This window comes from Homo sapiens, chromosome 12 (genome assembly GCF_000001405.40).
Source record: "Homo sapiens chromosome 12, GRCh38.p14 Primary Assembly".
NCBI classification, from domain to species: Eukaryota; Metazoa; Chordata; class Mammalia; order Primates; family Hominidae; genus Homo; species Homo sapiens.
Window position 1 is genome coordinate 126313976 of NC_000012.12, and position 60948 is coordinate 126374923.

Below are 60948 nucleotides of genomic sequence, written 5' to 3' on the forward strand. Positions count from 1 at the left end.
CAACATGATTAATGGATCATTCCTGTGATGTGTCAAAAAGCCTTGCAAATGGACACATTGTGTGCTTTGAAGAAACAAATCACTGAAATCATTGTTTCCTCAAACATGGCTAGTGGGACTCTGTAGGTTTATAAAATGTTTCTGGTAGTAAAGGGGCAATTTTTAAAATTATATCAATACTTCTATATTTATTTGAATGTTTACCAGAAAATAATATGACATGAAGACAATGCAAAATATGCTATTATTTGAATTATAGGTGTGTCCATGTGCACAGTATTTTAGTAAGTGAACATTGCCTTCTGCCACAGTGGTTGGAAGAAAGATCAGATCACATTAATCACCAATAGGGTTTCTCAGTTTCTAATAAAGCTGATATCCTGTGTTCCTTTTAGTGACACTAAAAAATTTAAGTAATTTTTGGGATGTGGACATGGCAGAAATTGTGAAAGTACCACACGACTAACTGAAGTTCGGTAAAATTTGACCTAAGAGATGCCATTGTTAAAATGTTTTTTATATTAGAAGATAATTGCTTTATTTACGCATGCATTTATTCAACTAACACTGAATTTGTTATTGGTTAGTTATTAGGCATACTCACATAATTAAGACATGACTTATGACCTTGAATGGCTCATGCTGTATTATGGGAGACATAATACAGTTTCAAAAACTCTTCTGTTGATATAGGAATGAAGTATAATGGAAAATGTAGGAATTAAGAACAAAGATTCAGGACAGACATACAGAGGAGGTGCTATTTGAGTAGGGGTTCACCCAGCAAACAAGAGCAAGGACAGTATGTCAGGTTGTTGGACTCATATCAAAAGTTTGGAGAAATGTGGGAACGTGATGCGTGATTCATCTCTTCTTGTTCATTTGTGCAGGGGAAGGGTCTTTTTGATAAGGTGCATTCTGGGGAGAAGAAGTGGCAGTGTGTGAGACTATAAATGTAAGTAGAGTCTTCAAATACTTTGAAACGTGTTGGAATTTGGACTTAATTTAGGAGCCCAGAATGGCAGAGACAAGATGTGCATGTCACCACCCACCTCATGTGCTCATGGAAGACATCACTAATCAATCCCAGCACTCCTTCCAGCTAGGGCCCATTTCTTCTGCAGACAGAAATCTGAGGCTGCCTCTCTGATTGATTGGAAGTGATAACTGAGATGAAACCTATTTCTAACTTTTGGCAGAGCCTATGGAGCAAGAAAGAGCTTTTAATAAGGATTAGAACATGATGCAAAACAGGACAACAGCTGTATCCTAAAAATCTATATATTTAAAACATTTAAACAAATAAAAAGCAATACAGACCAACTTCAGTGCCTTTCCAGTGGAATCAAAGTCACATAATCAAGATTTTCTTTGTTTGTTTTAAACATGTTTAATTAGTTACCAATATTGAAAAGTTACGAGATTCAAAATTTGTTGTTTTTCTTAAACAATTTGAAAATTCAAATACTGTGTCAGTGTTCCCACCTGGCAATGCCCACATCCATCTGATCAGTAGCTGTGGATTTGGCTGGACGGGGTTCAGTCCCATTCACCACGGTTGATGGCATTCCCCATCATTTACCGTGAAGCTGCTTCCGTGATTCATGCTACCTGCCTGGATGCTGGAGGGATTTTATTTTCACCTCCTGCTTATCTATCCTAACAGATATTCCTAGGTAGAGGTTCTGATAAAAATCATGAATAAATGACATTTTTGTAAATTGAATGATGTTATACATGTATCAGACAAAACTATGGGATTTCTTTTCTCATGAAAATCCAGGGTTTCCCATATCAGAACTTTTCTGAATTAAGGAATTCTTAAGTTTTGTTATTGGGGGGTAACTTCTCAGTCTGTGCAGAACAGGACATTTTCAGAGTCAGGGATTCTACTCAGTATTTCTCACAATAAAAGATGTTGAACATGGGATCTTATAATAAGGTTTTCAATTCCTTTCCACAAAAAGAGCCTTACGATTTCCAACGCTGGTTCTGATCATGGAGGTGAGATACTGTAATTAAACACTCTTCAATCAGAAATATGGGGGGAAGTGAATTCCTTGGGAGTGAACTTGGAGGTGAACAAGAGTTAGAAATGTCCTCAAACGAAGAAGTGTTGAGAGTATTACTGTGGGTTGTAGGAAGGATAAAGTCCATGAAATGGAGAATGAAAATCTGGAAAGGAGAGGAAGGTGATGGGTAGAGCTTCTGTGATACATTTTATTTCAGTGTTTTCATTAACACAAAACTTTTCTAACTTATAGGTGAGTATGTCCGCTACTGACAAGATCAAGATTTGAGTCCTGGCATCTGGTCCAGGCTGTCATTGCCGCTGACTTCTCCCCGTGCAGGGTTCTGGGGAGGGGTGAGCGGTCTCTCTAATGGGATGTCCACAGTCTCTCGACCGTACCTGAGGCAGTGGCATCTGGGCTTGGCATTGTGTCAGCATCTGCATTTTCACTGTAACAAGAAAATGGTCGACTATTCCATTTTCAGCTGTTCTTGAAACTCCTGTTATCATTTTCTCTTTACAATCCTGGACAGAGTAATGAGGTTTTAAATCCTTCCAACATGCTCTCAAAGGCAGTCACCAGCTCTGTTAGTGTGACCTTTTCAATACTGCATGATTTACGTGGCTGGCCATTTGTCTCTCCTTTTAAATAACAGCAAAGAGGGGGAGGAGGGAGTCAGAGGGGCATGTTACAGCAGATATGAAAGGCTCACGGATGCCTTTTAGCTCCCACCAACAGACTTGGTGTTGGAATGACTGGACTAGCTTTGATCTGGCTGTTAGTTGTTTCCTGAAAACCCATATAAATGTGAAAATGGAAAAACATACACACCCTTGCTTCTATATTGCCTTATTAACCTCAGCATTTTCTCATTATTTATCCCCTTTCTCTAAGAGAGATGTTGACTTCTTTCTCAGATAGCTTCTGAAAATATTCTTAGGAGACACTGAATCTCCAAGTAATTTTTTTTTTTTTTAGAGACAGGGTCTTGCGATGTTGCCCAGTCTGGAGTGCAGTGGTGTGATCTCTGCAAACTGCACCCTTTGCTTCCTGGGCTCAAGTAATCTCCCCACCCTAGCCTCCCAAGTAGCTGGGACTACAGGCATGCACCAGCACATCTGGCTAATTTTTTTTTTTTTTTTCAGAGACAGGTTCTCACGATGTTGCCCAGGCTGATCTCAAACTCCTGGGCTCAAGGGATCCTCCCACCTTGGCCTCCCAAGTGTGCTACAATTACAGAAGTGAGCCACTGTGCCTAGCCTACCAAGCAGTTTTTAAACCACTTTATTAATATATGATTAGACCTATAAAAAGCTGTACATATTTAGTGTATACAACAGGATGAGTTTGGAGATAAACTGATCACCATTGATGAAAGCACCACCACAATCAAGACCATAAATCTACCCATTTCCTCCAAAGGTGTCATCCTGCTCTCTTTATTGCATTTATTTTTGTTATAACACACTTAAAAATTCTAGAGCCTATTGATTCAATGATTAATATTCTCAGGGGCTCTGCAATACTCAACACAATGAATTAACAACTTGCTTCTGATAGAACTATTTTGGTATTGAAGGAATTCTTTAATTTTAATTATTTTAATCTTTTTTTTTTTTTTTTTAACAAGGTCTTGCTCTGACACCCAGGCTGGTGTTCAGTGGTGTGATCACAGCTCACTACCGCCTCCACCTCCTCAAACTCAATCAATCCTCCTGCCTCGGCCTTCTGATGTTTATCTTTCTTTAATAAAAATGGGATCCTTTTAAATCTCAGGAAGCTTCAGCCAATTTAGATGACCCATAGATTTTAGTACCTGCACCACTCCTGTAATTATATTAATTTACTGTCTTATCGTACTCTCCAATTCTTCCACATATCTCTATCGTAAACACTTGAAGGAGAAGAGCCTGATGTTTGCGGTTCTTCAGTGCCTGGGCAACTGTCCTGGTCCAGGTGAGACAGCTTTGCGTAGAGATCACAAAACTGTATGCCTGCAGGACCTAGGCAGGTAGCATGTGTGGGTGGGAAGGATTGTTTTGTTTTGTTTTTGTATGGTAAAGTTATAGACATATTGTTTACTTTTATAAAGTGCTATGTTGACCCTATGTTTTTCTTCTAAACGTATTCCCGTATGGTTCCCTTTCATGTCCCCCCTTGAGGGAGGTGCGGACAGGAAGCAAGTATGAAGATAAACCACAGCTGACAGTCAGTCAGCTCAGTGGTGGAGCCACACTTGGGCCAGTGGCCCTGATGTGTAAGACATCGTTACTCAGTTCCAGCCAGCTGCTGCCATGCGGGGTTGCTGATTTACTGTTTCCACTTACTCTATTTTTTTAAAAAGAGACTAACATTCTCAATTTTTAAGTGAAAGCTGCCAATTAACAAAATTATTGACTTGTACTCTTTTGAATTTCCCAGAGTAAACAAAATAAAATTCCAGGCAAGAAAAATCCATGGACTCACCTATTAGCAACTTCCGGTGCAAATAAATGACTCAACTTAATATTAAATATCTCTACACTTCTGTGATTATGGAAGGATAGATTTGCATTTTGAACAGATTTCACAGTTACTTTATTTTTTAGCTTAAAATGTATCAAGAGTTAATTCATTAAGCATGTATTTCATATATTTGTCTAATGTATAGAAGGCATATTGACGACTATATTCAAGTATGTGTTTTAAGACATATATATGTACATTTGCTTATATATGTGTATATATACCTATATTTTATTATATATTCCATTTTAATGTAGAATTGGAGTTATATTTGGTTCTGAGGAATATATATTAATTAGATAGTTTAATTAGGTTTGGTGAGGATCTAAAATGGAAGGTGTATGATCTATTATTCAAGATAGATTCTATACTCCTTGCTGATTTACTTTTTCTCATTAACAGTTGTCATCGCCACATTTATTTAGCTGATTTGTTATCTGTCTTCCCCACTGGAACATAGGCACCACGAGGCAGGTTCTCTCGGCATCATTCACTCATGTCCCCAGTGCTCAGAACAGAATCTGTCACAATCTAGGAACTCATTAAATGATGGTTGAATAATCGAATGAAAGATTTTGTTTTTGGAGACCATTTTTTAGAAAGCCAAGGAAGGATAATTACTGCTGTCTTGCACTGATCACATATCACCTTGGTCCGTTTAATTCATATGTCTGTAGTAACAAAGACAATTCTTGGTGTACTTATCCCAGCTTGGGGATAAGGCAGGCAGGGCTGAATGCCAAGGGCCACACAGCCCAATCCCCTGTGTTGAGGTGGGCTGGACTCAGGCGTCTGCACCGTGCTTAGGATACAAAGCACTCACTTTTGGGATGCCCCCAGCCTCAAGAGGGTCAAGACGAAGTTTCCTGGTGACAAGGAGAATGAGGTCTTCCAGGTCAGGATATGTTATGACCACAGGTGGACTCATTGATGCCAGTTCATTTCACTTTATATTTGACAGACATTACTGAGCATCTACGTTATTCCAGGATCTGTGAAAGTGTGTAATAGAAATAAAACATTTCCATTCACATCTTGTGATAAATTTTCTGATCAGTTACCTAGAGTCTAGTCTTTGGGGAGGAAGCAGGGGCAATAACTACTCTCAAAAATATGTTAGGGGAGTAAGTAGATAGTTAAACAAATAAAGGTAACATAGTGGGAAAAAAGCTATAATAGAGAGTATCACAGGCACACAAATGAGGAAGTGATCCTGCTATTTGAAAGTTGGACAAAACTTCACAGGAGAAAACATTGAATTGCTTCTTTTTTTAAAATGGTCCATATTTATAATAACATGACCTAGAATCCCACCATGCAGAAATAACCACTTTTAACATCAGGAAGCAATATTTTTACACTTCCTTTGCATATATAGTGTGTAGAACATATTACTTGCTTCCCTTTTTACTTAATGGTATGCACAAACATATTTCTGTGGCTTAATTTTTTATGATATCCCATTATTTGTAATTTAAGCAATTGCTATCATCATTTCCCAGTGAGCTACATATTTAGATTAATTTTAGTTTTATTTTTTCCCCACTGAAAACAATGCTATCATAAGTATCCCTCTTGCTAAATGTTGTATAAATCCATTTGTTTTGCTAGGCTACATTCTTTGTTTCTCGAGATGTTTTTGTTACACTCTTTTTGAAAGTGCAGAAATTTTAAGGATAAAACTTGATAAATTATCTCAGTATTAACAGGCTTACACACACACCTCTGAAATCAAGACTTAGAACATTACCAGCATGTCAGAGGTTACCCTGTGCCCCTCTCAATTGTACTGACTTTCTTCTTTTCTGAAGGAACTCTTAAGCTTAATTTTTGGATGTGAAGTTATGTTTAAAAGGAAGTTCATTTATTAGGCTTTTGAAACATACTGCCAAATTTTCCTCCAAAAAAGCTTTACCTGTCTATCCTATTTCTGTTCACTTTCTTAAACCTCTATTGTTATAGTAAATACATATATGTATTGTGAATATATATTATAAATATAACTGTATTGTGAATAGATAGTAAATATATGTATACCTTTTGTAAATATTTATCTATTATAAATATGTATATACAGCATTGTCATTTTGATAAATTGCATCTCAATGATGTCTACTGTGTACTCCTTTGACTACTAATGAGATTAAATGGTTTTCCATATGATTTTTTTTATTATTATACTTTAAGTTCTAGGGTACATGTGCACAACATGCAGGTTTGTTACATACGTATACATGTGCCATGTTGGTTTGCTGCACCCATTAACTCGTCATTTACATTAGGTATTTCTCCTAATGCTATTCCTCTCCCATCCCCCCACCCCACGACAGGCCCCAGTGTGTGATGTTCCCTACCCTATGTCCAAGGTTCTCATTTTCAATTCCCACCTATGAGTGAGAACATGCAGTGTTTGTTTCTCTGTCCTTGTGATAGTTTGCTCAGAATGATGGTTTCCAGCTTCATCCATGTTGCTACAAAGGACATGAACTCATCATTTTTTATGGCTGCATAGTATTCCATGGTGTATATGTGCCACATTTTCTTAATCCAGTCTATCATAGATGGACATTTGGGTTGGTTCCAAGTCTTTGCTATTGTGAATAGTGCCACATTAAACATACGTGTGCATATGTCTTTATAGTAGCATGATTTATAATCCTTTGGCTATCTACCCAGTAAAGGGATCGCTGGGTCAAATGGTATTTCTAGTTCTAGATCCTTGAGTAATCACCACACTGTCTTCCTCAGTGGTTGAACTAATTTACACTCCCACCAACAGTGTAAAAGCATTCCTATTTCTCCACATCCTCTCCAGCACCTGTTGTTTCCTGACTTTTTAATGATCACCATTCTAACTGGTGTGAGATGGTATCTCGTTGTGGTTTTGATTTGCATTTCTCTGATGACCAGTGACGATTAGCATTTTTTCTTTTGTCTGTTGGCTGCATAAATGTCTTCTTTTGAGAAGTGTCTGTTCATATCCTTTGCCCACTTGTTGATGGGATTGCTTGTTTTTTTCTTGTAAATTTGTTTAAGTTCTTTGTAGATTCTGGATATTAGCCCTTTGTCAGATGAGTAGATTGCAAAAATTTTCTCCCATTCTGTAGGTTCTCTGTTCACTCTAATGATAGTTTCTTTTGCTGTGCAGAAGCTCTTTAGTTTAATTAGATCCCATTTGTCTATTTTGGCTTTTGTTGTCATTGCTTTTGGTGTTTTAGTCATGAAGTCCTTGCCCATGCCTATGTCCTGAATGGTATTGCCTAGGTTTTCTTCTAGGGTTTTTATGGTTTTAGGTCTAACATTTAAGTCTTTAATCCCTCTTGAATTAATTTTTGTATAAGGTGTAAGGAAGGGATCCAGTTTCAGCTTTCTACATATGGCTAGCCAGTTTTCCCAGCACCATTTATTAAATAGGGAATCCTTTCCCCATTTCTTGTTTTTGTCAGGTTTGTCAAAGATCAGATGGTTGTAGATGTGTGGTGTTATTTCTGAGGCCTCTGTTCTGTTCCACTGGTCTGTATCTCTGTTTTGGTACCAGTACCAGTACATGCTGTTTTGGTTACTGTAGCCTTGTAGTATAGTTTGAAGTCAGGTAGCGTGATGCCTCCAGCTTTGTTCTTTTTGCTTAGCATTGTCTTGGCAATGCAGACTCTTTTATGGTTCCATATGAACTTTAAAGTAGTGTTTTCCAATTCTATGAAGAAAGTCATTGGTAGCTTGATGGGGATGGCATTGAATCTATAAGTTACCTTGGGCAGTGTGGCCATTTTCACAATATTGATTCTTCCTATCCATGAGCTTGGAATGTTCTTCTATTTGTTTGTGTCCTCTTTTATTTTGTTGAGCAGTGGTTTGTAGTTCTCCTTAAAGAGTTCCTTCACATCCCTTGTAAGTTGGATTCCTAGGTATTAGGTATTTTACTCTCTTTGTAGCAATTGTGAATGGGAGTTCACTCATGATTTGAAACTCTGTTTGTCTGTTATTGGTGTAAAAGAATGCTTGTGATTTTTGCACATTGATTTTATATCCTGAGGCTTTGCTGAAGTTGCTTATCACCTTAAGGAGATTTTTGGCTGAGACGATGGGGTTTTCTAAATATACAATCATGTCGTTTGCAAACAGGGAAAATTTGACTTCCTCTTTTCCTAATTGTATACCCTTTATTTCTTTCTGTTGCCTGATTGCCCTGGCCAGAACTTCCAACAGTATGTTGAATAGGAGTGGTGAGAGAGGGCATCCCTGTTTTGTGCCAGTTTTCAAAGGGAATGCTTCCAGTTTTTGCCCATTCAGTATAATACTGGTTGTGGGTTTGTCATAGATAGCTCTTATTATTTTGAGATACGTTCCATCAATACCTAGTTTATTGAGATTTTTTTAGCATGAAGAGCTGTTGAATTTTGTCAAAGGCCTTTTCTGCATCTATTGAGATAATCATGTGGTTTTTGTCTTTGGTTCCATTTATATGAGGGATTACGTTTATTGATTTGCATATGTTGAACAAGCCTTGCATCCCAGGGATGAAGCCAACTTGATCTTGGTGGATAAGCTTTTTGATGTGCTGCTGGATTCGGTTTGCCAGTATTTTATTGAGGATTTTCGCATCAATGTTCATCAGGGATATTGGTCTAAAATTCTCTATTTTTGTTGTGTCTCTGCTAGGCTTTGGTATCAGGATGACGCTGGCCTCATAAAATGAGTTAGGGAGGATTCCCTCTTTTTCTATTGATTGGAATAGTTTCAGAAGGAATGGTACCATCTCCTCTTTGTACCTCTGGTAGAATTTGGCTGTGAATCCATCTGGTCCTGGACTTTTTTTGGTTGGTAGGCTATTAAATATTGCCTCAATTGCAGAGCCTGTTATTGGTCTCTTCAGCAATTCAACTTCTTCCTGGTTTAGTCTTGGGAGGGTGTAGTCTTGGGAGGGTCTAGTTTATTTGCCTAGAGCTTTTTATAGTATTCTGTGATGGTAGTTTGTATTTCCGTGGGATCGGTGGTGATATTCCCTTTATCATTTTTTATTGCGTCTATTTGATTCTTCTCTCTTCTTCTTCTTTATTAGTCTTGCTAGCAGTCTATCAATTTTGTTGATCTTTCCAAAAAACCAGCTCCTGGATTCATTGATTTTTTGAAGGGTTTTTTTGTGTCTCTATCTCCTTCAGTTCTGCTCTGATCTTAGTTATTTCTTGCCTTCTGCTAGCTTTTGAATGTGTTTGCTCTTGCTTCTCTAGTTCTTTTAATTGTGATGTTAGGGTGTCGATTTTAGATCTTTCCTTCTTTCTCTTGTGGGTATTTAGTGCTGTAAATTTCCTTCTACACACTACTTTGGATGTGTCCCAGAGATTCTGGTATGTTGTATCTTTGTTCTCATTGGTTTCAAAGAACATCTTTATTTCTGCCTTCATTTCGTTATTTACCCAGTAGTCATTCAGGAGCAGGTTGTTCAGTTTCCATGTAGTTGTGCGGTTTTGAGTGAGTTTCTTAATCCCGAGTTCTAATTTGACTGCACTGTGGTCTGAGAGACAGTTTGTTGTGATTTCTGTTCTTTTACATTTGCTGAGGAGTGTTTTACTTCCAACTACGTGGTCAATTTTGGAATAAGTGCAATGTGGTGCTGAGAAGAATGTATATTCTGTTGATTTGGGGTGGAGAATTCTGTAGATGTCTATTAGGTCTGCTTGGTGCAGAGCTGAGTTCAAGTCCCGGATATCCTTGTTAACCTTCTGTCTCGTTGATCTGTCTAATATTGACAGTGGGGTGTTAAAGTCTCCCATTATTATTGTGCGGAAGTCTAAGTCTCTTTATAGGTCTCTCAGGACTTGCTTTATGAATCTGGGTGATCCTGTATTGGGTGCATATATATTTAGGATAGTTAGCTCTTCTTGTTGAATTGATCCCTTTACCATTATATAGTGGCCTTCTTTGTCTCTTTTGATCTTTGTTAGTTTAAAGTCTGTTTTATCAGAGACTAGGATTGCAACACCTGCTCTTTTTTTTTTTTGCTTTCCATTTGCTTAGTAGATCTTCCTCCATCCCTTTATTTTGAGCCTATGTGTGTCTCTGCACGTGGGATGGGTCTCCTGAATACAGTACACTGATGGGTCTTGACTCTTTATCCAATTTGCCAGTCTGTGTCTTTTAATTGGGGCATTTAGCCCATTTACATTAAGGTTAATATTGTTATGTGTGAATTTGATCCTGTCATTATGATGTTAGCTGGTTATTTTGTCCGTTAGTTGATGCAGTTTCTTCCTAGCATCAATAGTCTTTACAATTTGGCATGTTTTTGCAGTGGCTGGTACTGGTTGTTCCTTTCCATGTTTAGTGCTTCCTTCAGGAGCTCTTGTAAGGCAGGCCTGGTGGTGACAAAATCTCTCAGCATCTGCTTGTCTGTAAAGGATTTTATTTCTCCTTCACTTGTGAAGCATAGCTTGGCTGCATATGAAATTCTGGGTTGAAAATTCTTTTCTTTAAGAATGTTGAATATTGGCCCCCACTCTCTTCTGGCTTGTAGGGTTTCTGCCGAGAGATCCACTGTCAGTCTGATGGGCTTCCCTTTGTGGGTAACCCGACCTTTCTCTTTGGCTGCCCTTAGCGTTTTTTCCTTCATTTCAGTCATGGTGAATCTGACAATTACGTGTCTTGGGGTTCTCTTCTCAAGGAGTATCTTTGTGGTGTTCTCTGTATTTCCTGAATTTGAATGTTGGCCTGCCTTGCTAGGTTGGGGAAGTTCTCCTGGATAATTCCTGAAGAGTGTTTTCCAGCTTGGTTCCATTCTCCCAGTCACTTTCAGGTACACCAATCAAATGTAGATTTGGTCTTTTTTCATAGTCCCATATTTCTTGGAGGCTTTGTTTGTTTATTTTTACTCTTTTTTCTCTAAACTTCTCTTCTTGCTTCATTTCATTAATTTGACCTTCAATCACTGATGCCCTTTCTTCCACTTGATCGAATCGGCTACTGAAGCTTGTGCGTGCATCACGTAGTTCTCATGCCATGGTTTTCAGCTCCATCAGGTCATTTAAGGTCTTCTCTACACTGTTTATTCTAATTAGCCATTCATCTAATCTTTTTTCAAGGTTTTTAGCTTCCTTGCAATGGGTTCAAACATCCTGCTTTAGCTCAGAGAAGTTTGTTATTACCGACTTTCTGAAGCCTACTTCTGTCAACTCATCAAAGTCCTTCTCCGTCCTGCTTTATTCTGTTGCTGGTGAGGAGCTGCAGTCTTTGGAGGAGAAGGGGCGCTCTGGTTTTTAGAATTTTCAGCTTTTCTGCTCTGGTTTCTCCCCATCTTTGTGGTTTTATCTACCTTTGGTCTTTGATGATGGTGACCTACAAATAGGGTTTTGGTGTGGATGTCCCTTTTGTTGATGTTGATGCTATTCCTTTCTGTTTGTTAGTTTCCTTCTAACAGTCAGTCCCTCAGCTACAGGTCTGTTGGAGTTTGCTGGACGTCCACTCCAGACCCTGTTTGCCTGGGTATCACCAGCAAAGGCTGTAGAACAGCAAATATTGCTGCCTGATCCTTTCCCTGGAAGTTTGTCTCAGAGGGGCACCCGGCTGTATGAGGTGTCAGTCTGCCCCAAATGGGAGGTGTCTCCAAGTTAGGCTACACGGGGGTCAGGGACCCTCTTGAGGAGGCAGTCTGTCTGTTCTCAGAGCTCAAACACTGTGCTGGGAGAACCACTGCTCTCTTCAGAGCTGTCAGACAGGGACGTTTAAGTCTGCAGAAGTTTCTGCTGCATTTTGTTCAGCTATGCCCTGCCCCCAGAGGTGGAGTCTACAGAGGCAGGTTGACCTTTTTGAGCTGTGGTGGGCTCCACCCAGTTCAAGCTTCCCGGTAGCTTTGTTTATCTACTCAAGCCTCAGCAATGGCAGACGCCCCTCCCCAGCCAGGCTTGCTGCCTCACAGTTCGATCTCAGACTAGCAGTGAGCAAGGCTCCATGGGAGTGGGACCCGCTGAGCCAGGTGTGGGATATAATCTCCTGTTGTGCCGTTTACTAAGACCTTTGGAAAAGCCAGTATTTAGGTGGCAGTGTCCCAATTTTTGTGGTACAGTCTATCACAGCTTCCCTTGGCTTGGGAAGGGAAATCCCCTGACCCCTTCCACTTCCCAGGTGAGACAATGCCCCACCCTGCTTCAGCTCACCCTTCATGGGCTGCAGCCACTTTCTGACCAGTCCCAGTGAGATGAACCAGGTACCTCAGTTGGAAATGCAGAAATCACCGGTCTTCTGCGTCAATCACGCTGGGAGCTGCAGACCAGAGCTGTTCCTATTCGGCCATCTTGGAACGGACTCCGGTTTTCCATATGATTTAAAGTGCTTTACATTACCTGTTTGTGAATGTCAAATGGCCTATCATTTGTGTGTCTTTGTGTGTGCCTGTGTGTGTTTCTATCTCTATGCATATCTGTGTGTGTGTCTTTGTATGTCTGTATGTGTGCCTGTGTGGCCATATGTGTCTGTGTATGTCTCTGTATGTCTCTGTGTATGTCTGTATGTGTGTGTCTATGTGTGTGTCTGTGTATGTGCCTGCATGTGTGTCTGTATGTGTCTCTGTGTATATCTGTATGTTTGTATGTTTATATTTCTCTCTGTGTATGTCCGTGTGTGTGTCTATGTATGTCTATATCTGTATATGTGTGTGTGTCTGTGTTTGTCTCTGTGTGTTTGTCTGTATGTGTGTGTCTATGTTTGTCTATGTATGTGTGTATCTGTATGTACCTCTGTGTGTGTATGTGTGTCTGTGTATGTGTGTGTGTGTCTGTGTATGTTTGCAATGTGTATATTTCTCTCTGTGTATGTCCGTGTGTGTGTCTATGTATGTGTGTCTGTATCTGTATATGTGTATGTGTGTGTATATCTGTATGTGTATGTCTTTGTGTCTGTCTCTGTGTGTGTGTCTGTAAGTGTGTGTGTGTCTGTAATGTGTCTCTGTGTGTATCTGTGTGTGTCTGTGTATGTCTGTATGTGTGTGTCTGTATGTGTCTCTGTGTGTATTTGTGTGTCTGTGTATGCCTGTATGTGTGTGTCTGTGTATGTGTGTGTGTGTCTGTCTGTGTCTCTGTATCTGTGTGTGTCTGTGTATGCCTGTATGTGCGTGTCTGTGTATGTGTGTGTGTGTGTGTCTGTGTGTGTCTCTATATTTGTGTGTCTGTGTATGCTTGTATGTGTGTGTCTGTGTGTGGGACTATGTATGTGTGCGTGTGTGTGTTTTTTCCTTCTAGGTCCTTCTTGGGGCTTGCCTTCTTGGCCACATCTTTAATGACCTGGATATAATTTTTATGAGGACTTAGACATTAGCTATCACTTTCCATTAACATCTTGCAATAAATTTTCTGATCAGCTGACTAGAGCCTAGACTTTGGAGAGGAAGCAGGGGAAACAATTTAGCTCCAAAAATTAACTAGGCCTGCCTGAAATTATTGTTCAGACAAGCCTTGGGTTGTGGTTTTGCATAACAGAGTTCCAAATTTAATATCATTCTGACTTAAAACTTCATCTGGTCTTCCAGTGATGACCTTGATTAATTGTGCTTAAAGATTTCTGAAGATGTGTAATATTTTGAATTGAATATGACAGGGGTTTTAATATATTCAACCTCCTGCATTTCATTTTTGTGACTGAGGAGACTGGGTCAGCTTTTAGCATCCTATAAATTACCTCCTCTTTACTCTTGCTTTTTTTTAAAATAACAGCTTTATTGAGATATAATTCACATGCCATATATATACTTCCCCAGTTTAAAGTATATGATTCAATGGTTTTTAGTATATTCCCAGAGTTATGCAACCACCTCCACAGTAAATTTTAGAACGCTTCCATTGCCCCAAAAGCAACTCCTTCCCATTAGCATTCCCTCCCCATCTCTCTAATATGCCCCTTCCTTGAGATCCTGGCAACCAATATTTTTTTTTCTGTGTGTATGAATTTGTCTATTCTGGATATTTCATAAAAATAGAATGATATAATATGTAGTATTTTGTGACTAGCTTCTTTCACTTAGCATAATTTTTAGGTTTATTCATGTTGTATTAGGTAACAGTGCTTCATTTCTGTTTTTTTCCTCTTAATAATACTCCATGATATGCATATACCATATTTTGTTTATCCATTCATTAGTTGATGGACATTTGAGTTGTTTCCAATTTGGGCTATTAGGAGTAAAATGTTGCTATAAACATTCTTGCATAAGTCTTTGTATGGACATAGGTTTTTAATTTTCCCGAGTATGTACCTAGGAGTGGAAATGCTGCATGATAGGTTTACTCCACATTTAACCTTTTGTGGAGCTGCCAGACTGTCTTCCAAAGTGGCCAAACCATTTTACTTTCTTACTGTAAGTAGATGAGGTTTCCAATTTCTCCTCATCTTTGGCAGTATTAGTCATTTTATGTTTTTTTTCTATACAGCAAGCCTAATGGGTGTAAAGTAGCATTTCATTTTCATGTATTGCATTTCCTTCATGGCTAATAATTCCAGGCATCTCTTCCTGTGCTTATTGGCCAGTTGTATATCTTCCTTAGAGAACTGCCTTTTCAGATCCTTTCCCCATATACAAATTGGGTTACTTTTTATTATCGAATTGTACTTCCTTGGTCTTCTATTTCACTTGCGGATGAGCTACTGGTGTGAAGGCAGAACTTCTGGGCAGCGCACGTGCTCATCTTTTGCTTCCTCCATGACACAGAGAGGTTTCTGTGTCCACATTGCACCTAAGAGTAAATGAAAGCACCGGGGCTGCCAGCCCCTGTGGAAACTTCTCCAGCTCACTCCAGTCCCCACTCAGCCTGCTTCCTGCATCAGCACTACTTGCCTGGCCCTGGAGATATCAGAGTTTAGAATCCTTGATGGAGAATGTGGGGGCACTTAGGGAGGTAAACACTGCACCTTCTTATAGGAAGAAAAGGTAAACAAGCTCAAGTCTTGAATTTACTGATCAGAGATAGCACTTCTTATGTGCTACCCTCCTCTGATGAACATCACTAGAAGATTTTACTCTACAAGCTATAGAGCCATGATCTCATTTTTTTTAAGTACAGGAAATTTCTCATATAGCTGTCTGTTACTTTCTGTTAATTTGGGCATGGAAATGCATTGTAGTATTATAAATTTGGCCAACTCCTAAGTATCAATATAAGCAGGTGAGATATATATATTTTTTTGTAAATATGTTTTGCTGAATTATGTGCCTGGATTTTATAGATGATCATTATAAAGGTGACTCATTTTTCATAATGTGAACATTCCATGAAAACATCTTTAGCGTAATTTGCCTATACAAATTTCTAGAGAAATATATTAAGCAGTCAGGTGTTTACTTATGCTATTTAAATTATTAATTTAATTGAACATATATGTGGTTTTAAAAATCATATCCACAAAATACATTAATTCTAAAATACAATTTATTATTAACCATTTCACATTTCTTGAATCATTTTAATTGCCCTCCTCACTGGCACCTTTAACATTAGTGTCTGCATCGCTAGAGGCACATTCGCAATCCCCTTATAATTTTTCTGAGCAAAACAACTTCACTTCAGTTGAAGTAATTGGGGACATAGCATTGTTTTTAAAGGTTTCAGTGTGGCCACTGGAAATTCCCACACATAGGTTGTTGAAGTTTTGTCTTCCTCTAGGTGGATATTTACTATCACTACAACATAATTGCTTTCCATGTTACTTCTTAAAGCAATATTTAATTGACTTTTAATAATTACTTTTAAAAAATGACTTTTGCATTAATATTCAACACTTATAATTATGAAGCTACATCCCAAGCGGGGAAATATGAAGAAGGCTGTGTTAATTATTTTTGCCTTTTTTCCCCAAACTGTCTATGGCAGTTGACCTCTGTAAATATCTGTATTAGTCTGTTCTCACACTGCTATAAAGAAATATCCATGACTGGGTAATTTATTTTAAAAAAAAAGAGGTTTAATTGACTCACAGTTTCGCATTGCTGGGGAGGCCTCAGGAAACTTACAATCATGGCAGAAGGCAAAGGGGAAGCAGGTGCCTCCTTCACAGGGTAGCAGGATGGAGTAAGTGCCAGCAGAGGAAATGCCAGAAGCTTATAAAACCATGAAGTCTCATGAGACTCACTCACTATCAGAGAACAGCATGAGGGAAACCACCCCCATGACCCAATTACCTCCACCTGGTCCTGCCCTTGACATGTGGGAATTATGGGGATTAGAATTCAAGGTGAGATTTGGGTGGAGACACAGCCAAACCATATCAATATCCAAAGCAGTGTTGGGTGAGAGTGTTTCACACATTTGTCTCCCCAAGCACTACTTGTTTTGTGTACAGATTAAAACAAATGAGAGGATGCTGTGTCATATGAGAGATTTCATGAGGATTTGAATGTAAGAAAACTTTAATTTTTGTTGCCTTAGGGACCTTTTAGGGGAAATCTTTTGCCTTCTATTCAACAATATCCAACAGTCTCTTGTCCAACATTTTACCTTGGGAAAGTTCTGTGATGCATTGCTGATTCAAATGTAGACGTTTCATACATTTTTCTCCCTTCTGAATAACTCTACCTCTGCCTGCCACTCTTTTGTGTGTGAAACGTGTGTCAATGGAAAGGACTTGAGGTCAGGATTTAGGAGGTCTGTCTTCCTGTCTGAGCTTCAAAAGCAATTCCCAACAAAGAAAACCTACATGTGCCAGGTTCTGTACTGATTTCTGTGAATAGGTGGTCCAGGCCTTCAAGGAGCTTACAGCCAGGCAAGGGAGAAAGGCAATGAGTTGATAGTAACATTAAAAAAGAACTAGAGTGATGTGTAATAACAGAGGTCAGACATGCCTCATGTGGAAATCTCTGAGCAAAAAACATTTGGACTGAGATGAAAAGAATGAGTAGTTTAACAGTGTGAAAACTGTGGATGAGAGGAAAAGAAGATATTGTTCTAGGCAGAAGGAAATAAGAGCTAAAGGCTCTGAGGTGGGGAAATCATAGTACATTCATTGTTGGTGGTCAGTGGAGCACCATGAGGTTGGAGCATTGAACAACAGAAAGAGTGGTGTGAGATGAACCTGCAGAGGTAAATGGTGTAAACAATGAAAAAGGACAGTTCTTTCTTGATATGAATAACTATAGGAAACCATTGATGTATCTAAACGAGGGCAAAACAATATATTTTCATTTATAAAAGTGCTCTCTGGCTACAGTGTAGAATTGGGAGGGGAGGTGGTTAGAAGTAATTGGAATTGTCCAGCTGAGAGATGATGGAGGCTTGGATTAAGAAAGATACCAGTGGAGAGAAAAACTGGCATACTCAAGAGAGATTGAAGAGTAAAATCAAGAGAACTAGTGATAGATTGGATATGGAAGATGAGGAAGAAGGAGAGATTGAGAAAGAAAGACTGGTTTCTGGCTTATACAATTGCTGGTTATTATATGTGAAAATGATGGATGGGTCATGAACTTGAAGTTGGACATGCTGAGTTTGAGATACCTCTGATCTACTCATGTGAAGATGTCAAAGAACCCAATGGACATGAAGACTTAATCTGCAAGTATAAATTGGGGTAAACAGAAGAGCAATGTCTGGGGGTTTATATCTTGCAAAATGAGCTGTATGGTGGCTCCACTCACTGAGGTGGGGAGTCCTTCAGGCAGCCCCAGCCTGATCTTGCACCCCTAAAAGTAGTGTGTATCTCTGAACCAGTCACCTTGATGGCCTTAGTTGCTTCATCTAGAAAATAAAATTGTAGGTACCTTGAAGTTTTGTGATTCTGTGTTGGATTGATTGTTAATTTTATGTCTTCTGCACATGAAGAAATAGTTGCCCCACCTTCTCTTCCATACCTAGACACACAAATGACAGTTTCCTGAAATTTTTTTTTTTAGACAGAATCTCACCCTGTTGCCTAGGCTGGAGTGCAGTGGTATGATCATAGCTCACTGCAACCTCTGCCTCCTGGGTTCAAGCAATTCTCCTGGCCTTAACCTCCCAAGTAGCTGGAACGGCATCCACCAGGACATCCGGCTAGTTTTTGTATTTTTAGTGGAGATGGGGTTTCACCATGTTGGCCTGGCTGGTTTCAAACTCCTGACCTCAAGTGATCCACCCGCCTCGGCTTCCCAAAGTGCTGGGATTACAGGCGTGAGCCACTGTACCTGGCCGAAATATTTTATTTGGTCATGAAGATGATGTGGTTTTGAAAAGAAGGGCTTACACTGGGTAAACCTTAAACTGCTAACCTTTGTATCTTGAAGAGATTTTCTAAGAGCTGAATCAAAAGATCATAATGAACATGGTAGACTCTCATTGCTATTTTGCAAAGTTTTGTTCCAAGGGCATAAATATAATTATACCCATGTTTCAGTGCAGCTCTGAGCACTTGCCTACCTGTTCTTTAATCTGAGAACATGAGTGCTGTGATTATAACATATAAATTTTGGGAGACACAATTCAGTCCATAGCACTTATGGTCTCAGGTACCCCAACAGATGTTGAGAAACCAAAGGTGGGAATGACTTTCAGAGAGAAGGTTGTGAGTCTGATGCTCTTGAGGCCCAGATCTTAGTGGGAGGCAAACCTGGCCCTTAGGGACCCTGGCGCTGGGGAAGCAACATCCACAGTGGGTGGAAATGGGCTGGGCTTGGGGTTCAGATGGGGCTGACTCTGCTGCTTATTAATAGAAAGGGAAATTCAGAGGGTTATGAAGATCACAGACTCAGAGCCAGAAGCTGGTCATTAATAAAAGTTTCATGAGAGAAAATTACATAAGTTCTTTGAGTCTCAATTATTTCACCCAAAATGTGAATAATAATAGTACTTGCCTCACAGGATTGTTGTAAAGCAGGGGTCCTGAACTCTCCTGCCACAGGTCCATGGCCTGTTAGGAACCAGGCCACACAGCAGGAGGTGAACAGCAAGTGAGGGGGTGAAGCTTCATCTGTAGTTACAGCTGCTCCCCATTGCTCACATTACCACCTGAGCTCTGCATCCCATCAGATCAGCTGTGGCATTAGATTCTCAAAGAAGTGTGAACCCTATAGTGAACTGTGCATGTGAGGGATCTAGGATGCATGCTCCTTATGAGAATCTAATGCCTGATGATATTTCACTGTCTCCCATCACCCCCATATGGGCCATCTAGTTGTAGGAAAACAAACTCAGAGCTCTTCCTGATTCTTCATTATAGTAAGTTGTATAATTATTTCATTATATATTACAATGTAGTAATCATAGAAATAAAGTGCACAATAAATGTAATGCTCTTGCATCATCCTGAAACTATTGCCCCCCACCCCTTAACCCCATCCATGGAAAAATTATCTTCCAAGAAACTGGTCCCTGGTGCCAACAATATTGGAGACCACTGCCACCAAGGCTCAATGAAATGACGCATGAAAATCATTGAGGTGCTTAACGGTCATTATTCACTCTCTACTTTCCTATTTTTCATAACCCATGATATTCTTTCTTAGATACCCTACCTGTAAATATCAACCAGTATTTATATAGTATAAGATTAAAAGTGTGGGCTTCGAATTCAGACTGGATTCACCACTTACAGATGTGTGACCTTGGACAAGTAACTTAAACTCTCTGTTCCTCACTTTCCTGATCTCCAAATTGGGGATGATAATTTCCCATAGTGTTGTTCTGAAGATTTAATTTTATAATGTGTACAACACACTCAGAACAACGCCTGGCACATGGTAGACATGTGATAGACGTTAGGTTTACTGCGTGAGTTGAAGTAGTGTACTTTATTGTACTGGTTAAAATCATGTTGTAATAAATAGAACCCAGGGCACATAATAGCCCAAACACAATATAAATTAATTTTTTCTCTCACACAATAGCTCATGGCTGGTGGGCAAGTCTTTTCTATGACTCTGAGAACCAGCTGAGCCATCTCCCTGGAATCTCAGCACTGCCTGCAACTGGCTGAAGAAAAAGAGAGGAGAGCATGGAGGGAGGGGAGAGGCAAAGCACTTTTTAAAAGCCTTGGCCTGAAAGTAGCATGTACCATTTTCTCTCTGGTGTAACTGCAAGAGTTGTTCTCATGCCCAAGCCTAAATGAAGAGGGCTGGGTAAGACAAGCCCCATTGGGCAGCAGCTTCCCAGCCACTGCTCGGCACTGTGGAGGAGGGAAGGGCTGGCTTCCTGTGGAAAGCTGGCTGCCTCCTCTCCCATTCCCTTGTTAGCACCTGTCATTCTAAGATGTGGTGGTCCATGTTTGAAAAATGGGCCCCCTTCTGTTGGGCCATTAGGATCTGACCGGTTCTCCAAGACCTCTTTGATGTTCTGTCGGCTGCTGGAAAGTACATGGTAACCCAACCTTCTGGTTATTGGTTAGGACGCCCAATATTCCCCAAAACAGCCTCAAGTACTTGGCTTCCTCACCCTTTAATCTGTGTGTAGACCAGTGCAGTGTCTTTAAGCAGTAATTATTTCCCCCACATAGATATGACAAACCCAGAGCCAATCTGCACAGCCAAAAGAAAGTGCAGCTATTTACCTTGTAACAAGGTGTTTCAGAATCAGGGGGAATAAAAAAATCCTTCATTTCCAGCAAAAAGACAAGGTAAAACATAGATTATAGGCTGATATGTTTTCCTAGCACTGGAATTATACAGCAACTTTGCCTCTGGAGAGGTACATTAATAACACATCTCAGAAAATATGTTACTTAAACTGAAGAGATATTTTCTTCTTGAAGGGAAACATTTAATGATGGTATTAAGTTAACACAATCCATCGGCAGTCGCAAGAGCATCATCGTAATTTGGTTGGATTCTAGCAAGTTCAGGAAAGTAAATTATCTCTGCTCCCTGACACTGCAGTGTTTAAGAATGTGATCTGTGGCCTGAAGGAGGAATGGAAAAAGAAAATATGTCCTTGATTTTTTAAGGCTGAATTTAAATCGTTTGACTCAAAATAAAAACATAGATTGAGAAATCTAATTATCCTATCCATCCCCACTCCATGCCCTCGAATCTGAAAAATAAGCCATTGCTATTAATTTATATAGACCCCCTTTGTTTTACAGTTCAAGTAAAAGCAAATAGGAATCTATGTATTCTTATATCCTTAGGCCCTATTTCTTATACAAAATATAGCATCCTGTACACTGCTCTATACATTGCTTGTTTCACTTAACAATGTATCCTAGAGATCTTCCCATAGCTACATGGATAGTGACCTCACTTTCTCTAAGCTCGTGGTACTTCAGTGTAGGGTATATCAGAGTTGGCTTTCAGGTTTTTTTTAATACCTTTGTTTGAATAAAATCTATTTGCTGTATTCACTCCTCCAAGTGGAATGTGGCCTGATATTTGTCCAATCATTCACCGTTTTCAAAGTCCCTCTAACTTGGCGCTTACAACAGCTTTGTAAAGATAATGCTAATACCTATTTTTACAGTTGTAGCTGAGGCCACACACTCACCAAATGACACCAACACAACCACATTATTCCCCCCAGAGCCATCGCTGTGTCCTCCGCTCCTGGGGTCAGTGCGGGAGGGCTTCCTACAGCTAGCACTCCTCTCTGGGGTCAACGTCCTTCCCTCACCCCTACTGGTGAAATATGATTTGAGATCTCCAACTTCCGTGCAATTGATTTTGGTCTTTTGAGACTAGAGTTTGCAGAGTGAGTATGAAGCCATGCTGTTAAAAAGAATTATCAACTTAATAATAGTGAATTTGAAAAATAGTTGCAAGCCCTCTAAGCAATGGGAGATTGGAAGAAGGAAGAAAGCCAAAATGGCTCAACTTTTAGTTAAATATATCTGAAATTGTATATACCTATGAAAATACTTGTCTCCCCATACAAATCTGTCACCCAATACGATCTGGGGCTGAGTCAAATTTACTCCCACACCCACTAACTCTCCATGCAAAACTTAAGACAAATCCTAATACACAATAGGTGTCTGAGTGGATTAATAAAATCCACATGGCTGGGCTCAGCATGAGGAGGGGGAAGAGCCTGGCCCCTGGCCTTGGCTTGACAACATTCCCAAGAAGCTCAGATTTCCAGTGGAAGCACGGCACATGCATGTTCTTTCTGGGTTGGTCCATGGCAGTTCAGTGAGGGACAACTGATTTGTTTTTGTTTTTGCACATCTGTGTCACTCTGCGTGGTCAGCTAATGCCCAGTACTTGCAAAAGAAAGTGGCTGTCCTGTGTTAGAACATGATAATAGATAATGCCTCATGGTAGATCTTTAAGCAGGGAGAGTGGCCACTGAGTCCACGAATGAAACAGAAAGAGGGAAGCCAGACGTCCACTGAAGATTCTAATTCAAAGTTAAAGGGGACACTAGAAATGTTTCTCTTTCCAGCGTGCTGCCATGCAAAGACGTTCACAGCAATGAGTTAGTTAAATTATAAATTAAATTTATTTTTGAGAACCTATTAGATATCAGACACTGTTTTTCCTGGATTTACAGACATGAATAAAAGGGACGCAGTTCTCTGTCACTGGTGGAGTTGTCGGTTTCCAAAAACACAAAAATGAGTAAGACATTCTTCCTTTCTTAAACCAATTAATATCACATTTCTAAATATCAATGAATTTACTTTTGGAGGGTATCACTGTTACTGATATCATCTATGTTGTTACAGACTTAGTATGTTCTATTTTTCTTACTTTATTTTATTTTATATTTTATTTAATTTTTTGAGACAGAGTCTCGCTGTTGCCCAGTCTGGAGTGGAGTGGCGCGACCTCGGCTCACTGCAACCTCTATCTCCAGGATGCAAGGGATTCTCGTGTCTCAGCCTCCCAAGTAGCTGGGACTATAGGCGAGTGCCACCATGCCCAGCTAATTTTGGCCAGGCTGGTCTCAAATTCCTGGCCTCAAGTGATCCATCTTCCTCGGCCTCCCAAAGTGCTGGGATTACAGGCATGAGCCACCATGCCCAGCCCCATCTTTCTAATTTTAATCAATTTATTTAAATAAAATTTTTCATCACTACCATAAATAGACAAGTGCTCTTATTTGTTAATAAATTAAATATAAAAACTAAAGCAAAGAAACAAACTCACGTTATTAAATTTTCTCTGCACGCTGTATGTACTGATACAGTGTACAGATGCAGTGTGGGCTTTGGGCTTCTGAATCTGCTAAATAAGGGGGTTAGCAAGGGTCAGCGAGGCATTAAAGAATCCTAGAACACAAGAGAGGTTTTTGCCTCATCATCATGATCAGATGGACTGAAATAAAATAGAAAGGGAGTAACTTAATACTCCATGAGTCAACGCTACTCAGTTCTGGTCCATGTGTCACCTGATATCACCCCCAGGAATGTGGCCCTGGGGATGCTCACTGTGCTTAGGCGAGTTCGCATGTGAAAGTTTAGTGGTCTTGAGGTTTTTCAGGAGCCTTGTGGCCTGAGAGTCAGATGAAATTAGACCCAAAACTGCTATTAATGTGCCAGGTGGTTCATGTCATTTACTGCTTTGAGTATGCATTTCCTTATGCATAAATAAGATGATATTAACTTCCAGTATATCATATAATTAACACAAACAAGAAAAAAATGTTATTGGAGTGTGGTGACAGTAACAAAGGAAGGAAGCTGGCCTGGGCCTGGATTCCACCTCTGCAGATCATTAGCAATGCGTCTTTGAGAAGTTACTCAACTTCTCTGTGTCTTGAATGCCTCTTCTGCACAAGCAGGATGACAATGATACCACTTTATTAGGTCTTTGGCAAATATTATGTGAGTTAACTACATGCAGCTGACACATAGCAGATGGTGAATTAATGTTAGTTCTCATTATTATATAAAGCATAGAATGGCATTTGGCACGAAGTAGGAATTTGTGCAATATGAAGCTGCTACCAACCCTTTCTCTCATACATGACTCTGTATCCACTGATGGTTATCGGATTATTCAGCCAGGAAGAAGGAGGGATGGCTCTCCAAAGACTGAAGGGGATAGATGGGGGAGGACAGGGTATGAACAGGTTGAAGTTATTTTATGGTTTCCTGTTGCATCAACTCTACTAGTTGGAATTTTTAGATGACAGGAGGAGATGGGCTTTGTGATCCTAAAGAGCATAAATGTCAGAGGAGACTATTTCTGTAGAGCTAAAAAATAATGGCTCAATGGAATCAGACTGAAACAGCACTGAGCAATGATGAATGATTCTGGGGGATCTAAAATAGTAGACAAAGGGGCACTGTCCAGTCTTGCCTTGCAAGACCCTAGAAGGAGTGAACCTTCGAGAGGGATGTTAGGGCCACTTAAAATGCTCCACCTAGAAGTCAAAGAGATCATTGAAAGTGATGGATTTGGAAGGAATAAATCCAGAGGAGGCTCCAGAGAGGATGCAAACTGCCAACTGAATGTGTTTTTCAGGATTGAAGCAACTGTGGAAATAAAGGAGCCAACTGGAATGAAATTAAACAAATACTACCCTAAGTAGAGTCACCCATTCCAGGATTGCTTTCCTTGCTCTTCACTTTCTCTTGCTCACGCCTTCTTAGAACACAAAAATGGGACCCATGGCCTCAGATAAAGAACAATTTTTCCTACTTTTAATTTTGTGTATAAGGGATTCCCCCTCAGCCCGCCTTCCAACCATAGACAACAACAGAGACCTTCTTCCATAGTTCTTTGCAATTCATAGAAAGACCACTGGGACTTATTTTATCCTGATTACATAGATGTGAGATTGGCAAAGGCAGGTCAATGTTTTCTTTTACAAGATATAAGAACAAAATAGTTTCAGACAGACTCCAGTCACATGGGTAGTTAGTGTTGGAAACAAAAATCCAAGCAGGTCTTCTGTCTTAGGATGTCATATCCCATTAACAGACCAGGATTTCTGAATTGCAGCCACCTGAAAATACTTTTTCATTTCAATGGAAATTACATGACCTTGTTCTCTAGAGAGTCTAATTTAGTTGGTCTGAAGCAGAGCCCTAGAAATTATAGTTTTTTTAGAAAACTCCCTGGGTAATAATAAGATTTGGAAATCACTGAATTGTCCATAATCTGTCCCGTAGCTGAGTTTCAGATGAAGAAAACATTTTTTTCCATTCAATCTCAGAATGACATATAATAACATTCTCTTTCACAGCATTTAGAAAATAAATGGGTATTTTTATGTGATTTTTTTTTTTTTACTGTGCTGTTGCTCTTGTTGTTGTTATTCTTGTGCTCTGGGTCACAGAGTATTTTTATTTTCATTTCTGTTTCATAACATTCACCCACTCATTCATTCAACAATCAACATTTTCAGCCTTTTCTAAGAGCGAAGCACTATGGCACACCTGGTAGGGATAAACCCATGAATAACTTGTGGTCCCTCCACTCAGATAAGTGCAACCTGTCTATAACTTCTCTAAGAAAAAAAGGCATTAATAATGTTCTTACAAAAGTTATAAAATGGTGATTTATTTTCCAATATGCTTTTAACCTTGGGAGTGAACTTGTTGAAGTCTCTGCCCATCCTTGCATTTGAAGCAGACTGTAAAGCTTTTATCTAAAGAAATTAGGCTTAACAGTCTGGAAAACTATGAGGTGGGGAAGATTGGGGATCCACAGGGAGACAGACCTAGTATATTATTCTGTTCTCACGCTGCTAATAAAGACATACCCAAAACTAGCTAATTTATAAAGAAAAGAGGTTTAATTGACTCACAGTTCCACATGGCTGTGGAGGCTTCACAATCACAGCAGAAGATGAAGGAAGAGCAAAGGAATGCCTTACATGGCAGCAGGCAAAGAGAGAATGAGAGCCAAGTGAAAGGGATTTCCGTTATAAAACCATCAGATCTTATGAGACTTATTCACTACCATGAGAACAGAATGTGGGAAACTGCCACCATGATTTAATTAACTCCTACTGGGTCCCTCCCACACATGTGTGTATTAGTCTGTTTTCACACTGCTGATAAAGACTTACCTGAGACTGGGCAATTTGCAAAAGAAGGAGGTTTAACTGGACTTACAGTTCTGTGTGGCTGAGGAAGCCTCACAATCAAGGCAGAGAGCAAGGAGGAGTAAATCACATCTTATGTGGATGGCAGAAGGCAAAGAGAGGAGCTTGTGCAGGGAAACTCCCCTTTGTAATACCATCAGATCTCATGAGACTTATTCACTATCAGGAGAATGGCATGGGAAAGACCCACCCTCATGATTCAATTACCTCCCACCAGGTCTCTCTCACAACACTTGGGAATTCAAGATGAGATTTGGGTAGGGACACTGCCAAATCATATCAGTGTGGGAATTATGAGAGCTACAATTCAAGATGAGATTTGGGGGGGACACAGCCAAACCATATCACCCAGCCTCAGAGGGGACACCCATGCAGAGCCACTGCATCACCTGTTGATGGAGCAAAAGATGATCTATCTGGAATATTTTTAAAGGAGCTACCTAAAAAGAAAGATGCAGCAAAGAGTCATAAACAAGTTATTTATTTATTTCTTTTTAGAGACGGAGTCTTGCTTTGTCACCCAGGCTGGACTGCAGTGGCACAATCACGACTCACTGCAGCCTTAGATTCCTAGGCTCAAACCATGCTTCCGCCTCAGCTTCCCAAGTATATAGGACTACAGGGGTGTCCCACTATGCCCAGCTAAAGAAAATTTTGAAAAGCAACACATGTGATGAGAAAAGTGGCCAGTGTAGGAAATGCACATACACACCAAAACACGTGATTGTGTGAATCTGTGTTGTTGGTGTTGGGGAAGAGGATGGAGTGGGCTGGAGACAACAGGAGGTGGCATACAGGACACTGACCAATGGCAGGTGTGAGCTTCCCTCCATGCATCATCCTTGTGGAGTTGCAGGTGCTGTCAGGACTTGTCTACATGGGGCTCCTTGTGTGTTTTAAGGGAAAGGAGATGGATCCACCCTGCCTGAGGTGGGAGCTAGGAGGTCTCAGGATGGAAATGCCTCCCAGAAGACAGGGCATCCTAAGAAATGCTGTCCTTCTATGAGATGGTTGGTAACTCCCAAGGAAGTTGGAGAAAGGAGACAGAGCAGGACTTATTTGGAAAATAAATCCTACATTGTTTTCATTTCTATGGATGTTAAGAGAGAACTTCTTTGTGGTCAATTTTGGTGCTTGTTTTGCCTTTTGAAGCAGCAGGAATAGAATTTTTTTTTTGTTTTAACTTAGAAGAGATGAACATTTTAACTCTTATGTTCAGGGGCACATATGCAGGTTTGTTACATAGGTAAACTTGTGTCATGGAGGTTTGTTGTTTAGATTATTTCCCTACCCAGGTATTAAGCTTAGTACTCATTAGTTGTTTTTTCTGATCCTCTCCCTCCGCCCACCCTCCACCCTCTGAAAGGCCCCAGTGTGTGTTGTTCCCCTATGTGTGTCCATGTGTTCTCATCATTTAGCTCCCACTTATAAATGAGAACATGTGGTGTTTGGTTCTCTGTTCCTGTGTTAGTTTGCTAAGGATAATGGCCTCCAGCTCGATCTATGTCCCCACAAAGGATATGATCTCATTCTTTGTTATGGCTGCATAGTATTCCATGGTGTATATGTATCACATTTTCTTTATCTAGTCTACTATTGATGGGTATTTAGGTTGATCCCATGTCTTTGCTATTGTGGACAGTTGCAATGGATAGAATCTTGATGAGTGGACTCATAAATCCTTCTTAAAGCCTTGATCGCACTTTGAGTGACTGAATACTCACCGACCCCACACTCTCACTCTGTTTGCGTATTCAGGGCTCCAGTGGAGTTCTTAGGAAAAAGGGTTAGGCAGGGGCTTGGAATAAATTCCAAGATTAAATATGTCATCCCCTTCTCCTCTGTTATTAAGAAATGATGCTGCACATCTTCCTTGAGAAAATATTGGGTGGATTTGAGTGAGAAGTTACAGTCCCACTTTGCAGAAGGTGAATGTTGTGCTCCAGAGAAGTGAGATGACCTGGCTTTAGACAGGGTTACATTGTTACAGAGGGTGGGTCACAAAATGTAAAGAAACGTCTTGAAATTCAAATTATGAAAAATAATTTGGCTACATCTCACCCATTCAATATGTTTTGGTTGCTTTGAAAAAAAACATAGACAAAATGAAAAAGAGGCTGGGTGTGGTGGCTCACACCTGTAACCCCAGCACTTCGGGAGGCTGAGGCGGGTGGATCATGAAGTCAGGAGTTCAAGACCAGCCTGGCCAAGATAGTGAAACCCTGTCTCTACTAAAAACATAAAAATTAGACGGATGTGGTGGTGTGCACCTGTAGTCCCAGCTACTTGGGAGGCTGAGGCAGGAGAATCTCTTGAACTCAAGTGGCAGAGGTTGCAGGGAGCCAAGATCATGCCACTGCACTCCAGCCTGTGCCATAGAGTGAGACTCCATCTCAAAACAAAAACAAAAACAAAAAAAAAAAAGAGTTGCTATTTAACAATAGATTCCACAAATTGGGAGCTCTGACCCCACAGAGAAGCAGACCAGGGGAGGAAGGTTGCAGGCCAAGTGCTGGAGGAGGAGGTGTGGGTGGGATGGAGGATGCAGGGTGGCTGCCCAGCATCTGATATTGTGCCCATGTGTTTCCTTTCCCATGAGAACTAAACAAACTAACATAACATCACCCCATGCTGTGACCAGAGATTCCCTGCAGGGCATCCACTCAGAGAGGACTGGTGCTCAAAGCTGGGGGGGTCAGATAGGGAGGCACTTTTTAAAATCTGTGGTTCCTAACCTTGCCATAACACAATTTACAGCAACCACAATTCACTTTTATGACAGTGTTTTCACAACGAGTGTATCAGAGAGTCTATAAAGAGAGGTGCATTGTCAACATATTAGGAATAAAAGGAAAAAATATCCTCAAACATCATCAAAAGTGAGTGTTTTCCTTTCCTTAGTTTTGGAAATCATTATCTGCTCAAGAAATCAAGTGTCTTGGAGCAATGAATTTCCCAGCATGGGGCATAATGAGAGGAAGGATGGCTGCCTAGGGAAGCAATATTTGATTTTCTAGGCAGAAGAACCAGGACAAGGGGCAGAATATGCTCTCCTGTTGCGCAACTCCAGAGTGAATTAAGTGAAAAAGTGTTTATGTTGAATGGCATCTTCTAACTCTTTATTTGGATGGCGTCTTCTGAGAAGATAGAGTTTGCTGCTAATGGCCACCCTGTTCATCCCCCAGCTTGGCAGCTGTTCAGATTATAAAAGGCAAAAGAGAAGAGTCACGCTCCCACATAGGTCTGCCCATTTCTGCTAGCAATGGGCTGTCTCACTCTGTGGGGAAGATCTGCTGCCCCTTTAATCCCAGTGCTTTGGGAGGACAAGGCAGGCGGATCACCTGATGTCAGGAGTTCAAGACCAGCCTGGCCAACATGGTGAAACCCCGTCTCTACTAAAAAATACAAAAATTAGCCAGGCATGGTGGTATGTGCCTGTAATTCCAGCTACTTGGAAGGCTGAGGCAGGAGAATCACTTGAATCCAGGAGGCAGAGGTTGCAGTGAGCCAAGATTATGCCATTGCACTCCAGCCTGGGTGACAGAGTGAGACTCTGTCTCGAAAAACAAACAAACAAACAAAAAGGTGAGCGGGGGGGCGGTGCGTGATGTGTGGTCAGGAGCAGGAAATGAGGGCCATTATGCAAAGGTTGAGGCTTTTAGAAGAGCAGACCATGTGTGCGTCTTTCTATTCGTTCTATGTGTGTTAACCTATTAATCATCACAATCTTCTTCGGCAATAAATATTTTCTTAGCCAGCTTTACAGATGTGGATCTGGAGCATGATGTGTGAAATATTTTGCCCACTTTCTCATTCCTAAGCTATGAAGCTAGAATGGGAACTCAAGTAGCTTGGCATCGAATTGTTCTGTCTCTTGATAACAGACCTTACCAGGAAGAGCAGGTATTATTCCTGGGCTCCTGGTCCCCCATGAAATTTTGTCTTTCTTCCTAGTTCTGATTCTAATGATTCTCTGCTCAGAGCTTTGCCTCTGGCTTTAGTTCTCCAAAAAGATAAAGAACATATCATTTCCTTTTACTTTAACCTTTTCTGAACTTGTCTATTATTCAAGATATTGACTGAGAAGCAACCAGAGTACATGCAACCCCTCTTGGAAGGAGATGGGATCTCACGTTGAGACTTAATTTGTCTTTAAACTATGTGTGGAAATGCTCAGTTTCCCCAAGAGGAATAACAAGTTTAGGTAAACCCTTCAAATTCGTTAATTCTCTGACTGCAGTTGAAGAAAATCCAGCCAAGACATGCAGAAGGTCGGAAGGAAGGAATGAATGAATAAATAAAGGAAGAAAGGAAGAAACACAGAGAGAGAGAGGAGAGAAAGAGATGCATTGTGTATCCTAACTACACTAGAAACAGACAGGGCTGAGTGTGAGAAGAACTTTGTTCTTGGGCTCAAACAGCATTTAGAATCTTTCTTCCTTTTCCTCCTCTCCTTCCTCTCCTCTTTCTGAATCAGTCTCTACACTGCAGTTGCAGACTGGCCTTTGCTAAGCCATAGGAAATACAACTTCTGACAACTATAGGCTCACATGGGAAAGGTTTCACCTTTCAGAAAGGACAGAAGAGTCTTTGCCGTCAGGCTCAGAAAGAAAAACCACAAAGAAGGACTCTGAATGGCTCAGCTTGGGTCATGTGCCCATCCTCGGACCAATCACTGTGGTTTGGAGGATGGGCGTCTGTAATGGCCCTGCCTTGTGTCCATTCGTGATCAGGGTCCTGGATCAGTGTATTAGTTCCTCATTGTTGCTAAAGCAAAATGCCACAGACTCAAGGATTCAGAAAGATGCATTCTCTTATATTTATGGAAATCTGAAGCCCAAAATGGGTGTTACTGGACTAAAATCCATGTGTTGACAGAGCTGCATTCTTTCTGAAGGCTTCAGGGGAGAATCAATTTCCCTAACTTTTTCATCTTCATCTTCTAAATGCCACCAGTATGTCTTAACTCATGGTCCCTTCCTTCATCCTCAAAGCCAAAGTGAAGCATCTTCAAAGCTCTCATTTTCATTGTCTACTTTCATCATCACATCTCCTTCTTTGACGTTCCTGCCTCTCACTTTTTACTCACGAGGACTCTTAGGATGATAATAAGTCCACCTTGATAATCTAGGACAATCTCCCCATCTCAAGAGCCTTCACATAGTCACCTCTGCAAAGTCTCCTTTGTTATGTATGATAACATATTCAAAGGTTCTGGAGATTAGGCATGGACATCTTTGAGGACTGTTATTCTGCCTTCCACCACCTGTTACTAGGGGACAGAGGGCTCCCACACCACTTCAGACATCAGATGCTCCAAAGCAATAGACTCAGATCATGGACTTGATGCCTGAGTGTAATGGAGTGAGTTCCTTTCTTGGAACAGGCAGGTTTTGTATTGGTATCATATGTAGGCCTATTGTATAGTTGGAGATTGATACAAGTGATATTTGCACAGGGGAGAATCAGCACCTATGGCTTGGGGTTTTGTTTATGCTTCTTTAATCAGAAAAGCACTTGCTTGAGAAGGCGAGATCAAGAGTCCTTGTTGCAATGGCCATACCTCAAGGCATCAACTGAGCTTGATTGCTGGAGAGATGTGGCCTCTGGTAGCCAGACCTGCATTCAAAAGTTAGGTGTGCTACCATTTCTTTGAAACTTTCTAGCAGCTTGCATATAGAAATGCAATTTTAAGAAGCATATTCATAATGAAGAAGCCTAGTGATGTAGAATTTGAGATTTGGCCTGGAAAGCCTGTGTTCAAGTTACCACCAGGCCCCGGTGAACGTGATCAAGACTTTTCACCTCTCTGAGCCCAGATTCACCCTCAGCAATCTCCTTGCTCTTTTTCACCACCAGAGGCCCCCTTGGACCTTCTCATAGCCACTCCCTTTCCTACCAGGCCTTCCTTCACCTCTCTCTTTGAAGCAGTGCCCATCCCCATAAGCATTCAGCCCGTCCTCTTCTCTGCTTACCCACTTACTTGTTTATTTATGTCTCTCCCCAGGTAGGTTGTTAGCTTCCTAGAGTGGGGCCTGTCTAGTTGATCCATGTATGTCCAGAGCCTAGAACAGTGCCTGATTAATAGCGGGTGCATAGTAAATATATTTTTAAGAATATAAATGAAAGGTTCAATTTTACAAATAAGACATGTAAAGTCTAGAGATGTTAAATATAGATCCAAATCTAACAAATAGTACAATTTAGATTAAAGCCTGTCTAGTCTTTCCATTTCCTAGTTCTGTGTTCTTTCAATTATATCAGTGTTTTTCCAACTTTATTGATGATGGCCCAAAGAAAAATATACATTTCATATATCATACACACACGTATATGCATAAAGTTAAAGAAGTCATATAGAAAATATTTTCCCTCACTATTATATGAAAATAAAAGTTTTATTTTATATCAAATGTGATTTTATTACTATTGGACTATTTTATCTTTTTTAATTTGAAAGTTGTGATCCACTAAATCGTCGGAATGGACCGGCCATGGTGGTTCACACCTCTAATCCCAGCACTTTGGGAGACCAAGGCGGGCAGATCACCTGAGATCAGGAGTTCAAGATCAGCCTGGCCAACATGGCAAAACCCCATCTCTACCAAAAAATCGAAAAATTAGCTGCGCGTGATGGCATGTGCCTGTAATCCCAGCTACTTAGGAGACTGAGGCAGGGACAATTGCTTGAATCTGAGATGAAGAGGTTGCACTGAGCAGAGATTGTACCACTGCACTCCAGCCTGGGAGACAGAATGAGAGTCTGTCTCAAAAAAATAAAAATGACAATAAATCAATGTAATGACCCACTAATGATCTGGCATCCATAGTTGGGAAATATTCCCTTGTTTTGTTTTTATGAAAGATGTGTGAAATGGACTGTAATAGAGATAATATCTAATTTTTTTCTTGTGTGGGCATTAGCTAGTTAAGGACATTATTCATACTGTCATATGTCTTTGGTTTGCAAACTGTTATTTTGTCTCTTAAACATCTCTTGAATTGATTTCCTTCCTCTGCTACCTATTTGTGTAAATAAAGTTTTAACGAAACACAGCCATGTCCATTCACTCTGCAAGAGCCAAATTGGGCAATTGTGCCAGAAACTGCACAGACCATGAAGCCTATTGTATTTTCTTTCAGGCCCTTTACAGAAAAAGGGCTGCTGACTCTTGGTGTAGCGCCTCCTCCTGGATTGTCCGGATGAGTGCAGGCCCGCATCCCCAGAGCTCACCCCGGGAACAGTGACTGTCCATCAGGGGCTTCCTCAATCACATGCAGGTGTCCTTGCCTGCTCACATGTCTAGAATTGGATAATTTGAAAGAAAAGTTGTATTTTGTCCCATGCTGTGGGTTTTATGCTCAGTATATCAGATCCTTGTGGTTTTAGGAGGAAATGTGAAAAGGTAATGCCTAGCAACAGCACCAGGGTGTCGAAATCATTATCCATGTTCCCTCCCCTGGTCTATCCTGCCCTCGGTGCTCCCATTCCGGTGAGGGGCAGCACAGCTGGGATTGGCTCCTCCTCTCCCTGTGTGGTCTCACAATTCCAGGGTCCATAGGAACCCAACATGATGGAAGTTAGAGGTGTTCATTCAAATATGAAAGCTACTTAACATTTTTTCTTAAATTTGTATACACTTAAGGAGCATAAATGCAGTGTTGTCACATGGATATATTGCACAGTGGTGATGTCTGGGATTTTAGGGTAATCACCACCTAAGTTATGTACATTGTCCCCATTAAGTAATTTCTCATCCCTCATCTCCCTCCCATCCTTCCTCCCTTCGAGTCTCCAGTGACAATTATTCCACATTCTGTGTCTGTGTATACACATTATTTAGTGCACAGAGTACACAGCTCATCTCATTTGACTTTTTCAAGGCTCTTGGGGAAGATGAGGTAGGAGTTGGCATTTATTTTCTGAGTGGAGAGACCAAATGCATGTGATTTGATGAGCCTGGCAGATCTGTACTCACCCCAAGGTGATGACACCTTGCTGCCCTTGACCCATAGACAATGAAGTGGCCAGGCTGTGTGGTTAAGAACAGCAGATAATTCTGTCTCACTGCTGGTGTCACCCATGCACAAAATGCTGGCTGGAGGAAGGGCTGGTGGGTAGTTGTTTTAAGTACGGAAATTGGTTAATGCCCCAAAGCCAATGCATTGAGTTGAGATTCTTCCCATGAAGCGCCGAAAGCTTTTACAAAAGCCATCAATCTCAGCCCAACAAGGAAAGAGAGAGAAGAGGCCCTGGGTTTTGAAGAAGGGAAATTGAGGTGTTTCAGCAGGTCCTAAAACTATACTCAAACCTCAGTCCAGAATGAATGGATTTTCATCTCATCAACATTGGTAGATGCAGCCCATTTAGCATGACATCATAAACTGGAGGAAGAAGAGTGCAGAGAGCTCATTAGCATGAGTTGTCTTGGAAAGCTTTCGGAACAAGTTCTGAATTAATTAAAATTTCATTTGGATGATGAGCACATGGTTATATTTATTTTATTCTCAAGCCTTTCTATAGTAACTGAGGAGGCTCCCCTCTGCAGAATGCCTGATGGCAGTGGCCCTGCCATACATCATTTGGAGGAACTGAGAGGGTTATTTTTAACTCCCCATTATTGAAGAAAACACACACATCTGGAACATTGTGGGGGTGACGATCAGCTGTTCAGATGAGAGATGGTTTGTGGTAGGCCGTGCATCATTTTCTAATTATTTTGACTCTGCTCGTTGCCGTAAACACCTTGGGCATCTAAAATCTGGCCCATTTAATCTCTAAATTGTATGCTCTCAGTCTGTCATGGAGTCTTTGTTTAATGCAATCTCTACTTTTATCAGGCAGTAAAACCAAGACAAATGGAATTCCGGTCAGTGCAGTAGCCTACCGTGGGTGCAGTAGGAGACCCAGCTGCAGATGGAGGGTTATGACATGGAAAATGTCTAGGGGGCTTGATGGTAGCTGGGGGTTTGAGAAAAGATGGATAGTTTTGAAGTGAAAAACAATTATTTATTTGCTTACAGTTGCCTAAGGAAGCTTGGAATTTTTTTAAATAGGACCATTTATGAGGTTGACAAAAGAAAGCTCGTTGTGACAATTTTCCATATGAACTTCCGACAGATGGTGTAGAGTGATTACACCGGCCACGCAGGATGGAAGGAAGTCAGCCAGATTCTTGCACCCCCTCATTTTCACAAAGCTGTGGCTCTCTCTGCATCTGGCAGTCTTTTTTCATTGAAACCATCCACTTCATTAATTCCAGGCAGGAGCCTGAATGGTGAATAAAAGCGTAAGAGTGCCTGTTCACTTTTGTGAGGTTGTGTCATGACAACACACACCAGCACTCACAGAGACTCACACAGGTAGCAGATGCCATCGGGAAATTACACCGGAAAAGTCAGTGCTGCCATACGGAGGTCAATTTCATATTTAACTTACATAGGTGGTGCTCTACATTTTGCATTTTATTTTATTTTATTTTATTTTATTTTATTTTATTTTATTTTATTTTATTTTATTTTTCGTGCAGATAATATTTTGCCATGTTACCCAGGCCACTCTTGAACTCCTGGGCTAAAGCAATCCATCCAACTTGGCCTCCCAAAGCGCTGGGATTATAGGCATGGGTCACTGCACACCCAGCCCACAATTTCACATTTTAGTATCTCAGGTCCTTTGTGAATCATTTGACACTACCTCATTATAATAGAATATTCAACTAGAAGATTTTAAACAAGAAAGATTAATTCACATGACAAGAAGCTAAAGCTAGGAAATTTCAGGTTTTGTTCAGCCATCTCCCAGGTCTCCAAGCACCCAGTTCTTTCTATCTTTCTGCTGTACCCACTGCATGTTGGTTGATCCTTGGTCTAGTCTCCTCATGGTCACAGAATGGCTGCTGGAGCTTCTCACAGCATATCATCACCTGCTTACTTACATTCAGAGGCAGAAAACTGGCAAGTTTTACTTTTTTTTATTTTTATTTTTTGTCAGGAAAAAGCTTTACATAAGCCTCAATTAGTGTCTTTCTTAGGTCTGCCTGGACAATATTGGGTCACCTGTCATCTCCAGAGGACCTGGGAAAGTGAATCTTTATTCAGTATCTATTCTGGGATGTGAGCTTGGTCAATCAGGAGGAAAGAGAAGGGGACCTGTGGATGGACACTCAAGAGGCGGCTCCAGAAAAAGGTTTTTAATTTTTGTTTCTCCAGAGAGGGGCCAATGATTAAGCTTCATCCATCATCATCTCTGATATTAATTCATTTACTAGATTCCATTCCTTCTGGAAGGATCTTCAGGTCTGATGAGGCTGGGGAAGGGATTTGGGACCAGTAAAGCAATGAGGTGGGGTGGGGAGAGTTCCTGGCAGGGCTGGGCTGGAGCTGTCAGTCAAAAGGACAAGGTTGTGCAGAACTGCTGTGTGGAGGAGAACAGAGGCCTGAATGCAGCATGCTGACCTGTTGTGTTCAAACTGTTCAGAAACAACTTTTTTTGGTTTTTTGAGACGGAGTCTCACTCCGTCACCTAGGCTGCAGTGCAGTAGTGTGACCTCGGCTCACTGCAACCTCCACGTCCTGGGATCAAGCAATTCTCCTGCCTCAGCCTCCTGAGTAGCTGGGACTACAGGCGCCCACCACCACACCTAGTTAATTTTTTGTATTTTTAGTAGAGACGAGGTTTCACCATTTTGGCCAGGTTGGTCTTGAACTCCTGACCTTACATGATCCATCTGCCTCAGCCTGCCAAGTGCTGGGATTACAGGCATGAGCCACTGAGCCCGGGCCAGAAACAACTTTAAAAAGTCATGGTTTAACAAAATTAGAAGCTCTCATATATGCAAATGAAAATTCCAAATTTTGGCCTCTTGTGAAAAATACAGAAGACAGGAGATACTGGGTCTGTGTCCTGGAGGCAGCACCTGAGGGGACATCTGTCATGGCCTCAGATCCAGGCGCACCACCATCCCCCTACCCTCACACCTGTGTCATGGCCTCAGATCCAGGTGCATCACCATCCCCCTACCCTCATACCTGTGTCATGGCCTGGGCTCCAGGTGCACTGCCATCCCCCTACCCCTCACACCTGCTCCCCAGGACTCCATCTTCCTGAAACATATGCCACTCCTGCCTCTCTCCTGGGTTGGGTAAACCAAGAGACTCAAGAGACAGCTGCCATTTGGAAGAGGGTCACCTGGAGCAGGCCCATGGCAGAAGCCCAATCAGAAATGCTGCTTCCTGCAGCTCATGGGGAGCTTCCTGCAGAGCTCCAGGCTCTGGGGCCATGGAGTAAAATGGCGTTGCCCACACAATCCACAAGGGTGCCTGTCGTGTTGTGCTCTGTGAAAGGCCTCACCTGCAGCACTGATTCCTGGACCCTGTGAAGAGGGGGTCTTTATGATTCCCGTTTTATAAATGAGAAGGCTGAGGCATGGGAAGTTGAGTCACTCTCCTTCATAACCAAAGGAGGACTCAGTCCCAGGCCTGTGTGACCTCAGCTGCCAAGACCTGGCCAAGAAACCTGATTCCAGAAACAGGAGCAAACACTAGCTTCAGCCTCTGGTGGACCTGGCCCAATGCTGGGTGGAGATCTCAGGGACCTGACTGGTCTTTTAGGGTGTAAAAGGGGGAACCAGTGGGTCAGGGAAGAGGGAGGATGGAGGATGAGGGACCATGGCAAGGTTGAGTCCAGTGTGATGCCTCCTATGTAGAGAGACCCCATCTGTGGGGGGGTCATGGCTGCCCACCTCATGGTGGTTCTGATGGCAAATGGGCAAATGTAGTGGTGATCTCAGGGCAAGTGCAGGCACAGTCAGTGCTCAGGAATGGCAGCCTATGAGCTGGCTACATTTCTCTTAAAATCACCAATTTCATTGTTGCCCAGCATGCCATCAGCCTATAGAGTCAGGTGCCCCAGATATTAAATCCCTGTTAATTAAGAGGGTCAAGTTATAAGTTCATTCACCAAACACTTGGTAAGCAAGTCTGAAGTAACAGCATATGCAAGCGCAAGGAGCACAAATATTATAACCTCTTACAGGAAAATAAACACACAAAAAACATACAAACAGGTCCCCATTAATATGGCCCCAAACGGCTAATGGAGATTCATTCTTATCTAATTATTAAAAGGGTTGTTTGTCAATGTTGGTCAATCTTATTTGAATTACCATGGCTACTATACACGACAGTACAAATCATTTTTTTTTTACAAAATTTGATAATTCAAGCGTTAATAAACATAGTCTTGTTTCCCTTAATTGATTAGCATTAAAGAGATTTAGCTGAACTTTTGAGCCCTCCTTGGCATTTTCTTTGTAAAAGACGCATAAGACTCCATAAAGAGGGAATCTGTAGCATTAATTGATGCTTGTTCATACTCCAACTTACCAGGCACATGTCTACTCCCCCAGAAGAACTTAGTCTTTCTTGTTAACATGAAATCTTAAGTTAGGTAAAAGGATAACAAGAAGATGTCTACCCTACAGTTAAGATTTGTGTGCCAGGCTGGGCGTGGTGGCTCACACTTGTAATCACAGCACTTTGGGAGGCTGAGGCAGATGGATCACAAGGTCAGGAGTTTGAGACAAGCCTGACCAATATGGTGAAACCCCATCTCTACTAAAAATACAAAAAATTAGCTGGGCGTGGTGGTGTGTGCCTGTAATCCCAGCTACTTGGGAGGCTGAGGCAGGAGAATCACTTGAACCTGGGAGGTGGAGGTTGCTATGTTGATGCAGGAATGAGCCATGTTTTGTCTTGGAGAATGGCTGTTGCACTTTTCATATTAAAGACAATATCAGATTCACAGCGTGCCACTGAGGAAGTTTCTAGACAACAGCATTTCTCTGCTCTCTGGGATGGATTCAGTTTGCTTCTAACGGCGACAGGAGATACTACCTGGGTGGACCCTTGGTATTCAACCAAGGGTCTCTCTTATCTCTGTCAACCCAGGGGTACTGATGGAATGGGCCTAAACTGCTGCCCTGACCACTCAGGGGCATGGGTCAGAGTTGGCCTGAAATACCGTGACCCCACCCCGCTTTGCCCGTGACTGGACCATGGTTGGGCACAAGCTGGAGTCCTGAACCCTTAGACAAAAGTAAGGTCAGAGCAGGGTAAGAACATTCAGATAAAGCCAGTCTTTCCAGGAAAAAGCCTTTCCTGGGGTAAGGGAGAAGTGACCCTACCCATCTTGCTTCATGTTTGGGAGGCCAGTGTCTCAGAGTTTGATGTCTGAACTTGCCCATTTTATAGCCACTTGGAGAAAGGCCAGCAGAATTGCAGAGACAGAGTCAGATACTCTTGGCATCTTCCAGCTGCTGAAAAACCCTGGGGCTGCCTGCTGCAGGCTGCCCCTCATGTGGGGAATTAAACATATGTTGTTAAAGTTGTTATTGGTGGGGATTCTGCTAGCTGTAGTGACACAAAAAGCTACTGTGACACACACATATATGCACGTGTTTTGGGTTAGAATCTGAATCCTGCCTGTGGTTTTGGGCTTGAGGCCAGGCCTTTCTGGGTTGAAAATAGATAGCAAGTGTTAGAAATGGTAAAGCTTTCTGTCCTTAAATGAAATTGTTTTCCTTTTTATAATGGGAAGGGTTGAAAAATAACTAAAAATGAAATAAAATATCTCAGTCCGTGTATTAGTCCATTTTTATGCTGCTGATAAAGACTACCCGAGACTGGGAAGAAAAAGAAGTTTAATCGGATTTGTGGTTCTACATGGCTGGGGTGGCCTCAGAATCATGGCGGGAGGCAAAAGGCACTTCTTACATGGCGGCGACAAGAGAAAATGAGGAAGACACAAAAGTGAAAACCCCTGATAAAACCATCAGATCTAGTGAGACTTATTCACTACCACGAGAACAGTAAGGGGGAAACTGCTCCCATGATTCAAATTATCTCCCACCAGGTCCCTCCCACGGCATGTGGGAATTATGGGAGTACAATTCAAGATGAGATTTGGGTGGGGACACAGAGCCAAACCATATCACTCTGTGATTCTGTGTTCTAACATTTTGTCTGGGACCACCTAAAATCACACTGCACATACCCCACGGGGAAGATCCACATTTTGGCAAACACATTTATAATACAGTGAACAGAACTGACATTTTTTAGTAACACTGAGCACATGTGAACTATTTAGACCAAAACAGAGAGTTTTAGAGGGTATTGCTGCTACCTAGCATAAATTAGTTCAATGGAGGTTTAGTCACTATGACACACACACACACACACACACACAGACGATTGTGGACTCCTCTGTCATTTTAGTACGAAATTTAAAGTCAAGGAATCAGTACATTGTTAATCATGACCTTGGATATCTCAGCTTATTTTCAGAAATAAAAGTAATTGTGGCAACAACCACCAGTTAGAATGCCAATGAGAAATGCCAACACAGCATTTAAAGAATGATGAAATAATACATATCTTTTAACAAGCACATTTATTACGACTGGGGATTTTCTTGTGGATTTTCGTCAGACTAACAGGGTGGTGTCACAGAGAAGAAACTCCATGCAAAGAGCTTAGATTTCCATACATTATTTTTCCTGAGAAATTAACCTAGATGCAGTGTTCATGTTTCTCATGTAGGTTCTAGGGAATTCTGGAAGTTCCTGTTGTTCTCACACTTTCTTTCTCACTCTTCCTAAAGATAAAATTGACTAATCTTCAGCATTTTATGCACTGCTCATGACTTTTGTCATATTTGCCATAATGCAGTATTTACCACAGTATAATATATAATGATATTTATGTTATTTACTTAAAATTATCTTTAAACATGCCTATTTAACTCTGATACATATATTTTAAAAGGAAATGACAGCTGCACTACAAATGGAAAACCGCGATCACTTACTGTAAGTAGAAGACAATTATAGAATAAATGTAAAAAAGGCAAAACATTTTGCTTAGATTCTCTGTCTGCTTACTGCTTTGAGGCTGAGTCCTGCTTCCTCTTGGTAAAAAGAAAGGTTAGTAAGTGTCAGATTGATGTTACAGACACAGAAGCAACAACAGACTGAGCCTTCCTACTCAAGGTAATCAGAAAAGCCCACTGTGTATCTGAAAGGAACCACTTCATTACTGTGCTCTTACGTGTTATTTAAGTTTCAGTTACACCACACTGAAAACCATCTGGCTTGCCATGTGAAGCTTCAGAAGTACACATCCCCCACTTTGTTTCTGACATTACCAGATGCACATGGGGATGGGCAGTCCCAGGGAAGCTGTCATGAGCAATCGAAAACACTAATGGCATTTTATTGCCCTGGGCCAAGGCTTGGGCTAGGGATGGGGCATGGGTCCCAGTTCTAGCCACTGAGAGACAAAGAGAGACCCACTGGGAATTCTTGGAAGATTGTTTTTTTCCATGATAAAATCAAATGCAATGTATGAAGCCTCTTCTTTTACCACATTTAGAGCCACAGTGTAAAGAGCTGATGTCTGGTGCTGTGGCAGCCATCATGTTACCATGAGGTACATACCTTCTAAGTAAACCACTGTGCAGAGGTTAGAGTACAGGAGGACAGAAAGAGCCTGGAACCCTGGTACCATATTTGAGTTTCTGGACCAATGTAGAGTTCACCTCCACCTCCAGATATCTCTCTATTTTTTTTTTTTTTTTTTTTTGAGACAGGATCTCACTGTGTCGCCCAGGCTGGAGTGCAGTGGCACAATCTCAGCTCACTGCAACCTCTGCCTCCCGGGCTCAAGCAAACCTCCCACCTCAGCCCCCTAAGTAGCTGGGACTACAGGTGTGTGCCACCATGCCCAGATAATTTTTGTATTTTTAGTAGAGACAGGGTTTCACCATGTTGCCCAGGCTGGTCTTGAACTCCCGAGCTCAGATGATCCACCAACTTTGGCCTCCCAAAGTGCTGGGATTACAGGCGTGAGCCACTGTGCCTGGCCACCTCCAGATATCATAATAAATAAATGCCAAGAATCCTTATGTCTCTACCCTTAAAGAACATGGACATGTTTGCTGAGTAGTTGGTCAGCTACTTGCAGCTAAACACATTTAGAGTAATACACTAGCTATTATTCATGGTTATTACCAATGATTGTCCTGTGGTATATACCACCAGTGTACTTTTCTTCCCCTTAATCAATACGAATTCCAACTATCTTTTTAGAAACTGCTCAAGATTTAATTCCAGGGAGCAGAAGCCAGGAAAGAATTTTATGGTTAGAATTCTTAAGGAAGCGACTTTGATAAAATAAAAACTATGCAGCAAATACACACACACACACACACACACACACACACACACACAGACACACACACACACAGACACACACACACACACACACACACACACAAATACCTGGTACCATATTTGAGTTTCTGGACCATATCTGGAGTTCACCTCCAGATATCTCTCTACTTTTTTTTTTTTGAGACAAGATCTTACTCAAATGCAATGTATGAAGCCTCATATATATATATAAAGATTATATATCCATATAATCTTTAAGCATTAATTTGGATTTGGTCAGAAAAAGAGAGTACAAGTTTTACAGGAATATAGGAGTTAGATCTTACACAAATATGGGTTGAGTTGGGGGACGGAGGTTTTGAAGGCTTCAGTGGAAGATTCCAGACAAAGGTGTTGATTTCAGATCTCTTCTTGCAGCACTAGAGAAGCAGGACCTCAGGAAGAAGCTCCATAAGCTGCCATGAGCACACATGGAGGCTCCTGGAGAGGACGGTGAAGCCACCCCCGGGCAGAATGGTGTCCAGGGGTCGATGTCTTCTGCTTCTTTCTGCCTACCAAATCACTCCTGGGTTCCCCTTAAACCAAGCTCTGACCAGTAGGCTCAGAGGCAAATAGATCAGGGAAATGTACCGCCCAGCCTTAGAAGAAGATGGTGGCACTGATGTGTCAAGAGGAAATATAGCACCTATATATATGTACCAAGGGAAGAGGGGGGGAAGTGTTCAAAATTACATTTCGTTCATTCATCCATTCAAAAAATACTTAACAATCACCTGCTTTATAGCAGTCACTGTCTTGCACCGGGATATAACACGGTACAAACTAGGTGCGATCTTTGCGATTATTAGGTTTATTGGTAGCAGTTGTTGCTGTTACATCTCACTGCTCTCATTGCAAATGTTGATGGTGGCTTTTACGTCTGTGAAAATAAAAAGCATGACCTTTTGATAGTTGTTTGCTGTATGGAAGCCTATTTTACTATGTTTGCATGCAAACTTCTATCTGACCTTAAGCTAATGGGAGCTTGTAAAGAGGTGGAATCGAATGTAAAGTTTGAAAAGACAAGAAAAGAGAAAAGGAAAGGGAAGGGATGGGGAGGGGAGAGAAAGAGAGGGGAGGGAGTCGGAAGAGAGGGGAGGGAGGGGAGGAGAGGGGAGGCAAGAAGGAAGGGGAGGGGAGGGAAAGGGAAGAGAGGGGAGGGAGGGGATAGGGGAGGGACGGGAGGAGAGGGGAGGGGAAGGGAAGAGAGGGGAGGGGAAGAGAGGGGAGGGAGGGAAAGAGAGGGGAGGGGAGGGGAAGAGAGGGAAGAGGAGGGGAGGGGAAGAGAGGGAAGGGAGGGGAGAAACAACAACCATATGTCTTTATTTCCTGTTAGCTCCATTTCTGGCCTTTGGTCTCTTTCTCGGAAAGCAGGCCTCAGTGGCCTCAGTTTCTTCCCAGAACCTGCAATGCCCCACCAAGGTGACAAGAAGTGCAAGGTAGTTAGCTCTCCTTCAGTGCTTATGAGTTGAAGGTGATAACATCTGAAGACCGGTTGTCACATTTGAATTTTTCTTTTTATTTCAGGAGTCGGTTTTCACTGCCAACCAAAGAGGTGACCCCCGCAAAGCAACCATGTTGGGACAGTCCATTTGCTGCGTTTTGATTATTTGCTAAGAGCAAATACCTTTTCTGTTTGGGTTTTGCTTTTAGAAAAAAAATGTGGCAGATGGTGGTGGCTTTCCCCGTCATTGAAAGAAGAAAGGTAGTAACTCTACTGGTGCACTCCTCTGAGTTGTGCTAACAAAGAAGAATGCTGAAAGAAAAGGGAAATGAACACCATTTTCAGGCAGCTTCTCCAAGTTTTTTTGACAGTGTTATAATTTTCCTTTAGCGACTGTTGAAGCAAATATCTGTATTTATGTTCAGATTAAACCGAGAGAGCAAAGACTGCTAAAGCCAGTAATTTCTGGGCTGCAAATGCAGGATAGCTCCAGTGAATTTCAGATTCTTAAAGGTTTTTGCTGTAGCGAATTCATGACACAAAGCATTTGGAGGGAAACCTATTAGAGAAGAAACACATCCTAAATGAGAATTACTGAGGACGGGAGGCTCTTGTCATTTATTGGATTAGTTATAGCACTTTACACAAGCCTGTAATATTTGTTCTGCTGCTGTGGTGTGACTGGTAAAATGAAAAGGTATGTCAAGGGAGTGCTTGACTGACGTTCTTATTTCTTCCGTCTTCTTATATTGCTGGGAGGATTCTACCACTGCAGGGCTAGAAATTAATATCACACTCATTTGATAGGAAGAGCAAAAGCAAGGTTATGAGTCAGAGACATTTTGGTCCCAGAACAATAACTCTATTGATTGAGTCAAATATGTTTAACTCCAACAGCAAGACCTTCCATCTGCGTGAAATAATCATGTCCGTTAATTGTAAACAGGAGCATCTTTGAAAGCTGAGCTAGAGGCGGAGCAACTGGTAAACCAGATGTCCCAAATTTCTAGGTTTGTACATTGTAATTGTTCTAGACTTGTGTGTGGATATTGGTAAAATGACATAGTCAGATATCTCACAGATTTTGTGAGATATGTCCAAAGTTCCCAAGTTAATTTATTACTAAAGTTAGAATTTCACTTACTGTGAGATTGGAATGCCAGCCAGCTACTGAACCTTATGTGTGCCTAGGGGCCATTTTGAGACAATTTGCTGAATATTAAAAGTACAACCAATAATGTTTCTCTCCACATCCACAATAGCGCTTAGAGGAAGCATCTGGGATTGAGCCATCTCACATCTGTCTAATCACATTCATTCAAATGTGATGGGCCCAACTGGCCTACGTACATGGCTGCATATCACCATGGGTGGAAATTAAATCAGAATTTGGCTCAGGAGAGAGATGAAGAGAAAATGCACGTAGATAATTGGCTCAGATAACATTCTGTTTCTGGAAGTCACAAAGAGTGGAAATTGGAATATGTAAATTAAAGAAAAACAGGTAAGAATTCACATGAACCCCAACCACACACCCTGTGTATGTTCTCATTCTCATTCTCTCTATGGTGCCTGTGAGCAGTTGGAGTTTGAATTTTTCAGTCAGTAAGGTTTGCTGTTTATTCGAGGGCTGCTCCTAAAAAATAATCAGGTCTAGTCAAGAATATAGAAAAGTGAAATTATGCATATTTTCCTGGGGAATATAATAGATGTTCTCATAGTCTTACAATGTAAAAAAAATGAAGGTAAGACTCTAGCTCCCTTTCTTCTATCTTTCTGGCCTCATTTTAGGCTAATATTTTCTTTTGCAACCATATACCAAATTATTACATATGGAAGCTGTGAAACTGAAGGTTCTGTAAAACTTTAAAGCCAGAGAACTTATGACTCCTCCATATAGGAAGAGAAATGGGAGAATATTAGGCTGTTTTTAATACTGGGCATCTGGTATTTTTCAGTCCTTAAGATCAAGTCCGCAATGGAAGAAGAGCATTCATCTGGTACAGGTTGATGATTGTGTAAGCCCAAGGAGTGATGTCAACACTGGGGTTCACCTGAGAACATGGACATGGTTGATGAGGGTTTAGGAGATGCTCATACGAAGTCTTCATATGTTCCCTGGATCCCAGCTCTGCCTTCCCACCAGAGAGGATGTAATTCAGCCGAGATGCCCAGAGTCAGCTCTCTGCTCATATCTGTTCCGCACTGAAGCCAATCATCTGAGAAACCTAAGAAGTGTTTAATGTAGTTAGGAAAGTGAGGGATGAAGACCATAAATTCCTTTTCATGTAGCAGAGTATATATGTGATACTCATTCTGTGGTATTTGGGGCATAAACAAGAGTCGATGAAGGAATGTGAAAGTACTCGAAATCCTGACTTTTATCTCTATAAAAATGGCATAGGGATGAAACACACTTGGTTGTTATGACTGTACTCTTTTCAGATTTACTACTTGCCTTTCTACTGATTTTTCTGTGCCACAGGTCTTGACTCCTGTAGGCTAAATTTCTCAGCCTCTTCTGCTCACTGATATATGGGAAGGTTTGGCCAAAGGTGGGTGACTGGTGGGGAGAAGGATGAGGGAATTCAGGGGATTGCTGAGCCCATTCTCTAGACAGTGCTGCTGGCACTGGCTCTGTCTTCTCCGTTTCCATCTCGCATCAGACGGTTCTTCCCTCTATGGGCCTAGTCCTACCTAGACACTTTCCAGTTGGATTCCAGTTCTGGGGATGCTCCCTCCTGCAGGGATCTAAGTCCTTCCCATTGTCTTCGGCTCCTGGGCTCAGCTAGAACCATCTTTTCCCATTGTCCCTGTGGTGCTAGGGCTTTCAGTGGTTATTAACGTCTGTGTTGTATCATCTTGCCTGAATTTCAGCTCTCTGTAACCAGTTCCCCAAATAAAATTCCCCCCATTTACCTACCTTCTGTGAGTCTGTTTGCCTGACATGACCGTATTAAGTATACCCGATATATTAGTGAGCTTCGGATGATATCACAATGTGCCGTAGACTGGGTGGCATAAAAAACAAAGGAATGTATTTCTCATTGTTCTGGAGCTGGGAAGTCCAAGATAAAGGTGCTAGCCAATTCTATTTCTGATGAGGGCTCTCTTCCTGGCTTGTGGATGGCCACCTTGTCACTCTATTCACACACGGTGAAGAGAGATAGAGAGCAAGCTTTCTGCTGTTGCTTCTTATAAGGGCACTAATCTCCTCATCATGGCCCCAACCTCTTGACCTCATCCAAACCTAATTCCCTCTCAAAGGCCCCATCTCCAGATATGTTGCAGCATAGGATGGTCCACAAACACATGTGGGACTTAGCGCCATCGCTTCACTGAGCATGAGCTCGGGAGCTCATGAGGGCTGTAGTGCCCAGACAGTGGTCCCCAGACTCCAGTGATTTAGGTAATCCCACCATATTTTTTTTATCATGCCACTCAAGAGTTTATTCATAACTGTGAACTTCCTATCCTGTTGTTAATGTTTTATTCCTGAAGTGAACTCAATATTTTTTCTTAAAAATAATTTCCGTTTCAATTTTTAGATGTTTTTGAAGTAGAAGAACACAGACAAGTTGCACAGCTTACATTTTACAAATTCCACATATCCAGAACGAGCAACAGAACATTACCATGCACCCCTTCCCAGTCACCAATTCCCCTCCAAGAGTAACATCTACACTGATTCTTTGCTTACAATCAAATAGAAGAAAGAGGAAATGCTATGAAGGGGTTCCTCATCAAAGAGGCTGTCCAAATGACTACTAATCACATGATACGTTCTCAACCTTCACCAAGGAAATTCAATACAATATCTCTATAGACTCACCACAATGACTAACACGAAAAAGACAAATATGCAAAATGCTGGCAACCAAAGTTTCCTTATATTGCTGTACCCATACCCTGTAGTCGGTACATCACTTTAGTAAACTCTTTGGAAATATCTATCAATGCTTGCACATATGCATATCCTATGACCCAGCAACTCCACTCCAAGGTACACATACAACCTAGAAGTACATGCAATTTATGATCTAGCATGCCCACAGTAGCTCTACATGTAAAGAAAAGAAAGCAGCATGAACAATAGAATAAATACAATGTAATATACTTACATAATGGAAGAATACACAATAATGAGATTTAAAGATATCTAACTATACATAATAATGGCAGTATATCATAAATATAATATTCAACGCAAAAAGCAGTCTTGAGACTATGTGCTTTTGACTGCATATAAATAAATATATTTAAAAAGAAATTTTCTACTGCTACCAGAAATGGAAAATCAGAATCACTTAAAAAGCAAACCTCCCTCCAAATTATTAAATCCCCCCAAATAATATTAAATCCTACCTATATTTGGTTGCCTACCAAATTTCCTTACCTAAGACCTCTTTGTTAAAAAGATTTTCTAGCGTAAGAGAGGTTTAATGAATATACCAGCGTTAAAATGAGTCTTTTTTCTTACAGTCACATGAGGTATTGAAAGAGAACTGGAAATGAAATTGCCTAATGAGTCATCAGACAGCAACTAAAAGTCTTGAACTGTGACAGCCACCAAAAGTACGAATAGCTCACATCCCTCCAGTGGTGTGAATCTGACATTTGATAGAATAAAGTGGGTATGGATGGCTAAGATTCATCATTATTAGTTCCGAACATAATAGTGATATGGGTTCAAGGCTCTCTGGTTAATGAATTCATTCCGTTTGAAAAGGCAAATGAGACTTCTTCAAGCAGCAAAGAACAGGCAGTGGCTCCATGCTGTGTGCCTCTTCTCTCACTCCCCCTTCTCTTACTCGCTCATTCTGAGGGAAGCCAACTGCCATGTTGCGAGCTGCCCTACAGAGTGGTTCATGGGACTCGAAACCAAAGGATGCCTCCAGGCTCCAGTCAATGGGGAACTAAGGTCCTCAGTCCAACAGCCCGTGAGAAATTGAACGCCCTGAAGCTACAGAATGCATTGGGAACTGGGTCTCCCCCAGTAGAGCTTTCCGATAAACCTGGATCCACAGCCACACCCACCTGACTGAACCTCATGAGGGCGCTATAGCCCGAAGCACACAAGTAAGTCACCTGCATCTGACTACTGACCTACAGAAACTGTGAGGAATGAATGCTTCTGTTTGAAACTGCTAAAACAAACGAAAACCCAACAAACCAACACAGCAAAAAATATTGCCTGAATAACTTTAACGCAAGCAGCACTCATTTTATGTTACCTGTGAGGTTTCTTTTTCTTTTTTCTTTCTTTCTTTTTTTTTTTTTTTTTTGAGAAGAAGTCTCTCTCTGTCGCCAGGCTGGAGTGCAGCGGTGCGATCTTGGCTCACTGCAACCTCCGCTTCAAACGATTCTCCTGCCTCAGCCTCCCAAGTAGCTAAGACTACAGGTGCCCACCACCACGCACAGCTAATTTTTTGTATTTTTAGTACAGACGGGGTTTCACCATATTGGCCAGGGTAATCTCTATCTCCTGACCTAGTGATCCACCCGCCTTGGCCTCCCAAACTGCTGGGATTACAGGGGTGAGCCACCGTGCCTGGCCTTCATTTTTAATTTATATATTTTTGTTTCCTAAGATGAGATCTCTCTGTAAAAAGAAAAACGATATCCAGGAACTTCCAAGATGGTAGCTTGCCTGTGGTTGAGAAGATAGTCTTATAGGCTTCAAGATCAATGTGCAGTCAAGGTGTGTCTCCAGAGTTATATCTTTTGTCTTTTTATGTAGCTGCTTTAACTTGGCAGTTTATCACTGAAAAAAAAAATGTGCTTTTCAATTACTCTTATTTCCTCTAAAATGTAAAGTCAATGCTGTTGGTTGGAATCCCATTTTTTTTTCTTTCATTGTGCAACGTATTTATTCTTTTTCTTATTTACCTTTCCCTATGGTTGAATTCTGAGAGTAATTTCTGGACAGTTTGGAAAATTGAATTTCAGGTTGTTTTTTTTTTTTTTTTTTAGAAAAAAAGAAAGAAATCAGTATTCTACATTCCCCTAATAGAATAGAAGTGATTCCCACAGCTGCTTCTTACGATTTATTGATGAGTTCAGGGTAAGTCTTCCTTGGGAGTGTCCTTTTATTTGTTATATTAAGAGTTGATAAGACAGTGAGGAATTTAATAATTTTCAGCTTAAGTACTGGAGCTAAGAAAGAAGTAACAATTTTTAAATATAAAAATACAATTAGGCACATATTTTCTTTTTTTCCTAGCATGATAATTGCATGTACTTCAGATATTAAATATCAACTGGTAGATGAATGGGCTTGACTCTACTAATTACAAAATAAGACATTCCATGGCCCATGGTCCAATCATGGTCAGTGGCTTAGTAGTCAATTAATGAACGAAAGAAAAAATGAGGGCTAAATCATAAATAAAAATGATAATAGCAAGACCTCCATGGAGAAGTCTCTAAACGGGTACCATCCATGGCTTCCCATGATACAGCAGCAGATTCTGTGCCCCAACCTCCACCCTTCTTCCCTGAACCCCCATCTCCTTCTGCCCATGGAATGGGGTATCATCCTCCACGGGTGGGAGGAGATGGGGGTTGAGGGAAGAGGCCTGGGTGTGGGGCACAGAAGTTGATTCTCCCTACAGGACTCGCTGGGGTAATCATAAAATTTTATTCTTGTTCTCTTCCTCCTGTTTACACATCCCATCAATTTCTGTTACTTGCTTGCAATAGAAAGGCCTGTATCATATCAGGGATTCAGTTTCAACATATTAATTTTGGGTAGACACAAATATTCAGTCCACAACAGACACCTTTTTAGGGGAGAATTTTCTAGTTAGGTTACATAAACTCAATGTCCCCCACCAAAATTCCTATCCCCCTTCTTGCTTAATTTTTTATGTTTGTGTTCATACCATGGAAAATATGTTACTTTATTGACTTTCCATTACCTTCTCTGTCTTCTTGAATATAGCTCTAAAATAAGAGCTTCATGAACACTCATGAAGTCAGAGTTTTTCATTTGTTTCATGAAGTCAGGGTTTTTCATTTGCTTTGCTCCCAGCTATAGCCTCATGTCTTGAACAGTGCCTCCCACAGAGGAGGGACTCAAACATTTGGTGGATGAGTTTTACACAACACTGGGACTCAATCACTGCAGCTCGCTGTCAACCTTAGAAGCTGACCCCTCTCCAGACTTTGCCCAAGAGGCATGTTTTTGGTGTGACGTGCTTTGTGGGAATCACTTGGTCCTCCCAAGACATCCTTCCTCTCTCACAACAAAAGACCTTGGACATATCAGTCATCATTTGGCAACCTGATGCCACATCCAGCAACCTGAAAACTGACCATTTTACAACCAACTATTAATATTCATGTCCACTTTATGGAGCTGTTAGAGGAAAACGCCTTCAGCAGCAAGATTTCTCAAACTTTGGAGCTCTAGAGTCACAGTTATTCAAATGACAAGTTCATGACATTTTGCTTGGATGATATTACATTGATTTCTAGGAAGCAAGATGGTAATGATAAGACCTTCGTGAAATAAACATTCTGAGCATTGGAGGCAAAAGAGAAGACTGCATAGATATAAAAAGTTGGCATTCATGGGCCGTTAGAATGGGCTGTTAAATAAAAACTTTGGCTTCTGCCCATATGGAGAGTCAAAAGGGCATCGTCAGGGTGAAGACTGAAGATGAGGATGTGAAGAGGTCAATCTGAGCTTGAGAACCTCGAGGAGTGAAAAGGGTGGAACACAACACCCAGCTCTCATTTCACTTGGCTCTATAATCAGCAATAGATCCTCTCATGAGGACTTGGAGTCCCTGAGCAAACTTTCTCATAGGTTGGGTGAAGGAAGTGAAGTGATCAATTACATGGAAAATCAGACATACCTGATAGTGAAGCATTGTTTTAATGTCAAGCATGATCTAAGATCCCACTGAGGTCTTAGATCAATCATTAGCAGCTAATCAATCATTCTCTGCTTCTGGCCTAAACGATATACAGCTACTTATTCTTCCTTTGAGTTTTTCATTTCCACACTGTGCCTCAGTTTCCTCATTCATAGGATGTGACAATACCTATTTCACAAGTTGTGAATATATCAATAAAATCCTTAGAATAGGGTCTGAGACACAGTATGTGCTTAATGAGTCTATACTAGTACTATTGTATCATCTATTATTTAAGTGCTATTTTCTCTTTTTTATTCTGATTTTTCACATCCATTCCAATATCTAGTGTTTTCTGACTTTTTAATAATGGCCATTTTGCCTGGGGTAAGGTAGTATCTCATTTTGGTTTTAATTTGCATTCCCCTGATGATTAGTGATGTTCATGTTCGTTGGCCATTTGTATATCCTCTTTTGAGAATTGTCTATTCATGTCATTTGCCCACTTTTTCATGGGATTGTTTATTTTCTTCTTGCTTTTTTTTTGAGTTCCTTGTAGATTTTGGATATTAGCCCTTTGTCGGATATATAATTTGCAAATATTGTCTCACATTCTATAGGTTGTTTTTTCTGGTGATTATTTATTTGCTGTGCAGAATCTTTATAGTTTAGGTCACATTTATTTATTGTTTATTTTGTTGCATTTGCTTTTGGAGTCTTAGTTACAAATTCATTGCCTAGGCCAATATCCAGAAGAGTTTCTTCCTAGGTTTTATTCTAGAATTTCTATGGTTTCAAGTCTTAAGATTTAAATCTTTAATCCATCTAGAGTTGATTTTTCTATATAGCGAGAGATATGGCTCTAGTTTCATTCTTCTACATATGGCTATCCAATTCTCCCAGCAGCATTTATTGAATAGGGTGTCCTTTCCCCAATTTATGTTTTTGTACGCCTTGTCAAAGATCAGTTAGTTGTAAGTATTTGGCCTTCTTGGGGGGTTGTCTATTCTGTTCCATTGGTCTGTGTATCTACTTTTATATAAGGTTCTTCTTTTACTTGAAAGAGATTTCAGAGGAAAGTGGATTTTTCCCCATGTCTCTTATCCAAAATAGATGAAGAAAAGCCAGAGTAAGAGGGCCAATTGTTTCCAGAAAAGAAGTAGAACTTATAATTCTTTGTGAAAGTAAAGAGTATCCCTGAATCTTTTGCATGCCAATAACAGTGTTTCTTTAGAACGACCAGAATGTTCCACTCAGTTATATTCTTTGCCAGCTTCTTGTAAGCACTCGAACTGGAGATGTCTGGCCCACAGCTTCTGTGTCTAGAGACCAAGGGACCCCAGAGAGCATCCAGTCCAGTCAGATTCCAGAGCTTTCCAGCTTCACCTGAACACAGGGTTCGTGAAACAGACATTGGGATGGACATACATGTAGGTTGAGGTCAATGTTGGAGGTTTTCTTATTCTTTCTGCTCGTCTAAGCTTAGATGAACCACATAAATGTTTATTTGGGGATAACATATTTTTAAGTAAGTTTTTGGGATCTCTTTTGGCTCAAGAACCACATAAATGATTATTTGGGGATAACATGTTTTTAAGTAAGTTGTTGGGATCTCATTTGGCAGATCAAGTTAAAAATGGTAGTGGATTACCTTCCCTAGGGTTTGGCAAAATTGGAGTTTATTCTATCTCTACTTTGCAGAATGTCCAGTGTCTGGGAACATGAGGAATTGTATTATTTGGGACTGATGATTGCATTTTATAGAATATATCGATAGGTATGAAATAGGGAAATAAGAGTTGCAGAAAGACTAAACCTGTCTTGTGCTAATGAGAATCTTCTGTTTATTCCTTTCTTTGTCAATGTGCTGTTCCTCAATAGACAAGATTTGTTTAAAAAGATACAGATAAAAGTAAAAGGAGGAAACATCAAACAAGGCTGCCATGACTTTGGGGGCAATTGTAAGATCCATGGCCATCTTTGTTTTAAAGGCTGTATTTAATCTGCCACAGGGTTCCACATACAGCTCCTGATTAACACGTTTGTGTTTCTACCTTGCAATTTGCTTTATCATGTCCTGTTCTTTCCTTTTATCTTTCCACATTTGTATATGCAGCATCTCCTACATGCCAAGCATGATACTAGATGCTGAGAACACAGTGGTGAATTCAGCAAGGTCCCCATCCTTATGGAGAAGCAGAGACCATCAGGGCTCAAAGAAAATGCAATGATTAATACTCTAATGTAGTCTCCTATGAGACAAGCAATTTTCTGAGTATTTCGTATATGTTAACTCATTTAATCCTCAAAATAATTCTACAATAGGTACTGATATGATCTGCCCTTTAAAGATAGAAAAGGAAGTCACAGAAGGGATTAGTAACTCACTCAAAATCCTTCAGCTGGTAAGGCTTAGGAAGTGATCAGTGGTATGAAGACCAAAGCAGTGTGGTGTGATAGGGAACTGAGGATAAGAAGAGTTTTCTTACACAGAGTGGACTTTAAGTCAATGATATTGGAAGGTAGATCTATAAAAAATGAGAGAAAAATAAGCAAATCTGGCAATAGACTATTTGAGGCCATTACAGGAAGAGAAAGAGGTTAGAGGAGAGAAGGGCGGTGGACAGGTAAAGGAGTGGCAGGGGGTGAGGCAGGAAGTGTGGCAGGTGCAGGTTAGTACAGTCCTAAACGCCTCCTTAGAATTTTGGTCTGAGTGTGAGAAAAGGCAAGGGAGGTTTCTGAGCAGTGAGAAGGTGTGAGGCAATTCCTGCTTCCCAGGCCTCTCTGGCTACTTTGGGAAGCAGCTGCATGGAGAAAGAGGAGCAGGAGGAGGCTGTACTGTCCCCAGGATGGAGGTGAGGACAGGGCACCAGGGCAGTGTTAGAGAAAGTGAGGAGTTGTGGCTGGGTTCCGGGTATATTTCCAATATGGGGAAGCAAAAAATATTTGGTGAGGAATATTCCTGCCAGGATTATGCAAAGAAGAATGCCCCTGAGGAATCTATGAAACCCATTTCACTTATTTACGTTAGCTACCTGGCTAGTCATGTCCCCAGATTCTGTGCTGCACAATTGAATGGCAGATGGAGCCATTTATTGGGAGGAGAATGTTTGTAGGAGGAAATGAATTTGGGGAAGGGAAAACTAAGTGCATGAAAACTGCCTAAGTGGTAGAGGTAAAGTTCAATTTTAACTTGATTCATTTTCAGAAGGACCAGGGAAATCTAAACAGCAGAACCTTTGTGCAAAAAAAAAAAATAATAATAATAATATCAATACTAGTTCACCCCTACATGGTGCTTAAATGTGCCAGGCCAGGCATAGGTAGAAAAACTTCACATGCGTTAGCTCCCTTCATTCTCGCAGCTGACACCATCATCCCCATTTAACAGATGGCAGAGGTGAGGCACTGGCTGAATGTGCTGTTTGAGATTAGTCACAGGGAGAAGGTGGAGGCATGATGTGCACGCAGGCAATGTGGGAAGACAATGTATTATTATTATTATTATTATTATTATTATTATTACTTATATGTCAACCTGTCAATTTTTCTCAAAGGCTTATTGACTTAAATTAGTTTAGACATCCAAAATGTTCATTTCTTGGCTAAACAAATCTCATGTTAGACATGTCAAGGTATAGTTGATCTCAGATTATAGTGATTGATGAGGAATTCTGCATGAATCATCATTTTGAACTAATCCTACTTAATTGAATTTACAACATAATGTAGGTTGCTAACTCTTTTGACATGAGCACAAGTAAGGTACTTTCCATTGTTCCTAGGAAAAAAGTACCCTGCTATTTAAAAATTTAAAAATCTGTGTAAGTTTTAACTATATAATATTACCCAAATATACATATATTTGGAAATTCTAAAGTCCCCCTGATTTCTCAATTTTGTCTTTAAGCTTAATTGTTTTATCTCCAGAAACTCCAGAAGCTGACTCAGAGGTAACCACTGCTTTAGAACTTATTTAAAGGCAAGAGCTGATGAATTCAAACTCTTTTAAAATCCTCCCTTAGGCAAAGTTCTGAGCTCTCATAACTCATTTTACTGACTTTTCCTTCCATCTTTAATTTACATTTGGTGATATAGAGGAAGTGTTGTGTTTATTTTTTCGGCCACCTTTCCACTGAGCCTTTGTGATCACTATTATGTAGGACAAGATCTTGATTCTCGTTTTCTCCTGAGGAAAGTAGTCTGATACTTTTAAAAGAATCCATCGTTTGAATTGCATTCTCCACTGTCTCCAGTAGGAGAATGTATTTATGTTAATTCCACAGGAATGATTCAGGGATTTGTCATAGCCCTGGCCTTAGTTAAATGATCAGAGGTAGAAACTCTAAGGAAAGCTGCTATTTCACTATTTAATGTTTTATTATCCATGTGTCCAAATCTCCAAGGCATTATGGTAAATAATTTTGCACCATTTTTTTCCCTCATAAACAATAGATTGTTTTTTTTTTTCCCCATGCCTGTCTCTCTGGTCTATGGACTATGGAATGTACAGAAATTTCTTTGAAATAATGGCATCTTGAGGACAATTTTGGGAGGGAAGGTAGACCAAGAGAAGAAAACAGGACACTAAAAGATATCCCCAAGTCGCTAAAATGTACTTGCTGGTATCAGGGAAGTATTTTAGGTATCTTTACTTTGTACCTAATCCTGGGCCTGTTATAGGTTCTTAAAACAAAGGAAGAATGAAGAAAACCTTCCTTTAAATACTTCTTGACTCTTTTCCCTAGAGACTCATACAAACGGAGCTGCCTGTGCCAATGCTACTCTGGGATTTAAATGTACAAAGATATTTTAAAATATTTTCATGTTCAAAGAAAATAATGTCTGAGCTAGAAAAAAAGGGGCACCCAAGATAGTGCTCTACATATTTTATGTGTTGAATCAACCCAATAGTCTTTGGTTTTACCATTTTATAGATGATGACACTAAGGTTTAGAGAAGGTGAGTGAGTTACCCTGGGTCACAGGGCATGTTAGTGGTGAGGTCAGGGTTTATACCCAAACCTTCTAAATCCAGAATTAGAGATCTTACTCATGAGGCTGTCTTAAAGCTGGCGATCTCATTGGATAAGTTCAAAATGTTGCCACTTCCCTATCCACCCAAGCACAAAAGATCAGAGAGTAGAAGATTAGAGGCAAGCAGAGGCCACTGTTTTCTCGATTGTGAAGGGTCAGCCTTGAAAACATCATTAACAATTACACGTGACATTTAAAAAAATATTTTCAACCTCTTGAGGATATTCCCTTTGGTTCCTAAAATGCAGTTAGAAATTAGTATCTGGATTAGTATCTTTGATTCCTAAAATGCAGTTAGAAATTAGTATCTGGATGGCCTCAAAGAGAACAATTGAAGTAGAAATTTCATCCACAGGAAAGATCAACAATGAATATATAACAGCCAGCTTTCCTGGGGCCTGGAGGAAAGAAACACTCTGAGTTCACTTTTCTTGTATTCATGGGAAGAATGTATTTGAGATTCATACATATTTATATCAAGTAACGTATTAGAGTAAATGTCAGTTTTTCACTCTCTCTTTCTTTTTAACTTCACATGCAGAAAACTAAATGACCCATAAAGAAAAAGAAATGATTTTTTTTCTACCATGAAAGTTTTAAAATATGCAAACATCTTAAAACCTAATAGAGCAGGTTATAAAGTGAGTTTGGTGCATTTTCTTAACAGAGATTTTACAAGGTTTTATAAGGGTTTGGGTTGGTGTGGTGTTCAACATTTTATTCTATTGCATTTAGAAACCTGTTCATTGGGTGACTCATACTTCATAGCACTGTCATCTTCATAAATATTTGCTGTGTTGGGGTAAAGACTGAACACTAATAGATTTCTAAACCTATAGTTATAAACCTATAAACCTATAGATTTCTGTAATTGAGGGACAATCAGGATTATTCTTCCAAAGCTGTATTAGTCCATTCTCACACTGCTAATAAAGGCATACCCAAAAGTGAGTAACTTATAAAGGAAAGAGGTTTAATTGACTGACAGTTGAATATGGCTGGGGAGGCCTCAGGAAACTTACAATCATGGTGAAAGGGGAAGCAAACATGTCCTTCTTCCCATGGCGGCCAGAGAGAGAAGTGCCAAGCAAGAGTGGAAAATTCTGTTATAAAACCATCAGATCTTGTGAGAACTCACTCACTATCAGGAGAACAGCATGAGGGTAACTGCCCCCATGATTCAGTTATCTTTGACTGGGTCCTTCCCATGACATATGGGGATTATGGGAACTACCGTTCAAGATGAGATTTGAGTCAAACCATATCAAAAGCTACCTGTAATTTGTATGATTAAAACTTTAATTCGAAGTTGAGGGCATAGTGTTTAGCTAAGGGACATTTAATCACTATTTGGGTCTGCCATTTATTAGTTTAAATTAATGCTAGCTGCAGACACAGATACACCCTTAAACCTCTGTGGCTTAACCCAGACAGAGTCCAGTTAGTTGCAGGATTAAGGGGAATTCTGCTCCACATAGCCACTGAGGTTCCAGGTTCCTTTCATTTTAGGGCTCTGCTACCCCCTAGGGTCCTTCTACCCCCCAGGGTCTTAACTGTCCTCGGCTGAGTTCTGTATATCTCACCAGGTGGTGGGGAGACAAACCAGGAAGTGGATTATGTGGGAAGATTTTATGAACTATGTCTAAAAGTAACACACACGACTTCTGCCACATTCGTTAGACAGAACCTAGGTACATGAATTTGTCAAGCTACAAAGGAGATTGGAACATGCAGTAGAGCTGTGTGCCCAGAAGAAAGTGGCACTGGGTTTTGGCAGCCAGGTATCAGTATATTCCACAGTTTCCAGCTGTATATTTTGGTAGTATCCGCTGCTGTGAATTGACATTCCTAACACAACATGCAGAAAAAAGATGTTCCCAGTTTCTCTGACACAAGGGTATGAACACATGAACTTGCTTCTACCATTCAGACACCTCAGCATGAGGCATGACTGAGCAGCAGAGAGAAAAAGCACAGAGCATCTGTTCTGCAGTTATAGATGTCTGAAGTAACATATTTCTGGAGTCATGGGTAGTGCTGGGTGCTTCCCCCTTATGTCAGAGACATTGAGAGTCTGTTAGCAAGCAGGTCTTAGGAAGGGGTTCTGGTGTTGGGGGTGTTCCCAGAAGCTCAGACTAAAATCTATCTCTCCATTGACTCCAACAATGCTGTGAGCCTCTTCATATCCCTTAATACTCTGAACCACAAAAATTTAAGACAGGTCTCAGTTAATTTAGGAAGTTTATTTTGCCAAGTTTGAGGATGCGAGCCCATGACACAGCCTCAGGAAGTCCTGACGACATGTGCCCAAGGTGGTCAGGGCAAAGCCTACTTTTACACATTTGAGGGAGACACGAGACATTGATCAATACATGTAAGAAGTACATTGGTTCGGTCTGGAAAGGCGAGACAACTCAAAGCAAAGGCAGGAAGCCAGGAAGCCAGAAGGGGGCTTCCAGGTCACAGATAGGTGAGAGAGAAATGAACCTTTGCATTCTTTTGAGCTTCTGATCAGCCTTTCCAAGGAGGCAATCAGACATGCATCTATCTCAGTGAGCAGAGGGGTGACTTTGAATAGGAGGCATATTTGCCCTGAGCAGTTCCCAACTTGATGGGGTCCAAGATATTTTCCTCTCACAATACATTCTTGCTGCTTCAACAAAAGTGAATCTTGTTTTCTGCATCTAAGAATGTTGTTTTTATTTAATTCATCTCACTTATGAGGGAAAAAAAGCAAAAAGACACATGCACTTCAGTGTATAAATCCAACCCTATCAGACTTTGGACAGCAAAGGGATTTCTCTAGAACATTTTTATTAATTTATCTCCTAATATTAAAACATTGTGGGATTTCATCCAATATTTTGGTATTTTACTTTCCTTGAAAAATCAAACAACACGAAGAACAGTAAGGGTTGTGGAATCGTAGCTCCTGAGTCCTAATCCCGCAGGCCAAGGGTACAGCTGGAGTCATGATGCAACGAACACATCTCCATTCCATGACCTTCCGCTCCCTTATTAACCACAAAGAGAGCGCCGAGCACACCTGCCCAGGCACTGCTTTTCTGAATGGTCCCTCCCCACAGAACAAGGAGAGATCACTGGGGCAGACTATGAGCCTTGGAAGGTTCATCTTGATTTCTTCTGTTGAGAAATCTCATTTTGTGCAGTGCTTCTGTGTTCTGTGTGTCTCTGAAATCCGATATGAACTCGACCTCGTCAGAGAGCAAGTGAATGAGGAATCCATCCCCAAAGAGGACTTATTTCTCCTGGTTGGATTTTTCCTCTTGGTGCACATGGAAGCTCTCACTTCACTCTTTTTGTGTGATGACTGATGATGCCTCACATATGTTTGATCCATGGTCATTCATGGGGATGGGTGTCAGTGGATTCCTGAACTCTAAGAACCAAGCAAGTGTCCACCCCAAGTGACCGTGTTTGGTGGTGTGGGTGCATCTTTACATAATTACATGAATCCTCATTCTTCATAGGGCTGGTAAGCCTCAGCATTGAGTATTTATTCTTAGTCATTTCCAGTGCACATCAGTTTTTAAAACTACCTCTTGGATACTTGAGGAGTGGCTTTATAATTGTTAAATTCCCTTAAATATATTCTTTGGCAACATCATGCTATTGAAAGGGCTTTACCATTTGAGACACAAGGTAATAAAGGTCTCACTAATGCACATATGCCTCACTCTCCTCTTTACAAGGGATTTGGCCCAGCACCAGAGGAAAGCAATTGGGCAAAATACACAGAAATAACAACCACCAGCAGACATACGCTCTCGTACTGCACTTCTGTGAATGTGGAAAATAACTGTTTTCCTGATGATGTGATTTCACACAAACCTTTCATTCTTGGAAGAGACTTTATAACTAA

At 40.8% G+C, this 60948-nt stretch overlaps 2 long non-coding RNA genes across 2 annotated transcripts, besides 1 other annotated feature; both read left to right on the forward strand.

Moving 5' to 3' along the window:
- Positions 1–36045: 36045 nt before the first annotated feature.
- On the forward strand, positions 36046–43752 carry LOC105379613 (uncharacterized). The gene is made up of 3 exons (XR_001749379.1): positions 36046–36638; positions 41279–41322; positions 43102–43752. It is a non-coding gene; the product is annotated as an uncharacterized LOC105379613 (long non-coding RNA).
- Positions 37356–37511: a silencer, noted in NCBI's record as "fragment chr12:126835877-126836032 (GRCh37/hg19 assembly coordinates)". NCBI's record gives its function as "represses an EF-1alpha promoter that drives an FKBP-Casp9 reporter gene in an ReSE screen in HepG2 liver carcinoma cells {active_cell/tissue: HepG2}" and the evidence as "EXISTENCE:reporter gene assay evidence [ECO:0000049][PMID:32094911]".
- A 291-nt stretch (positions 43753–44043) lies between the features above and the next one.
- LOC101927531 (uncharacterized) lies at positions 44044–47090 on the forward strand. The gene is made up of 3 exons (NR_187677.1): positions 44044–44162; positions 44251–45671; positions 46126–47090. It is a non-coding gene; the product is annotated as an uncharacterized LOC101927531 (long non-coding RNA).
- The last annotated feature ends 13858 nt before the right edge of the window (positions 47091–60948 follow it).